Source organism: Thermobia domestica, chromosome 7, assembly GCF_964235325.1.
Source record: "Thermobia domestica chromosome 7, izTheDome1.hap1.1, whole genome shotgun sequence".
In the NCBI taxonomy this organism is placed as follows: Eukaryota; Metazoa; Arthropoda; class Insecta; order Zygentoma; family Lepismatidae; genus Thermobia; species Thermobia domestica.
In genome coordinates this window covers 300,441,704-300,513,792 of record NC_137460.1, presented here as the reverse complement: position 1 = coordinate 300,513,792, position 72,089 = coordinate 300,441,704, and the positions used below count along the sequence as shown (strand labels likewise).

The following is a 72,089-nucleotide window of genomic DNA, read 5'->3' as shown; positions in this document are numbered from 1 at the left end:
AAACATATAGAGGTAATAAACCATATAACGTGCTAAATAGGAGTCAATAACCTCCGAAATTTCATTTTTGGTAGTTCTTTACCCATGAAAGGGAACGATGTGGACCATCCAAATTTGTAGTGGTACATATTGAAGACCTATACGAAGATACCAAATGCTTATATTAAACAATTTCTAAAACTGAGTGGATGAGTCAAGATACCCCTCCCAAATTTTAAAGGGTGCATCAATGTACTCATGTCTTATGATATGAAATGAACCTATATACATGACCATATAAACATATACGGTAATAAGACCGCATCAAACGGGATAAATTGGGCCAAAAACCAAACACGTGATACAACATATTGCTTATGTTTATATTTTCGCATTTTTTTTAGTCATGAAGGGGAACAAGGTGGACCACCCAAATTTATCATGATACATATTGAGGTCATGTACTATGATAGCGAATGCTTAAATTGAAAAATTTCCAAAATTTAAGGGATTGGGTATGGTACACCTCCCAAAATTTAAAGGGGTGCATCAATGTACCTATGTCTTATGATAGAAAATGGACCCTATACAAGACCATATAATCATATTAGGTAATAGGACATCATCCAAGGGAATAAATTAGGTCAAAAACAAAACACGTGGTTGTACTAAAATTTGGCAATTTCGTACCCATGAAAGGGAACGAGATGGACCACCCAAATTTATAGTAATATATATTAGGGTCTTATACTATTATACCAAATGTTTAAATTGGGCAATTTCCAAAATAAAGAGATGGGCCAAGGTACCCCTCCCAAATTTTTAAAGGGTTTATCAATAGACCCATGTCTTATAATAGGGAATGGACCAATATACATAACCATATAATCATATAAGGTAATAGGACCTCATCCAAGGGGGATAAATTGAGCCAAAACAAACACGTGGTTGTACTAAAATTTGGCAATTTCGTACCCCTAAAAGGAACGAGGTGAACTACCCAAATTTATCATAATACATGTTAGGGTCCAGTACTATAATACCAAATATATAAAATGAGCAATTTCTAAAATTTAAGGGGTGGGCCAAGGTACTCCTCACAAATTTTTAAAGGAGTGCACACATGTACCCATATCTTATGAAAGGTAATGGACCCCTATACATGACCATATAACTATATAGGATAATAACACCTCATCAAAGGGGATAAAATCGACCAAAACCCAAACACGTGGTTGTACTAAAATTTTGGCAATTTTGTACCCCTAGAAGGGAACGAGGTGGACCGCCCAAATTTATCATGATACATATTAGGGTCCTGTACTATAATACCCAATGTTTAATTTTGTCAATTTCCAAAATTTAAGGGGTTGGCCAAGGTACCCCTCCCAAATTTTTAAAGGGGTGCATTAATATACCCATATGTTATGAAAGGTAATGAACCCCTGTATACGCCCATATAACTATATAGGATAATAACACCTCATCAAAGGGGATAAAATCGACCAAAAACCAAACACGTGGTATAACGTATTGCTTACGTTTATATTTTGGCAATTTTGTACCCCTAGAAGGAAACGAGGTGGACCGCCCAAATTTATCATGATACATATTAGGGTCCTGTAGTATAATACCCAATGTTTAATTTGGTCAATTTCCAAAATTTAAGGGGTGGGCCAAGGTACCCCTCCCAAATTTTTCAAGGGGTGCACACATGTACCCATATCTTATGAAAGGTAATGAACCCCTGTATACGCCCATATAACTATATAGGATAATAACACCTCATCAAAGGGGATAAAATCGACCAAAAACCAAACACGTGGTTGTACTAAAATTTTGGCAATTTTGTACCCCTAGAAGGAAACGAGGTGGACCGCCCAAATTTATCATGATACATATTAGGGTCCTGTGCTATAATACCCAATGTTTAATTTGGTCAATTTCCAAAATTTAAGAGGTGGGCCAAGGTACCCCTCCCAAATTTTTCAAGGGGTGCATTAATATACCCATATGTTATGAAAGGTAATGAACCCCTGTATACGCCCATATAACTATATAGGGTAATAATACCTCATCAAAGGGGATAAATTAGGTCAAAAATCCCCGAAATTTGAATTTTTGGCAATTTTTTACCCAAGAAAGGGAACGACATAGACACCCAATACTGATAGAGGTACATACTATGGTCCTACGCTACCACACCAAATTTTTAGATTTGGCAATTTCCAAAATTTAAGGGGGGTGGTCCTATGTACCCCTGCCAAAATTTAGGGGGTGGGCCATGGTTCCCCTGCCAAAATTTAGAGGGGGTGGTCCTATGTACCCCTAGGTCATTGACCCCGGGCCAAGGTCATTGACCTTTCACCCCGGTCATGAAAGAGAGTGAGGATGAGTCATTCGGGCAAACGCCGGGGCCTACTACTCATATGCATAGAACAATTGGCTTAAAGCCTATAGAAGTTAACAAAAAGAATGAACGAATAATATTGGAGAAAGTGTATAAGAAAGAATATAAGCGTGTTAAACCCAAATACAAATTAGGTGATCATGTTCGTATAAGTAAATCGAAAGGATTATTTGAGAAAAGATATACACCTAATTGGTCAACAGAAGTATTTGTTATTAGCAAAGTTATTCCATCTAATCCACCTACGTTTATAATTATAGATTTAGAAGAAGAGGATGTACAAGGTAGATTTTACGAACGAGAACTATTAAAGACGAACCATAAAGATGAATACTTGGTGGAAAAGGTTTTGAGAAAGAAAGGTGACAAAGTATATGTTAAATGACTAGGATTTGATTATTCACATAATAGTTGGATAGATAAAAATAATGTTGTAGTGTAAATTTACATGTTATTTTTTATGGAATAATAACCATAAAAGGTGAACACAGGTTAATTCAATGCTACTAAGTTGTGTCATGATGGAGGAAAGAAATTTTATAAATAGTTAGAAAATAAACAATCTAAAGAGTTAATTTCTTATATAAAGTCATTGAACCGAATTCGTGGGGATGACTTTAAGATTATCAAAGGTGGTCAATTAGATATTATACGAGGAACATACGTTTACAAAAAGATATTTCTCGCTGTTGCTTTATAGATATCACAAGACGTCTATGACAAATGCTATGATCACTGGTTAGAAAACGTATCAATTATTACAACGAAAAACTCAACATCTCTAATTATAGGAACTGTATTAAAACAACTTACGAAATAAAACTTACAGATAGCGAGGAAAAATAAGTTAAAAAAGTATTTTCTAAACAATAAATATGGGTACTATGGATAGTTCTCTTAGTTTAAACGATATTTGCTATGAACAGATTAAAGACAATTACTGGTATGGCATTTTTGGTGATTTCAAATTGATTATAGATACGAGTACAGGATACTTTAATGCTACAAAACTATGTAATGATGGTGGTAAAGAATTTAAACATTGGTTAGAAAATAAGCAATCAAAAGAACTAATAAGATATTATAAAGAGAAAACCGACCGCCGGAATTCCGGCTGTTGCTCCGCATATCTAATAAAAGGAGGAGACAAAGAAACAATATCAATTAGCTCAGGAACATATGTATATAGAAAAATATTTCTTGCTATTGCTTTATGGATATCACAAGACTTCTATGACAAATGCTATGATATTATCGAAGACTATTTCGTTTCTGGCTTTAAACAGATTCAAGAAGATCAAGCAGAGTTGCAAACGAGAGTAGAAAAATAGAACAAACAATGGAGAAATTGAAAATTCAAAACGAAGGCTTAAAAGAAATTGCAGCACCATATACAGACGATAATTCAAAAGATAATTGCCTAATCATATACAAGAAGAACAAACCTAATGATCCTTTCCCTTATTATGCTATCAGATGCCAAAAGAGAAGCCTATATAAGCCTCTTAATGAAGCAGAAGAAAAATATCCGAATCATGAGATAATATACGATAAGTTTAGAGATCCTAACAGTATTAAGTTATTCAACCTAATGCAGCAAGAACTAGATATTCGTAAAGGTAAGGGTAATGAGTTTTGGACATCCTTATCAGAAGAAGATTTGGTTAAAGAAATTGATGGTTTATATGATCGGTTAATATCTAATCCTATGTGGTTTATATGATCGGTTAATATCTAATCCTATGTAGAAACTTAATTCATAGTGATGAAAGATTTTCTATATAATAAAAATGTAGAAACATTTTGATTTATTACATGATAGTCTTAAACTAATTCACGAAGATCTTAAACTCTTAGCAACACTATTAGAAAAACAAATATTATTAAAAGAAAAGGAGATGATATTAAAAGAAAAAGAGAATGCAGAACACTCACAAGAATCAAATTGGGGTAGTGAAAGTAAAAATGATAGTGATGGTTACGAAGGTTATGATGAAGTAGATTCTTCTTAAGTCGCAGCGGTGTTTTATGAATTATTTATATAAAAACCATGTAAAGAGTGAAAATGAATTACTAACTTTGATGGGTTATTCCCATGAAAGTCCTGTCTTAATAGAATATGCTAATAAACATCATAATTTTCAGTATTAGCTGTTGTATTAGATAACGAAAATGATTAAAGTTTTTTCCTATTTTCTATAATACGAGGATGGCGTCGATACTTGCTGCTAAGCCTATATTCGACAATGTGTGCAATTATTTGAATATCATAGACAAAATTAATTTTAGTAAATCATTAGACATGCTAGATCATTTATTTAAAAAATCAACAACAAAAAGTAAAGAACTAGAGCGCTTTATATTAAAATCTAATGCTATGGATCTTCCTTCTAATATACTAGAAACGTTAACTGAAGAACAGTGGAATACAATTTGTACAGGTAATTTGTCTGAAGATTGGATGAGAAGATACGATGATAAAATTAGCTTTGATCTAATAGCAGAGCATCAATCTCTTTCAGATGATTTTATAAGAGATTATGATAGATTTGACTTTGATCTAATATCAGAGTATCAATACCTTTCAGATGATATTATAAGAGATTATGATGATAGATTTGACTTTTATGCTTTATCATATCATCAAGAGTTATCAGAGGCTATTATGAGGGAATATGCTGACAAGATAGACTAGGGGATAATAGCAGAATATTGTAATAGTAGAAATAATAAACTATCTGAATCATTCATGAGAGAATTTAATAACAAAGCTTATTGGGAAGTATACACAAATGTAGAAATACCAAGAAATTTATATTATTAAACCGAAAATGAATTAGTCTCCTCGGTCGCTCTAATGTTTAGAAGCCACTCAATGTCCTTTAAGTCAAAATTCAGCCCCATCGGCAGAGGATAAGGGAATGGGCCAACTGTAAAAATTACTGAAATATTTGTCGTATACATAGTTTTCAGGGTCGGGAAAACTTTTGGAATGAACCCACTTAAGTATCTGGAACAAGGAAGAATTGCCAGAAAAGTGGAAAGAATCAATCATTATTCCAATTCACAAGAAAAGCAACAAAAGGGACTGTAATAATTATCGAGGGCATTTCTCTTCTGTCAACATTCTATAAAATCCTGTCAAACATTCTATTAGCAACATTGACTCCATACGCAGATTAAATTATTGGAGATTATCAGAGCGGATATAGACGAAATCGATCAATTATCGACCAAATATTTACAATTCGCCAAGTACTCGAAAAGAAGTGGGAATACAATACCCCGGTACATCAACTATTGATTTTAGAAAGACATACGACTCGGTTAGGAGATAAACATTGTACAACGCCTTTACAGAATTTGGAATACCGAAAAAGCTAATTAGATTAACTAAGGTATATTTAAATAAACCCCAAAGGAAAAGTCCGAATAGGAAGATTTTTGCCCGCGACCTTTTACGTCGAGAGTGGTCTGAAACAAGATGCGCTGTTGCCATTATTATTCAACTATGTCCTGGAAAACGCTATAAGGAAAATCAAAGATAAGAACTACGGCCTAGAGTAGAACGGTGCTCACCAAATTGTGGCGTATGATGATTATGTAAATTTAATAGGGGATGATAGGAGAACAATAGAAAGAAATGCAGAGATTTTATTAAACGCTTGCAGGGACATGGGTTTAGAAGTAAATGCAGAGAAAACTAAAAACATGGAAGTGCGTCGGGACCGTAATACTGCAAATTATGGATGCGTTAAAATATTAAATAATAGTTTTGATAAAGTGGATACTTTCAAATATCTAGGATCAATATTAACAGACGAAAATCATATTCACGAAGAAATTAAATGTCCGCTAAAAACAGGAAATTCGTGTTATTATTCAGTTTGAAATCTTTTGTTGTCGGAATTCTGTCGAGGAATTTGAAGCTTAAAATATATAAAACAATAATCATGCCTGTTGTTCTGTACGGTTGCGAAACATGGTCACTTACTCTGAGGGAAGAATATAGACTGAAAATATTTGAGAACAAGATCCTGAAGCGAGTATAGGACCCAAGAGGAATGGGAACGAGGAAACTTCATAATGAGGAACTACATAATTTATACGGTTTACCAAACATTGTTAGGGTCATCAAGTCTAGAAGGCTTAGGTGGGCAGGCCATGTAGCTAGGATGGAAGAAAGTATAAACGCTTTCAAGGCCTTGACTGGAAGACCAATCGGAAAACGACCATTAGGAAGACCTGGGCGCAGATGTGAGGAGAGTATTATGATGGATCTCGCAGAAATAGGAATACAAGGTAGAAACTGGACCCAGTTAGCTAAGAATAGAAATCAGTGGAGAGATTTTGTGAACGCGGCATTGAACCTCCGGGTTCCGTAGGCCATAGAGGTTTGTTAGTTTTTTTTAGTGTAATATGAAGTTAACATTGATTGCGCCAAAAAACTTAAATGTAGGAGACAAAAAACAAATGAATTTGAAGAAATCTAGCTCCTGAGCTGGTTGGGAATTTCATTTTTTTAAATAAAAAGATTTAAATCAGCTTCTCCTTGCTTCTTTATTATTAAAGCTATGTTCTAATTGGAAAGTTATATTTTTTGCATGTCGTTTTTCTGCTACACAAATTTTTATTTCTATATCATTTTCCTTTTTTATTTAATGTTCACTCAGTAAGACAAATAAGCAGTTTTGTATACTCAACAGATTTTTCAGTGGTCAATTATGTATTTCCCCCAAAATGTAAAATGTTTGTAACAATGTTCCCATGTTCTGGGGTCAATAACTTACCATTGGTACAACATATTCCTTACGGTTATATTTTTTGACAATACCACCCATAAAGGGCAATAAGCGGATCAATCAAATTTACAGTGGAATCTAGAAAACATTTACCCAATTTTTTTAGAATTCTTGATATTAAGGGTAGTTTTCTCAAAACTTAAGTGAGGCGCATCAATGTACCCATGTCGTATGGAAAGAGAATGTACTCCTACAGACGCTCCATATGGCCATATTAGATGATAAGGCCTCATGAAAATAAAAAAGTAGGTCAATAGTCGACCACGCACTACACTAATAATTGGCAATTTTTCACAGGCAGAAGGGGATAAGGTAGACCACCCAAATTTAAACTAGGTCCTACAGAACAGTTACCAATGATTGATTCTTTTGACAATTCAAACATTTAAGAGGTAGGCCAATGTCCGAAAATTTAAGAAAGGAGCATATATGCGTCCTGTCTTTTGAAAGAAAATGGATCTCTCTATATACACACATCCATATAATCATATAATGTAATAAGCAGTCATGAAAGGGAATACTTAGCTCAAAAATCTTCAAATTTTAAATTTTTGACAATTTTACCTACGAAGTGAAACGAGATGGACTTCCCAAACTTGCCGTGATATTAGGGTTCTACAGAACACCTACTAATTATTGCTTTTTATTAATTCCGTATTTAAGGGGTGGTCCTTGATACTCCTCTCAAAATTTAATAGGGATTATCAGTGTATCCATTACTTATGAAAGGGAATGAACACCTGTACAAATCCATATAACCATGTGAGGTAATAAGGCATCATCAAAGAGAATTTTATGCGTGAAAACCCTCCAAAGTTTGATTTTTTTTGCATTTTTAACCCATAAAAAGGGAACGAAATAGAACTTCCAGAGGTACATGCTCCAGCTTTAATCTAACATATAGACTTTTTGAATCTGGCAATTTCCCCGATAGTGGTCGTAGATACCCTTTCGAAAATTTAGAGGGTGGACCACAGTACCCTTACAAAAGTAAAGAAGGCTTTGACTAATATGAGGTCATACGACGTGATTGGGTCACGTGACGTTCCTCAGCCAATCAGAGAAAAGTGCGATCAACGGAATATATTATTACTAGTTACTCAGCAGAAAAGAAGTGTTACTCATTTAAGCATGAAGAGAATCTGAATAATAAATAATTTTTGTACGTTATCTCATCCGCTTGTAATTTCAAAATTGAAGACTTCTATTGTGTTTTAATACCATACTCATTATTGATATACCAATGCAGTATATATCCGGGTCCGAAAAAAGAGTTGTGCGAATCCAGAACCTATAATCGAGCACCTGATTCTAAAACCTAGTATCAAGTACCAGGTTCTAGAACCTAGATTCGAGTAGTACCAGTTCCAGAAAGGAGAATCGAGTATTTGAATTCATTGTTGCCTGTGTATTTCAGAAGCCTGTTCTTTCCATTCCTATTATCTAGACCAGTGGCTCTCAACCTAATTCCTTTCACGACATCCATTTTATTACATCCTCTTGCCAGCGACCCTTTTATAATTTCTGGTTTGCAATTAGATTGTGTGGGATTTTTAACATACCTATTGGCGGACATCTCAGGATATCCATCTATTTCTATAGTAGTTGAATATCTTATAGTAGATACAGCAACTTTTCTAAAAGCAATGGCGTAGGGATGCCGCCCCCCAAAGAGTTCGGACAATTCACTTTGGTACTTTCATGTTCGTAATTTTTTCTCTGAAGAAACAGCAATTGCCTTTCATGTACTCTATTTGAAAACAAAATATGCTACTAGACACTTCCTAGACAAGCTATGTTCGCCAACATCGTCTTTGTTCTTTAAAAATGTTTGCATTTTGGGACGTATGGAAATCGAGTTTTCTAGCAATCTCTACTGATAAAATATAAGAAAGGAGAGTGAGGGCTTATATGCATATGGTGACCTTGAAGTTATTGTTCTACTGTTTGACATAGCAATCAGTGTTGAATTCAGACATTTTCACCCGGGGGGAATATGAAATCCTCGGTGGCAAGGGAGTTTGGGTGAAGTAATTTCTACATTTTGTGATTGAAATTTTGAGTTTCTCCGGGGAAAAATAAATTTTCTTCGGGGAAGAAATTCCCCCGGGCTACCCCCTGAATTCATCCCTGATAGCAATAACCACAGATTTGACGTGTCTTCTTTGACCCAAAGCCTTTCAAGACCGAGCAAGGCAATACTGAAAAGAATCAGTTCCTTTCTGATCATAAAAAGAAATTTCGAAGTTAGTTGAAGGGTGAAGAGTGAATGGACACATTTGAAACCAAGAAATCATTGATCTCGATAAAAAAAGAGAAACACGTGACTTGCCATCCTGTATTTTAAATCATTCACCGCCGTTCCCAACAGGATTAACTAGAACAAGAAACCTAGGTTTAATACTATCCACTTTTAGCCGCAATTGGCATGAAAGAAAGCGGCGATCAATGGATTTCGGTAAATGCTTTCCAGCTAATTTAGTTTGCTTAACCTACAAAATAAGGATAAAAATAAAGAATTTTCTTTGTAATTTTGGTTTCATTCGCGTGAAAAATATTTGAGGAAGAATTTTTAACAGGAGAGGATGGGAAGCAATAATTTAGACTTGTAGCGTCACAGCAATCTCTGGTGTTCGATCAGTGAGAGCAGTTCAGAAGATTTGCTTTAGTTAGACGTGTTCAAGTTGTCGAAATAACAACTTACTTTGTTAGTTCAAAATGTCGTAAAACGTTTTACAATAGTGGTTAAAGTGGATAAAAGACAACTAGGTTAATTTCGTTGAGTAAAATGTGGAAACAATGAAATCAAAAACAACGGATAAAAATCTAAGCAAGATATTACTTCACAGAAAAACTAGAAAAACGCTGTAGAAAACTGACTAGAACGAAAAAAATACAGTAGTGATGTTAATTTCGGCGAGGAAAGTGACCAAAAACAGCGATCGAGAAACAACAAAGAAATATCTAGAGAAGCCGGAGCTTCAGAGAAAGATTTATTATTATTATTATTATTCTGGCTTAACAAACGCATATAATATATATATATATATATATATATATATATATATATATATATATATATATATATATATATATATATATATATATATATATATATATGCCTCGCAACAGGAAAGCACTCAAACAAAAATCGTGGATACGCTACTGTCTGAAAGTGAATGAATTAAAATCAAATTCGGTCAGTTCATTTACGTTACAAATGCCCAATCCGATCCGTTATACTGTTTCAAAATAGAGGCAGTTTGAAGATTTTAAAACTTCATAAATCCCTTAATTTTGTGTCACATAATAAAAAGTAATGTGATTCCTAAGTTTGGTTTAAAAAAAAACTTGGACGGTTGTTAAAAATGTTATTGAGCATTTTAATTTTCGGGTGGCCGCCATTTTGAATTACCTCATATTGTGAATTTTTTACATTGTGTATGTGATCAGCTGTGAAAAGCAGAGCCGTAGCTAGAGATTTCAGCGCCCGGGGTGAAAAAGAATTCGGCGCCCCTACACTCACCACACCAAGCCTTTTCTTTCCTTTTTTCTTTTTTTAACTTCTGAGAAAAACAGCAGCTATTGTTATACTACTTTGAATTTTTATTAAGCTGCTTGGGCAGACCATTGTAATATCCAAAAGCGATCATTATGTATTCTTTTACTACTAAGAACTGTTTTCAAGAGGCGTATTTTGGACTTTTTGTTAAACTTGACAAAACTAGCTTTGGTTATATACAAATCCACTTGAAGAACAGTTAGACCCTCTATGGAAATTTACAATGCAACTATTTGTAACGTTTCATACTGTCGATAAGAAATGAAATTTCAGTACATTGGAAACTATGTGCTTTTAAAATGTTCGAAATAGGCGACAGCATGAATTTCTAGTAATAATTGTAAACTTTTGTAATTTTATTCTGTATTTGACCACACAAATGGCATTTTAATTTCGATTGTTTTAATACAAACAATTAAATAGGGTGATCTTGTTAATGATACACTTTCTTTTATTACTCTTAAGGGTCGGTGGTGTGATACTATTGTTTTAAATGTATGTACATGCCCCAACAGAAGATAGGGATGCCGATATGAAAGACACTTCTTAAGAAGAAGTATCACGGGTATTCGACCAAGTTCCGCGATACCTTATGAAAATTCTATTAGAGGATTTCAATGTGAAGATAGGGGGACACGATGTTTTCAAATTGGTTATAGGGAAAGAAAGTCTGCTTAAGGAAATTAATAACAACGGCGTTATTTTCGTAACTTTGGAACATCCAAAAACCTTCTCGTGAAGAGTACAAGATTCCCACATCCCGACGTTCATAAATACATATGGACCTCGCCAGTTGGAGAACATAAATCAAATTGATCACGTTTAGTAGATAGAAGAAGGTAGTCGAGCATAATTCATTTCGCTCGTTCAGAGGATCCGACTGCGACACTGATCACTATCTGATAGCATCGATAACAAGAGAGGGAGATTATCGTTGAATAAAGAGAATACTCAACATCTGAAAACGGGGAGGTTGTTTGAGTAAATTAGAGGTGAATCAGACGAGAGAATACCAGATTGAAGTGTAATACATTCTCGATTTTAGAAGGTTTTGAGAGCTCTAATTTTAAGGATACTTTCATTCAAATTAGGGATAGCTTTAAAATTTCAGGAAGAGAAAAATTGTGGCACGTGGAAATACGGAGCAACAAATTATGGTTTGACCACGAATGCACCAATTTTCGGAGAAGGGAAAATAGGCGAAACTGCATTGTCCACAAAATCCGATCGATATAACAACACTGAATGTCTTTGTCATCAGCCGGAATACTTCCAAGCTGTTTAGAAGAGATAAACGCGATTTTTTGAAAGCTTAAATTAATGAACTTCAAAATAATAGTAAAAGACAAAAGACCGAGACATATTCAAGGTTATCAACGAATTTAAGAAAGGGTATCAACCTTGTGCTTATATATTAAAGAAATCAAACGGTTTGATTCTCACTAATAGAGATAGCATCTTGAATAGATAGAAAGATTTCTTTGACGATTTGGTTAACATGCAACCAGAAACTAGTGTTCGTAGGGAAAGGGAAATGCACACAGTAGAACCATATATTCCAGAGCCTAGCCGAACAGAAGTAACAATCGCTATAAAGAAATTGAGGAAACACAAATCTCCTGGTGTAGATGAAATTCCGACTGAGCTAATTTTAGCTAGGAGAAAAGCTCAGTACAAGATACATAATCTCATTCTCCATATCTGGAAATAGATGGAACTACCACAAGTCTGGAACGAAAGAATCATTTTTCCAATTCACAAGAAAATCGACAAAACAGATTCTAATAATTACCGAATCATTTTTCTTCTGTCAAAATTCTATAAAATCATCTGAAATATTCTATTAGCAAGATTAATTCCGTACGCAGATGAAATTATTGGAGATTATCAGTGTGGATTTAAACGAACTAATTCAACTATTGGCCTGATATTTATCATTCGAAAAATAGTCGAAAAAAGTGGGAATATAATACCCCGGTACATCAATTACTTATTGATTTTAGAAAGACTTAAGATTCTATTAGAAGATAAGTATTATACAACATTCTTGCAGAATTTGAAATACCAAAAAAAGCTCGTTATATTAATTAAGATGTGTTTAAACGAATTGCAAGGTAAAGTCTGAGTAGGAAAATTCTTCTCCAGGAGCTTCCTCATCGAGAGTGGCCTGAAACAAGGAGATTCGTTGTCGACATTATTATTCATTTATTCTGTAGTGCGCTATATAGTGTAGGCAAATTAGACAAAATAGTGGAAAAACTCATAAAGAGATAAACATTGGCAGAAATGTGTTGAATATTGGTCTAATTAACATACTAAAAGTCCCGGGAAATTCGAGTGGAGCGTTAGCCGCCATATTGGAAAATGGCCGCCATCGATGACGTAAAACTACGGTTTTCGTTATTCCGCACACAAAATGCAAGAAAATCGTAAGAGAGAGATAAAAATTGGTACAGGTGTATGGAATAGTAGTCCAATACACATGCTAAAAGTCCTGGAAATCCGATTGGGGCTTCAGCCACTATATTGGAAAATGTCCGGTACTGATATTGTAAAACGACGTTTTTGTTATTCTGCACACAAAATACCAGAAATTCGTCAGAGAGAGGGAGATAAAAGTCAATACAGGTGTGTGAAATATTGGTCCAATCAACATGCTAAAGGTCCTTCGAAATCCGACTGGAGATTCGGCAACCATCTGGGAAAATGGCCGCCATTAGCTTTACACTATAAAGCTGTGAACCAGCAGTAATCTATGAAAAGGAACAACAATTTTATAACTTATTTATTGATTTTGAAATGTTAGTACAAGAATTTGAAAATGGGTAGTTATTTCGTCTGTCGGAAAAGATAAATGCATCTGTCTCATTGATATATTCAAAATTTCAACTTTCGTCTTTTTACTATATATGTATTGATGAACAGTGTGGGCTCATTCGCTGACTCAACTATCATTATCTATTCACATCTCTCAAGAGCAACATCAGTTCGCGCTGTTGGACCCGGACTCGGACTCAGCAATCACCAAACTTCAAGACGAATTACTCAAAGTCGGCACGAAGCTCACTTGATGACGCTGTACGAGAGATTCATCCAGTTTCTAGATCCAGTACAGAAAGATAAGCAAACGGCCTACTTATGGATTCAGCATTTTCGTCATGTTCAACTCTTGGTGCATTTATACATGCTGAAAGAAGTGGAAACTACACATTACATCTTCAGTGTATTAATAGCATGTTTCGGATGCTGCAGGACATATAAATTATGCGAAGTCACTTTTAGGAAATGTATGCTCTCCAAAGCAAAAAAGTCCACAGATGAGTACGGGAAATACTGTGGTAGTGGGTATTTTACTATCAGAAGAACTGATAAATTCTGGAGTGGTTTGTGGATAGACTTAACTAAGAAACAATGCTTCATGCGGTCAATTAAGAGTACTGGAGCTATATATCACGGTCGCAGAGTGTCAGACCGTGTTGTAACTACATGGATTTTGAGTATCCCAGTCACAACTGGAATTAGCGACAACCTCAAAAACGTTTGTGATGTCAAATACGAATCGGGTGAGCAATACGTAAAACTTAAAGCTCGTGACGATGTCGATGTTAAGAAATTGGTCGACAGACTTCGATGCTACAATCCTTTTCCTGATCACAACGAACTTATAAAGTTAACCAATGAAATTCTCTCGCTTTTTCACTCACCACCTTTGATCATCGATATGTCACCTAAGACGTACGTGGAAGATAAAAGGTAGTCCCCATCAGCATAAATGACCTTCTTCCAACGATTTGGAAGGTCCATGGATTCCGTGGCGGGGGTAGAACTTGGTGAACTGTGAAGCGAAGAAATTATCAAGTGCATATTGCAACTCAACTATTGGCGTCCTTCAAGGTGATTGTTCAAAGAATGGAAGAGGTGATAATTGGACGGTGCAATGTCCGGAGACTATGTCGGATGCTTATAGTGTTTCGCATCAACGCGTAGAATGGTGTCGGTGTAGCATTGTCCTCTAACAGGAGTACCCCTCTGCATTTCACAAGTGCTGGCTCCAGGATTTTGAGTTTTTCTTCCATATGGCTCAACGCTGACAGTACACAGTCGCATTGATGCTCCCATCAGCTGGTAGCAGTTCTCGATACATGATGTCGCGAGCAGTCTAACAAACACACAGGAGGACATTCTTCTGGTGCAGTGCTGGTTTCGGCTGTTTGGAACCGGTTCATAAGATGCTAACCAATGATGACGGCGCCGTGAAGCTTCGTACAGGACTCCTCTTCTCACCACATGTCAACACCCTGTCCAGAAATGGCTCCTTCAGACGAGACAAGAAAGAAACATGTGTCTGCTCGCGTTGCCTTCTGACCCGGAGTCAAATCATGTGGGACCAACTTGTGCTTCCCAAGTTGATGGAGGTACTGTCAAATGGATTCACCACTCACACTGAATTGTAGTTTCAGTTCCTCCCATGTCTGGCCCCTATTCGCCTCAATTGCTGCCTGAAGATCTTCATTTTATACATGTGTTGGTCTTCCGGCACGTGATGTGTCTTCGTGTGTTTCGACACAGCCCTTAAAGTTGTTAAACCACCGCTGCGCTGTCCGCGTAGTCACGACATCCTCACCAAAGGCCTGGCGAATCTTCCGCCTCACTACAGTGGCGTTTGACCCCAGTTTGAACTAGTACAGCATACATGCTCTTATGAAGTTCTATGAAGGTCCCATGTTCACTCTGTCCTTACGCAATTTCACGGTGTAACTGAACTGCCACAACCAGGTAGTATGTTGGACCTACCCACACCAACAAGTGATCTTCGCCTTATCTTCGTTCACATTCAATTTACTGTGTGCGGCCAATGGAACACATACCTCCAGAAAAAGCGACAGAACTTTCTTGGTTATTTTTATATGTCGATCGTTACCAACATTACAGGTGATGATACAATTACCTGTGTTGCAGCTTTCGAGATTGAGATGATAGCACTTCGAAGTATTATTGGAATCAATTTAAAAGATGTAAAACTAAATGGACGCGACAAGGCAGTGCTTTGGTAGCAGTGACAAGTGGTGAACACTACACTACTGTTTCGTCGAATAGTTGGGGTTGTTAAATATGACGAAGATTTGGAAGAATGCTTCTTTTGCGAACCGCAACCAAGACCATTGTCTCTGATGATATTTCTTTAAGGAAAATGAAGATGTGGTATTGTTCGGAGTTTTGGATTTCATCGATGAGACAAATTCAGGAAGTGACAATTATCCTGAACAAGGTGTCACTGTCGGGAGCATTGATTCAAGGTTAATTGACTAGGTCTTTATTACCCAAGCTGCAATAAAATCTACCATATTTGTTTCGAAAAAGGTCGTTTTACGGTACTGGACGCAGCCATTTACCTAGATTGTGGCTTCAGCTTTATTCGGATTTCCCAAGATTGTAGTATGTTGATTGGACCACTATTTGAAGCACCTGTACTGATTTTTCTGTTTCTCTGACGATTTTATGACATTTTGTGCGAAATAACGAAAACTGTCAGCGGTGGCCATTTTTTTCAAGATGATGGCCGAAGCTCCACTCAAATTTCCCAGGACTCTTAATATGTTCATTGGACCACTATCCCTTACAATTGTACAGACTTTTATCTCTGACGATTTGCTGGCGTTTCGTGTGCAGAATAAGGAAAACACAGTTTTACGTCATCGGCGACGGCCATTTTCCAATATGGCGGCTGAAGCTTCACTCGGATTTCCCGAGATTTTTTGTGTGTTGATTGGACGACTATTCCACACATCTCTGCCAATATTTTATCTTTTTATGAATTTTCCCGCCATCTTCATAATTTTTGTCTAACTTCCCTACACTAATAACTAAAATCAAAGATAGCAACCAGGGCCTAGAGCTGAATGTTATTTACTAGGTTATGGCGTATGTTGATGATGTAAATCTGATAGGAGAACAATAGAAGGAAATGCAGAGACATTATTCAATGCGTGCAGCTTTAGAAGTAAATGCATATCAAACTAAACATGTGGAAGTTCACTGGGATTCTAATACTGCAAATTATGGATGCGTCAAGCAAAATCATATCCAAGAACAAAATAAATGTCGACTAAAAGCAGGAGTTCCTGTTATTATTCAGTTCAAAATCTTTTGTTGTCAAGAATGCTGTCGAGGATTTTCAAGATCAAAATGTATAGAACCAAAATCAAAACTGTTGTTCGGTATGGTTGCGAAACATAGTCATTTACTTTAAGGGAAAAATGCAAACTGAAAGTATTTGAGAAGAAAATCCTGAGACGAATAAAGGGGAACGGCAATCGAGAATGGCGGGAACTTCATAAAAAGGAAGTGCATAATTTATACCCTTCACCAAACATTGTTAGTGTCAAATCTAGGAAGCTCAGGTGGGCAGATTATGTAGTGAGAATAAAAAAAAGCAGGTACGCTTTCAAGGTTTTGACTGGAAATCCATCGGAAAACGTACATTAGAATAAAACCTAGACGCAGATAGAAGGACAATATGAATCTCGCCGAAATATGAATACAAAGTAGCAACTGGATTCAGTTGGGTAAGAGCAGAAGGTCTTACAGCATTTGCACAGGTCACAGGCAATGCCGGTTCCGACAGTGTCGGCGATGGAATCGGTGGCAATGTAATCAAATGGTGACTTGCACACGCTTTCCGACATGCCAAAAAAGCCGGTGGAACTCCCGGGATCGGCATATGCTTCGGCCTAGCCGCCGACAATCCGGTGTCGGCTCCGGCTCCGGTTTTGTCGGCGGCTATGCTTTCGTATGCGTGGATGCACACGCAGCCTGCTTGCTGATAGGTTTCTTCAATCTAGCTACAGTGGGTGAGTGGCAAGGCGTTATGTATTCTTCTTTCTTTTCCTGTATTTGGATTTTTGTTTACTTCAGTTTTTTCTGTTATTTTCTTTTTTCACATCACTTCGATATATAATGAAGAATGAAATAATCAAAATGGCTATGAGGTACCAGAAATATAGCGACTTGCTATTTACATAAATTCTCAGCGAGGAAAGTTCGGATCTTGTTTGAATTACCCAACTACGGCAACGCGGAAAGTGAGTTTCACAGATGTATGTATGTTCAGTATATTAATTTGTTATCTTCTACAGCCTTTACTTACTTAAACGATTTAAACAAAAGGGTGGTTGCAATCGTTGTGAAGTCATAATAAAAAAACCAACATGACGGAAATTAACAAAATGGAGATATGAAGAAATTATAAATCTAGGATGGACGCCCACTGTTTATCCTGTTAATTACGCAACCCAGTATGTAGGGTATGAATGACCATAATAAGAAAACAAGAGTTTAAATGTCCATCATAATCGAAGAAGTAGGCATTCCCAAGTGTAACATAGGTTGTAAATAAATGTTAATAAAAACTAAAACACAAATACAAAAAGAACTGAAAAGTACAAACAGAAGATGAAAATTTCCAGACTTGTGATTGCATGTGCTTTACCCTATAGATTATAATAGAACTATTCATGTACTCTGTCTAGTCTGACATTTGTTCCATAGAACGATTGTGGACTGTGTGAATAGGACTGAGTGAGATATCGTCTGTTTATTGCTGGACTCATGTCTCCTTCACGTTCAAACTCAAACTACTTCTCGGCACCGGCATTACCGTTTGCAAAGGAGCGTGTCGGTGCCGGAACCGGTTTTGCCGGCCGCGTGTGCAAAGCAGCCCCGGTTCCGGTTCAAACATTGTCGGTGCCGGGGACGTGTGCAAACGCTGTTAGAGAGGTTTTAGAAATGCGGCATAGAACATCCAGGTTCCATAGGTCATAGACTTAATTATTTAGTTCTTTTACTGTAAAAAAGCGGAATATAATGGAAATTCAGAAGGTTTATGTTTTGTCCGTAGATAGTTAGGACAGAGGACAACTGATACGTATGCACGAAAAACATATCCTGGCGATGCAAACAGTTGATGGAGAAATGAACCCACTAAATTCCTTCAAATTGGAAGCATTTCATATGAGAATGGAATAAAAATATTCACTGTCAGTTTGAAAAAGACGAAATTCGTTGGATTATGTATTTCTTTGCAAACTGACAACAGTGTTGATTTTATAGGGCGCCAATTCTTTTAGGGGGTGCCGCGTCCTTACTCTTTTCTGGCATTTTTTCTTTCTCCTTGCTCGTTCGGCGCCTCCTTGCTATCAGCGCCAGAGGTCACCGCCTCGCTCGTCCCCTCTTGCTACGGCTCTGGTTAGAAGCAACTTGTTTACATTTAAACTTTAGGAAAGAAATAAAATCGAACACTAAAAATTTACCTTCATTGTGGCCAGCCTGCTGAAAAATTGACTATTCGCTCACAGATACGTAAACAATTCTGCAAAGAACAACAAACGATCCTAAACAAAAGTAATTCCTTTTATTGCTGACAGAATAATATGTCTATTATCGATTTATCAATAAACGCAATACAGCTATTGCGTATTAGTGTTTTCAATTTTAATTGTATTTCAATGTGCAGGTTTTGTTGTCTTTCCATTTCTGTTCTATTTCAATATGCAGTTCTTATTAGTTTCATATCATACCTCCTTCATTTAAATTGAGTTTTAAACAACTCTGCTCCTATTGAAAATCTTTAGTAGACCTATCTTTTGTTGTTCTTATCACTACGTATATAAATAAAAATATGCTTATCAGAACAAAATTCAAAATTATATTTAAAAATATTTTCCGGAATTAGATTTTACATTTATCTCTTCCACTTATTTTCGCGACCTCCAAAAAATTCTCCAGCGACACCCGGGTTGAAAATCACTGATTTAGACTATTAGTTGCGTATTTAACTGGGGGCTTCCGGGCTTAAACCCTTCAGAAAATGTTATTTACTATATAAAAGTAAATGGAATATCTTACAGAATTTCCACATTTTGAGGAATAAAGTTGCAAAGCCACCCCCGAAACCAAATCGTGCTATCCACATGTTATACCTGTCAGTCATAGGGAACTTGGAGGACCACTTCCCTTTATAATTTAGAAATATTAAGTGGGGGAAATCTGGAAGACCGATTTCCCTATTAATGACATATATTAAGTGTGAGAAATTAGGATATTAGCAAAATAAATTGTAGGAAATTTGGATATCCAATTTCCGTATAGTATGGTATTTATGTTACTCTTTGTTTTTTTCTTTTCTTTCTTTTCCTCTTATTTTTTAAAGGACTTGTGTTAGTAGAAATATGTTTTGATTGTAATGGTATAATATATTGAGAACAAATGCAGATATCTTGTATAAATCTTCCAGCCCTTGTCTAAATTCTTTAGCATCTCTTTTGTGTTATAAATAATAATAATAATAATAATAATAATAATAATAATAATAATAATAATAATAATACGCCACTGTAGATTATGCATTATTTGTGATTACAATTTCTACCTATTTGGATAATATATTTCAGATTTTCATTGCTTTTGTACCTTTGTCTAGATCTACGTATAAATGTATCTGACTCTCAGACTCAGGAAACGGTGGTTATTTATGCATTTGACAGATACTAGGATATTTTTTGTGATAAACTATTAAAGAAAAGCATGGTAACATTGAGACTTCAAACAGGACATCTTCGAGTAGGTAGAATTATTTTCGACATCACAGTACTATTAGCGGCTATTGAGCCTGGTGAACTCCCTGACGACGCCACTGGGATGAAATTTTATCACACTTCGAATAATTTAAGGTCCTCTGCAGAACAGGTCGAAAGTTGTCGGAGATGATATTGTAAAAAATACAAAACTTAAATGGAACCAAACCGAAAATTTTCTGTTACCTATATCACAAAATCAGTATTTGATATTAAACAGTACAATCTAAAACTCAGTTTGAAATGAAATGAAATGAAATCTTGTTGGAAAGTTTTACGTCCCACGCTATGCCGGCTAGGCTACAGGAGACGGTGATGATGACAAATGAATGAAATGGTGGAATGAAGGAAGTGGGAGGATACGGTATAACCCCGAGGAAACCCACGCACACAGTGTTTGTCCCTCACAAGGTGCACTTAGCGCGAGCTGGGATCGAATCAAGGACCCCAAGCACCAGAGGTTAGCGCTCTACCACTGAGGCACCGCGGTCTCAAAAACTCAGTTTCAGTTGTGATGAGGGAAATAAGGACCCATGCTTCCGAGACACATTCTCCCATAGTTCAACGCGTAGTTAATCATTCCTGATTTGTAAGGAATACAATGTGTTGAGTTGATTTTAATGTCCCTTTCAGCAGCGAGGCTATAGAAGACGGAACATAGATTACTAATTAACGTAGAATCCGAACCAAATGAACTGCCTCCGGAAATCGAACCCGGGTCTCCCACGCCAAAGGCGCGTACGCTATCAGCCTAGCCACGAAATGGCTCAGCAATATTTTGTGAGATAGGCCTACTATATTTTTAGTATCGTGCTAGATAAGTGATGCGCCTAGATTGTAACCCTTACTGCAAGAATTTCCAACTATCGAAACAAGTATTTAATTTTTCTTCAATAACGTACTATGAAAATTGTAATATTAATGATGAAATAGTTTACATGCTGGTCAGGTGGTAAAAGTGAAGGGGATCGTAGAAGGACGCCGTACCCCCAGTTCCAAAAATATACATCGCGTCCCTCCACTAGTGATGGGTAAATTCCCGGGAAGATATTTTTCGGGAATATTCCCTGGGAATGTTCCTGGGAAGATTCCCAAAATGGGAATTTATCCGGGAATTTATGTTCAATCAGAAAGAAAATTGCATTCTATGACTATATTATGATTTCAAAGTTGAATTAATTTTTATATCACAGCATATGATTACTGTTGTCCACAGAGAATTCTTTAAAATCTATATATTCTGAACGGTACTATGTTACTTTATTAACACTTTATTATATTTAGAGAGTACGCATAAATGAATATTTATTTATAATATGTCTATCAATTAAATATGTGTGAAAAAATTATATAGTAACAGTTTAAATTTATATGTAAGTGGATTTGCTAAACTTGACTCTATTACTGATATTATGAACACATTAAATTTATGGATCTTATAAAGCAATTAGATTGGGTAAATGCTAGAAGATACATGTCTCACCAATTTATCAACATTTGCGCATACATATTTATGTTCACAAAATTTGCAAGATAGTTACTTATCTTTATATTTTAGCACGTAACATTGTCAAACACGACCTTTCATTCTACCTATTTCTCGTAATTCCATATGTTAATTCACATGTAAAAGAAGTCCGAGTACCTCTTCAGAAACTCGAGTCAGAGACAGGAGACAGACCGACGTCTATTACTAATGGTGGTTCAGGGTTCAGGGTGAAGTACTAATAGTACTTCATCTATATTTCTCCATAATTCTAAATTACTTTACAAAATGGTTCCTTTTCATCATTTGTAAATTAGTACTTTGCTAATTTTGGCTGTTCTTTAGCATTATGGGCCACCGTTTGCTCCTACTTTTTTGCGATATTCTATTCCAATGCGATTGTTTTATGGTTACATTCGTTAAATTACGTTACCAACATTAAATTCAGAATCATTGAAGAACGAGCGTTAGCGAATGAAGGCGGGTTAAAGCCCCGCATGGCACGTTGTTTTCTATATTCGTTACCAACAATTCACTTTCTTTCCTCACATAAATCACTTCCACTTACCTTTCCGTTTTGTATAAATCCCCTCCTGCCTTAAAAAAATGTGTTCGATACTTTCTTGACTACTTGAACGTCGCTCTCAACTAATTTCTTCCATAAATCGTCCTACTTTTTGCTAGTTTTGGCACCGCAATACTAAACAATTACCTTACTTTTTAGTGCAAATGGAAATGGAACTTAAAAAATCATATTATTAGTTATATAAAGTACCGTAAAATAATTTTAAATTTTTTAACCTCCAAACTCTTTAAAACCTGGAAGTAAATCATATTATATTAAAATAAAGTAATTAGTCATATGGTTCTTATAATTTGGAAGATAAAATAAAGAAATGGAAATAAATTCCTTCCCGGGAATTTATAGGCCAGGGAAAAAACCCGGGAATATTCCCATTTTTAAATTCCTTCCCACCGGGAATATTCCCACTGCCCATCACTACCCTCCACTTCCTAAAAAATTCAATAGGCAATACGTAGGCACGGGGCATGGCGTGACATCACCTGTTCCCCTACATTTTCAGATCCACTTTTGCTCCTCATGCTGGTGTAATTTTGGCGCGCCACATTTTGAACGATTTACAGGTAAAGAGCAATATTTTGCATAAAAGGACATGTTTATCAAGAACAAATTTCTGCAATCTACAGAATTAAACGCAAAGTAATACAACTGTATTTAGGTTTACAAGTGTAAGGTTACTAGTGTAAAATCATTAGGCCTAGAATTGCTTTACGACGGATAAAATAAGTGTGTGTGATGACTGTATTAGATGCTATTTTGCGCCGGTGTTATATTTCTACACTGCGGATGGAAACTGTATTTTATGTGTACAAATGAAGCGTTACTAGTATGAAAATTTACAAGTACTTAAAAAGTTCTAACATTGCGAAAACCCTGTTTTTTTTTTTTTGTTTTTTTTGCTACCCTCGCTTAACGTGTATATTCACCATCGCCGACGCGCAAGCTGACTTCAGACGCACTCCGTGATCAGCTTTGCTCTGCTTTACTTGGTTAGATTGAATTTGTGCTTGTTAAGAGCCACCTAGCACAGGTTAATTTGTGTTGTTTCCACTGTAGTTTTTATGCCACACATCCGGGAGCCGTATTTAGGCTGTACGCAAATCATAAAATAATTATAAATTTTCAGCAATTATTCCTGGTCTTGAATTTTACTATGTCAAGTGAGAAATTTTTATGTCTCCCAGCGGAAAACTTTTAGGGGACAGTAAAGAGGAAATTAGCGGAAGAATTAAAATTTTCAACAATTGTTTCTAATGGTGCCTCAAAAGTCAAGTTCGAGAGTTTGATATGAATAAATTACGAACAATCCTAGAGTATGTTTTCAGTAATAACATTTAAGTTACAAAATGTTAGTCTTGGTTTATCGTTTTTCTACTGGGTCTTTTTGCGTGGCCCCTTCGCAAAATTTGAGAAACGGATGTAATTTTAAGAAATCAATTATAAAACCTATACCTATTAATGCAATTTAAAACGCAGATCTTTTTTAATTATTTAACTCAAAACACTCTTGTTTTTATCAGAGATTCTCTGAGACTGTATATTCTCTTTTAATTTTGGGTAACGAAGTAGATTGTGATTCTGATAGTTGCGTTCCTATGGCATCTATTGGCAACATTGTAGGTCTCCATTTTGTGTTATGGTGGCTAATTATGCCAAAGCTTTAGGCTTGTTCCTTCGACGGTAGTGCTTAAGGCTAAGTGTACTGCTAATGAGAAGTAAATAAAACTGAAGACAATATAAACTTAACGATTGTCTATCAAAAAGATATATAATTCCTACGTGCTTCTGAATTCATTGGGATGACGCAAACTATTAACCGTTTCTTCTATGATAGTAATATTTTTCCTTTGGTGCGAATATATAAATATCTTGAATAATGCTGTTACTCTATGGATTTATAAGACCTGCCAGTAAGTTTTTTTTCCTAACATTTGGCACACTGATTCGTTATCTGCAGTTCAGCTATTATCATTATTAATTTGAGATACAGCATTTTGTAACACTTCTGAAATTACACGAAAAGAAAGCAAGTACATTTATTGGGGCAGTTTTATTGTACAGATCCACAGATTGTACAAGGCCCATAAAAATTTAGGGAAGTCTTTAATTTGCCAATTTTATGTCGAGAATAGAACCTCTGCGGGGCTTCTAATCCGTTCCTATCCCTACTACTACCCCTAATCATACTCCTACTCGTATTATTACTTATACTATGTAGCCGTGTAGTAAAACTGCACGCATTTATGTTTGCATAATGTAATTTAGAATTGGTTCACTTTCTTTAATGAAATTTAACAAGTTGTTGTCTACTTTCACACACGCCCAAGCAATTGAGTACTGGTACATATTGATCATCTGCCTAGCTGATACCACAGAGAGAGAGAGAGAGAGAAAAAAAAAAAAGATAATTCGGAAAGTATGTATCAAAGTGGGTGCAACTTTTTGTGATTTCTCGTCGCGGTTAGGCTAAATCGCGGTTTAAAATGATGGTTGGTACGTTGAGAAATATCAGTATTCATTACCCTAGCCTTATAGATCCACATTAAGCAAGATTTGCTATTTACGTTTCCAACATTTGAATTTCTAGTGTGAAGCCAGCAAGTCACTCTACTGGCATCAATTTCTGTACCGTATTAATGTTTTCAGCAACTAATTTGTTTTTGTCACGAAAGCTATTCTTTGTCCAGCATAAGCTCTAAACTCCGATAAACAAAATATTTGAATCCATCCTCTTGTCAAATACGATTGGCTAGTTATGTCTCACTCCCTTTCCCAATGCAAGGAGCAAATTATACGCGTGCATTTTGACAGTATTCTGGTGTTGTCCAGATACTTAGATCAGCAACAGAAAAGGAAGGAAAAACTCGAAAGATTACAAATATGTATTTTAATTTTGTTGGTAAGCAATTGTTGCTTAATGAGTAAAGGTTTCCCTTGTTGATGATTCACCAGAACACCCGTGGAACTGCGATTCATCACCCATCTTTCAGACTTAAAAGCAGAACACGCCTCCACAGTTGAATTGGCGCCATAATTACTGTGCATGCTTAGTGTTTATTTTTATTTTTCATTAACAACACTCGATGGCAGTATTACTAGATAATCCGTATTATATATTTGTCATTTATAATAATATACCAGTTTTATATGGAGCTTTCGTAGTAAAAGTAATAATCAAATCACATTAACTATTTTGCGGAGGAGTAAAAGAGTCGGTAGGCCAACACCAAATCAGCGAGATTTATTTTCACGTGGCTTTGTTTATCTCAGTTTAGAGCTTATACCGAACAGGGTTTAGTTTGTATTGACAACCAGTAATAATTGGTCACTCTAAACTAAGATTTTTATTTTATCCAGTTCATGGCAGGCCACAACAGGTGGGTCAATAATGGAGTGCCGCTGTAGACAGCTGGCTTTAGTCCACCTAGGGTTTACGCATGAACGACATACTATAAAATCGCTTTTTTAAACGTAAACCAAGTTGTGCCTGAAAGCTACAATTGTTATCTGTTGAAGGAAAACCACAGCTAGATGGTCCAGGGTGCAACTTTATGAAAAAGCTGAGAAGCCATAATGGGCATGCACGTAATCGAAGATATTGTTTGGTAGTACAACAACTGCTCATGTTACAACTTTTCCTAGCATTTATTCTTGGTCTTCCGTAAATGTTGTGCGCAATAATTCCGATGAAATTCATGTATTAACTCAGTTGCTATGCTTGATATTATTTCCTCGTCACATTTATTACACTGAAAATGTCTTTCAGTATCCTGGTTTGGGAACGAAGTGTTTGCAAAATGCGAAGTTAAAGTGTGACTGCCTATTTATTTATTTATTTATTTGGCTGTTTTGCATACAAATGAGAGTATTCTCAAGCACGCATACAGTTGTCAAAATTACAAAATAATTACATATATGGTATAGAAAAAACTTCATATATGGTATTGTAAACATGGTGTGCAGCTTACAAGCTGCATACACCTCGATTGTGTTCATATGCTATTTACATGCGTTTCACTGTTTCTTGCATGTCTTTACGTATATGATACTCACATATAACTTCCATAGAAATTGTATGTTATCTGTTGCAAACATTAGTTTTTGTGTTTGGAATTACGGATACTGATACTTGCAATGAGCTTTTAATGGGTTGACTGGTAACCCCAGTCATATAAAATACAACTCTCTTGGTGTCTATCGAATTACAGCGCCGATGATAATTAATATGGCGCCCATTCCTTGTCCATGAGCACTCATTTATTTTAAGCGTAGAGTTTTTTTTTTTAAACCCTTTGGGGATCCTATGGTACAATTTGTACCATACGGGTGTTTCATGGTACATTGCGTTACAACTCTGCTATTTGATTTATTACAATTCTTCCAGAAAGCAATTCTTCCTATTATACATTAGTAGTATACTTATTCTATTAAAAATATTTTATCGAGGTATGACAGCAGGGGGAAATTTTTGTTGTAACCTATAGTTAATGAGGGATCCCAAAGTACTACATGGAACAAATATGACGTTCAATAACGGACAGAAGAGTAAGATGCGTAGGACTCCTACTATATCTGCAAAGTTACTTGGATGGAATTTACTCAAGAGTTTGGTGTTTACATAATGTGTGTATGTTTTATTTTTTATCTTTTAAATAGAGGATTAGATATAACGCCTGCATAATTGAGCTCCTTTTGAAAGAAAAATATTGGTAAATTGGCGGAATTTTGACCTCGTAAGTTTTGAACTACAATGGCTAACCAAAGCTAACCTAAATATTACAAATTTAGTTTAAAGATTGAAAAAATACCATGTGCAGTTTTGATTAGAAAAACTGAATGGCGTTAGTATGTAGAGCCTGTAGAGCCCGTAGCTTTAAGTACAGTAAACTTAAAAGAAAGTGATAAGTTATCTATTGATATGCTATTAACATGAAAGATAAGAAAGGATTATTGCCCTAAATACGCAACTGTAATGAGAGACGTAAAATTTAAATAAATTATTTCGTTACTTAAAGAAAGGATAAGGAAGCTCGCACGCAAAACAATCATTTTTAAAATCGTTCTTTGCTTTTTTATCAAAAAATGCCTGATGTGGATATCCACCGTTGTTGGTGGTGTGAAATCCGTTATTTCAGTTTCTAACTAAAAATAAATATATACAAGTTTCATTGTTTTTTTCCGAAGATTTCACTGAAAAAAGGGCTGAAGGTTATTTCGAATATTAGATTTATCATGTTAAATTAATCATATTGGAATTCCGAAGTCAATAATTATCGAAATAAATTTTAGGTTCTTACTCACCACTAATGAAACTTGTTCATCAAGTGGCATCAGGGCTAGTATTGGATTTTGTTTGCATTATTGTTGATACGTTATAGTTATCATTTAGAATTAGGTCCACTTATATGATACATGTAAACTATCTAAACATTTCGGTTTCTTTGGTTCGTTTAAATTTGATATTGGGTACATATTTGAGTTGGACAATTTTGCTTTCTATGACGGATTGTAAGGTTAAACATAGTACATACGCTGAAAATTTCTTTAATATAATTTGATTTACTATCTTCACGCATTCCAGAGTTGCTTGCCTCATTCGAATTCTGGAAGAGGAAGGATATTCTTTGATTTGACAAATTTTGCTCTCGGTATCTATGGTTAGATTTGAAATGGCACTGTTTAAACTTAGTTATATTGATGTGCGTACGATTTACAAATTTTGACGTACGTAAAAATATGTTATACTATTTTAAATTTGATTGGGAACATCATAATTTGGGCTTTTTCTCTGTGAATGATGGATGTAAACAGAGTACTGGAATGAAATTTGTTTAATGTACAAACAGTTTATTAATTTGTTAACATTAATGTCTATGTTTGGAGATGAAGTATGATACTGGTACACTTCTAATTGGCCACTTTTGTTTCTTTCAGCATGAAGGTTGAAAGATATTTCTTGTTCTCGATTTTTAATACTTATTAATACTTTGAGCCCGTAGGATATTTTAAAATATAAAACCTTGTTTACGGTGGTTTTTATAGCTTTCGGTGAAACGCCATGGACCGTGCGTTTTGAAAGATAATTAAATGAAATTGTTAGAAAGGGGATGAAACTGTTTTCGGTAAAAATTTTAACATCTTATCTTTAGGCAGAGAGAATCAGTAGTGCTGCGAAATCTGTGATATTTTCATCTGTATGTTCTAACTGCTCCCTCTCACTCACTTCTTCGTATTTGTTCTTCGGCATATTTATTTATGACCTGATAAAGGTCCATATATGCATAAGCATACAAACGTCGGTAAGCTGTAGAACGGTCGTGTATGCATGTGCTGAAAACCGGAGAGAGGACGTTAGCTGCGATGGTAGTTGGTCCAGTTGAGACCTGTTAGGGTACATTGATTCATTTTTGTATAAAACATCCAAATATCATATGTATACTTACTGTTTTTCATATTAATACAATTCACTAGGGTTTGAACATAGCAAGAAATAGAGTCGACCTGGGGGCTGATAAGATACCAACTTGGAAATTGGTAATTCTTATTTTAATCGGAGGATATGTTTAGAATTTCTTAATATGCTGTACTTTTGTTACTAATTACACAGTCAACAAAACAGTGCCATACAGAGTTGCAGAATTTGACATTGTTTCTTTCTGTGTCAAAGTTTGAGATCAGGAGTTTACATTCTAACACGGGAAGGTCCCAAGTTGTCGCTTAAATCTGATTGAGCATCATGAGAAATGAAAATCAGCAAAATTTAAGGTGTAATGAACGAGAAGGATAGGAGTTACGGAGCTTCAAGATTTGAATATCTCAAAAATTGTATCATTTAATTATGTATATTTAAAGTACCGATCTTGGAAACCGTTAAAGAAATCTAAACGAAAGTTGTATCAAAACAACAAAATAAAATGCCCTATCGAAACCACAAACAGTGTTGCATAAGTGAAGCAGTGTTGCCAAGTCAGCATAAAAATATTTTCTTTGAAATAGCACCATATACCAATGTGCATAGATTTAATATGCACTATTATCTAAACATAACAGTGAAGTGTAGCGGTACAGTACTGCATACTGTTTTAGCTCCGTGTACTGAAAATGTAGAATGGAAAAGTCTGATGTGTGGCAATAAGAGGTAACAAAGGAATCTGATTCTCATATAATGAATTTAGTTCAAATGCATAACACCGACAGTATAACATAGCAAATTGTGAGCAGTGTCACCAAAAAAATATTGACGCATTTGAAAAACGAAACTGAGTGATACCACTTTTACGTCCTTTGTCAGCTTCGAAGATATATAGAACGGGACGTATAGTGTAAGGTGAGATCCGAACCATTATGAAAGAGAAAGATAAGAATGAGATGTAAAATTACTAGTACGACAGAAACATGTCCGAGGCGGGATTGAAACCCGCGATCCCTAATGTAAGTTGTCTAGCCTTGTATACCATAAGGCTACCCGGGCCGACCAAAAACGAAATGAGATAGTAATAAAATAATTATACTGTTTGCAATGTGAATATGATAATATTACAGTGTACAAACAGTTATATGGTATGGAGAAGATGAAGTAAAAGAATACGTCACTTACCATGAAAGGCATAAACTAAGGAAGTACTCTTTCAAATATTCATAAGGAAACCTGGAGAACCAGTTTACAGAATTACAAATATATGTGTTTCTTTCCTCGCGTGTATCATGTTGTTTTCGTGAGTTGTTTAATTATTCACCGGGGTTACTGAAGAGTAATGGAGATCCTCGTTTTTGTAGTGTATTCCCTTATTATTCTGTGTTGTCACATATTAGACTTGTCCATTGTACATTTTCAGTTTATGTACCTCCAACACTGTATCACTACACTTCACTGGTATGTTTAGCAATATAGTGCATTTTAATTCTGTGCACATTTGTATTGTTGCTATTTCAAAAAAATATATTTTTATGTCGAGTTGACAACACTGCTTCACCTATGGCAACGCTGTTTGTGGTTTTCGAAAAGGCATTTTGTTTTGTTGTTTTAATACAACTTTTGTTAAGATTTCTTTAGCGGTTTCCAAGATATTTACTTTAAACATACATAATTTAGTGATACAATTTTATCGATATTCAAATTTTAAAGCCCCGTAACTCCTCTCCTGCTAATCCGTAGCACTTTAAATTTTGCTGATTTTCATTTCTCATGATGCTCTATCAGATGTGTTATGTGGCAATCAGATTTCAGCGACAACTTGTGGTACTCTCCCGTGTAAGGTTTTGTTTCGTGAAATATAATTTTGCGGTTTGCAGTTTTGCTCAGTAGAAGGCTGTTTGAACCACTTGAAACTTGATTGGATACGTTCTTTAAATTTAAGTACGTTCCTTGGCTCTTTTGCTTATTCGTTTGACATTAGGTCATATGCAATTACCGTACATGATTTATCATTGAATTATATCTAATTTGTATGTTCTGCTGAGTTCAATGTTATTTTGTCTAATGAAACCTGATAAGGTATGGCTCTTTTTCTGATATTTATATTTCAGCTGAGCCAAGTTTATGTGTTAAATAATTTATTTAGGTTCTTAAAGTAAGAGAAAAATGAAATCTTTGAGTTTTACGTCCCACGGTTATGCCGCTTAGGCTAAAGGAGACAGTGATGATGAGAGATGAGTGAAATGGTGGAATGAAGAAAGTGGGAGGAAACGGGAGAACCCGGAGAAAACCCACGAGCACGGTGTTTGTCCACCACAAAGTTCACTTGGCGGGGGCTGGGATCGAACCCGGGACCCCGAGCGCGAGAGGTGAACGCTCTACCACTGAGCCACCGCGCCCCCTAAAGTAAGAGAATATAAGCAGTTAGTTTTAAGAAATTCAAACGAAAGTCAGTTTGAAATTGATGTATCCTACTTCTATTTAATTTTAATTAATAGAAAATTCTAGTAAATAAAATATGTTTGTTAATTTAAGATAGCTTATCTTTAGTAAAATCTTATTAGTTAACTTTAAACTTATCTTGGATGAAATCATATTCGGGGAACTTGAAAAATCTAATATTTTGGAGATTAAGTAACTCTTCTGAGGCTCGCTGTACGCTGGTCGAGATAACTTTGTTTTGCCAAACTAAACCTGACTAATTTGAACTTTTGGATATAAAATATAGGTACTTGTATTTCTCTTCTGTATATAATAAAATGAAATGTAGATATGTTTGAGAGCTAACTCATCCTAGGCGGTTGGACCGATTTTATTATATTTTTGTACATGCACAACTTATTGCCTTGTTTAGGTCTTTAACGAGTTTTGCTGCGAACTACTCACGCTGGCATTAGTGCACACTATTTTGCAATAAGGATGAAGGTAGGTTTCTGTGTTGCAATATTTTTAAATTGTTTAACTCTATTCCTAGACTCCCCACAGTAGATTTAAATAGTAGTTTAATGCGAAAACTGGAAATTTTCCTAAAGGTAGAAGAGACATTTTTATGCAAGAAAGTGAATATAATGATATCTGGCAACCAAATTCTACTAAACCGTCGGTACGTGACGTTTGGGCGCCGCCGTTTGGGCGCGGACGTTTGGGCCCCGCCGTTTGGGCACTGGACGTTTGGGCGCGAAGCCATTTGGGCGCCAGACGTTTGGGCGCGAGTTAAAAAGTCGTTATGTTAGGCGCTGAGTACTAAGTTCGAATCAAGATATCACAAGGTGTCTACTGTAGTGGAAGTCCTTGAATTATACTGGATTTTGTTTTACATACTAGAAATACTGGAATTTCAAAATTATAAAAACTGAATTAACAATTAAATTTTGTAAATTTAAGTTTCAACGAAAGTTAAGTGTGCTTTTTATTTGATAAGTTTTCAAGCCAAATGTAAGTCGACCTGACTACATATGATTGACTGCATTACATACATAGTGAGCCTATTCCATTAAAAAACTTAAAGCAGGCCTTCTGCTGTAGTTACGCAATAAGTGTGAATATCAAACACATTTCTAGTGGCTAAATGACCAATATATGTACACTTAACTATTATTTTTCACTTTGAAATCGTTGTTTTTTTTTCTTTCGCCACTTTCTTTAATGCAGATTAAATGCTTACAATGGGACGAAAAAAATGTGTTAAGTTTTGATTTTTATATTGGAATGTTAATTAAAAAAAAGTGATACCAGAAATACGGCATACTACAGTTCCTAAACTCAATGTGTTAGACATCCTGTATGCAAAATATGTCTTAGACACCATGTATGCAAAATATCTTTCCCTCAACTCGATTAGGATATAAGATTTTTAGATTTCTGGGCTCTTGGAATCTAAGACCATTTAGCCCGTCACGTTTGAGGGAGCACACTATCCGGGGAAAGAGAAGGAAGAAAGGATTGGGGAAGGAAGGAAGCGGCCTGGACCCATAAATTAGGTACCACCCCGGCATTTGCCTGGTGTGAATGAAGAAAACCCAGGAAAACCTCATTCAGGGTGGCTGGCCTGAAAGAGCGTGTTACACTTTTTCGACCAAGTGCCCCCACCGGGAATCGAACCCGGGACCGATCGCACCGAAGGCGAGAGTGTTAGTGACTACGCTGCAATCTTTTATTGGTAGTTCTTTATTGGACTTAAGGAAGAGAAGAGTTTGGCAAACGTAATACGAAAGAAAACAAATTTTAATATTCATAAATATGTAATTATTAACTTTCTTTAAAAAAATACAAAAAATAAATCAATATGTTTTAATTAACATTAAGAAAATTAACAGTTCGTCTGATTCCTTTATTTCCTAGCTTTCTTATATAATACAAAAATTAGATCAGAAGTACAAGAATCGTGAACAAGCGAAAAATCAATCCATAACGAGGTTAGGCAACAAATGCCACAAACGCATTAAACTATTTAATTTAGATGAATAAATAAGGTAGAGATAGAAAATATACAGATAAATGAGGTGAGATAAAGATAGAAGTGTAGGAAATGTATATATCTTGATTGGCGCTTAGTTTTCAGTGCCTAGCTTACTTTATATGTCGTAAATTGTGATTTTTACTATGTACCTCGCGCCCAAACGTCTGGCGCCTAAGCGGCTTTGCGCCCAAACGTCCGGCGCCCAAACGGCAGCGCCAAAACGTCCGCGCCCAAATGGCGGCGCCCAAACGTCCTGTCCCGTAAACCGTTGCAACAAATCTGAGAACTCTTAGTACAAGACTGGCCTTTGACCTTCTTTAAATTTCTGTCTCTCTACCTGAATAGTGGGTGAAATAAGTTAAGCATGGGGCTGCAAAGAATGTGACAAAAATAATACAACATGGTCGATATTGATGTGAAAATTGTAGTTTGATACCCGAGATCGTTGAGATGACTACTGGCATTTAGTTCCGAATTCATCGCTCAACGGCATGAGTTTGAAGGGAAGAGTGGGAACTTAGTAACATGTAAAAATAACACTGTTCAACAACGTAAATGAAAATTGAACAAAATCAGCTAATTCTTATTGATTTTGTGGTGCTGATCACGAATTTGAAAGTTATTTTCGAATATTAGCTCTACTTTTCGTTTTACAGGCATGTCTAATAATAACGCTTTAAAAATAAATATATTCGCTTCGTTTGGGGTAAAATGTTACACTGATCCGGCAACACTGGAGAAACTATATGAACGCTTGGTTTCATTGTGTTCCTTATCTCACTAGTGTTTTGCTATTGTTAGAAAAGACAGGTTTAGTGCAGTTATCAGCGTTTTGGGTGTGACGTTTGTGTATTGCAGGATATAAAAATACAACTACAAGTACGCAAAAATACTGTTATTTCGAATGTATATTTTTAAATAGTTGTCGGAACTATTTCAAGGGACATTTTGAGGATTTCAATAAACAAAAATGCCGCGAAATTGTGTAAACAGTGCGGATAGCTTCTGCTACGTGTGTGGGGAAGTGACATTTTTTTCACAAAAGCAGGAACCACTAACACCACTAATAAGAAAAGCCTATCAATATTACTTTGGTTGTAAAATTGGAGACCAAGATAAATCTTGGGCACCCCACATAGTGTGTAACACTTGTGCCAGCAATCTAAGAAATTGGATTAATGGGAAGGGGCGCTCAATGCCTTTTGTAGTGGCGATGATTTGGAGGGAGCCAAGCGACCACATCAGAGACTGTTATATTTGTATGATTCCTTCCGTCAAGAAGGGAATTTCCACGAAGAAGAAGCGGGCCCTGATCTATCCTAACATTCCTTCTGCAATGCGCCCTGTTCCACATGGAGAAGGACTACCTGTCCGTGACCCACCTAAAGAATACGATCTTTTTTCTGATGATGATCAAGAAGTTGAAGCTCCTGAATCAAGTACTTCGAAGGACCCTACGTTTGTTGTAGATGAACCTCCATGTGAACCACATAGACTTACTCAAGAGGAACTAAGTGATCTAATCAGCCTTGGACCTCTCGAAAAGCAAAGCCGAAATTTTAGCGCCACGCTTAAGGCAATGAAATTTATTGCAAGAAAAAGTAAATATTTCAGTGTATCGGAATAGGGAGAAGATGTTCACTTCATGTTTTACTATGGAAGACACACTTGTGGCATGTACAGATGTAAATGGTCTCATGAGGGCACTTAAAATTAATTACGAACCTACGGAGTGGAGGATCTTTATAGATTTGTCCAATGTGAGTTTAGAGGCAGTGCCTTTACATATTGAAAATGAACTTCCTGCAATTCCTGTAGGTTACGCAGTTCATATGAAGGAATCTTATGAAAACTTGAAACGTTTACTTCAAGCCATTAAATATTACGATTTTCAGTGGCTCATTTGTGGTGACCTTAAAGTAATAGCACTGTTGCTAGGTATGCAGTTAAGGTATACAAAGTATTGTTGCTTTATATGTGAATGGTACAGCAGTGAATCTCATTACCGCAAAAGTGATTGGAGTACCAGAGAAACTCTTCAGCCGGGAGTGAAAAATGTGCAGCATGAACCTCTGGTAGATCGTAATCGAATTTTGCTTCCCCCTCTACATATTAAATTAGGTCTTATGAAAAGTTTTGTTAAGAGCATGAACCAAGAGGATGAGGACTATAAGTACCTAAGAGGACAATTCCCTCGATTAAGTGATGCCAAAGTTAAAGAGGGTGTTTTCATAGAGCCACAGATTAGGCAACTATTCACAGATCAAAAGTTCGACGAAATTCTCCAAGGTGAGAAAGCTGCGGGGGAAAGCTTGAAGAGTGTTTGTTCACAGTTCTTGGAAAGACACCGAGCAACAAATTACAAACAACTGGTAGCAAAGTTGTTATTGTGCTACGAAAATCTTGGTTGCAATATGTCTCTGAAACTGCACTTTCTTCACTCATATCTTGACTTCTTTCCCGAAGATTGTGGAGCAGTAAGTGACGAACATGGTGAGCGTTTCCATCAAGATATTGCAGCCATGGAGAAGAGATATGAGGGAAAGTGGAGTTCTAATTTTTTGGCCAACTACTGTTGGACTATTGCAAGGGATGCTCCAGATGTAACCTACAAAAGGCAAGCCAAGCGAAGATGCTCAAAATAAAATAAACATAATCCTGTACAAGGGATCACTTGAAACTTGTGTCTGCGTTGCAGTGTAGTTCTTGCACAGAAAGTATTTTACATATTTTTCATGCTTTGATGTTAATACTGATTTTTATTACGGAATTGTTAATGTTTAACTTGACCACGGTTACTTTGTTTTCTGTATCGCTGTAAAACTTGTATTTGCGCAATTTTGAAAAAGGAAGTACAAGGGTATAGAAAGCTATAGGTTAGGGTACTTCTTAACTCCCCAGCTTATCACATCACAGTGAAATAGATAAAAAAATGAAATGTAGGTTTTTACAAGGATTTTGCTTAAATGTTCTATAAATATTAATACAATTGTATATATACAGCTACTGTTGTACAAGGGCGTTTTTTTTTCACAACCTGAGCTAAGAAAATTCTTCTATTATCATTCCCTTTCATATTATGCTTAAATGAATGTAAAAATCCCAATTTCAAAGAATGTACTTACTTTCGATCAAAATTTGTTGAACAGTTTAATCAGAAACGACTCGTTGTAGTGTCCAGTCTATAAGTTTCGGAACGCTGACATTAATAGCGATACTTCTGAGTATTGAGTAGAGGTGAAATTACGCATATTTACGATTATATTTGTATTAAAATAGGGATGCGAATAATTCAAGTACTTTTGATATACCAAATCCCCTATAGAAATATATGTATATGTATATATGTACATAAGCTAATTTAGTAATAAAAAAAAACAAACAAAAAAAAGCTATTCTATTGTTGCTTTATATGTGAATGATAAAAGTGTTTCCGTGTAAATGATAAAAGTACCGCAAGTCTGTGTCTGTTTGAAACTGATCTGCAATCATTTATATATAACTGTAGGTTTCGAGTTTCCCGTTTGTACCTAGTGACGCCTATTAAGTGTGCTCATTATAGGTGTATCGTGCGATTACAGTGCCATACATTTTCGAACATTCGAAATGATCACCTCAATGTACACTCCCTACGCGTCAAGTTTCGTGAGAGAGGGCTGTAGGAGAAACTAAATTTTCTTAATTGAGTAACTTTTAAAAATTTTGTTTATGCTCTCATAACACGCTCTTTACTCTTGATGGGCCTTGACCCTACTTATAACGGAACTTTCGTTCGTTCTACTTGAAGTATTTCTAGTTTCTGTAGTATTCATTTATTAGGGCTTGATCTACTATCAATTCACATTAACTATATTTTAAAAGATTTCGCTTGAACTAGTAAGGTATAACCATTTTTCTTAGGGGTTTCGTCACAGACTGTGTCCTAAGATTTCATGTGCGTCGTAAAGTTTGGTTTGGGTCTAGATGGAAGGGATTATCGACTTCAATATTTGGAGAATCTTTTCAAATTTGTTCCCTTTGCACCCGTCCACCTTCCAGTTCATCAGATCTGCAAGTCATACTGTCTTTTTACTATATAACCTTGATTTCTTTTACATATTATGCTTCAACGTATGTCATTTATGGCCATTAGATCTGATCTATAATAATTCGAAAAGGAATGTATTTTTTGTAAAAGAATATTGCTCTTTAATGGTGTATACGGATATGTTTCGAGGGGTATAGATCGTAGTACTGGTATATCTTTTTGCCAGTATCCAAAAAACCATCTGAGTGTGTATTTAATGTGCATAATTATGTTTAGCAGATGTCCATAAAATGGAAATCTTATAGCTTCACAGAATATTTTGTGAAAAATTCTTTTTTTCTCCCACACTGTGCTCTGCCATATCAGATGCAACAAGGTCAATTGTTTTTATGATAGTTTAATTTATTTTGCGTAAAGTATTAAATGTTTTATTTCTCTATGCTCATCGAGGCCTGATCTGTAATTATCTAAAAATTGCTTTGTATTTTTTCCGCCCGTATCTGTGGCTTACAAACGTTTTGCAGTGTCCGAGGGATTAAATAGGGTTGCAAGTTTATATTGCAGGTTTGAATATTACAGAAGAAAATAAGTATTTTCTTTCTCGGTTCGTGATAAATGAAGCTGTAATGCGAGAAATCTGCTTCTACTGAAGCTTATCTCAGCAGCAAGCTTCTGTTTTCCATTTCACAAAAAGTCCCGATGTACAACAGTAATCTTTTCTGTTAAACTTTTATCAACCTGTAGAAGGGTGCGTAAAAGAATGGCCTGCGTTCGGCGTGAATTCATAAAATTTGAATGTGGCAGAGCAATCAGGTACAGCATGTGGTAGTAATCGTAGTCGACTATCAACTATTTTCTAAGCTGGGTCTCTGCGTGATCCACAACTACGGTACCTTAGAGGCTGTTCGGATTTTTAAATATCGATATTTCTTTAATCGACTAATTAACAAGAAACCATCTGTCGTTCATTCATTTATTTTGTATCACTTTTGAAATGTGGTTTAAGGAACTAGATATTTTTTCTAGATTCGTGAGTTCCTTCATTTGTTGTTTTTAAACCAGTACCTTCTACTAGTTTTTAAACTAGTAGAAGTTCGTGACTACAGAGAGATACAGTGGATAATATGTTTGGTATCCAAACACAATTATTACCGCCAAAGATTGCACTTGGAGATGTAAAAATAGGAAAAAATGATGCTTGGCCAACCTCCCATTAAGGAATGTAACATTAAATAATCCTTTGTGAATTGAACACTTTTTGTAGCTTTTTTTTAAAAAAAATCAATATTTTTTTATTGTAAGCAACGGAGTAACCATGTAATCATTCCTGAATAAATTTTTGCATGATTTGTGTATCAGTGTAGATGATTCTAACAACTATAAAATGTACTTTTTGAACAAAATCCAACATTGAAATATTTGTAAACCATACAAGAATATGTCAGCTAAATTTTCAATCAGCTGTTTTAGATAGAGAAACAACAGAGAAATTTAATTGTTAATCTTGAAACGTTCATCACTGTGAGTGTGTTTATAGAAATTGAAATTTGTAATATTTTTTGTTGCGAAAATATTTCCGTATAAAAGTATTAGCTTCGAGCAAAGATCCCTTAGGCAGGATTTTTCTTCCTTAAAGGATTTTGAATTGGATTTTTTTTCTTCTAAGAATGCAGGTGTCAAACTCTTTGTATCTTTTGGTAAAGTATTACGATAAAATATTTTTTTATATATTTCTGTAATAATCAAGTTATTTGATCAAGGTGGTGTATGAAACAATAAAGATTATATTGTATTTTCTTGTTTCAAATGTTCAGGAAAATAGTTCGGAATATTTCCTTGATCTTAAATATTAGGAAGTACTGTTTAAGAATTTTCGTTTTGTAATTTTAACTTGTTAGAATTTATAGTTGGCATAAAATATGTTCGTTTTCCTTGTAATTTGTGAATTTCCGATAGTCTTTATTTTTTTATTTTACGATTCTTTGAACCCAAAAATTCTTTGAGCTCGAAATTTCTTTTAGAGATTTGTCATGTTGTAGGAAAATTTTTCGTATAATTTCTTTAATTGATCATTTTATATTTTTAAAATAAATTAAGATTTCTGTTTTTTATATAATAATATAGTAATTGATTGCCAGTTTTCAGTTTATTGATGCTTTTCTTCTTTTAGTCAGTAGAATATTTAGGTTTTGTTGAATACTTTTGCGCCTGAATAACTTCAGTAAATACTTGGTCGTCTAGAGCGAGTCTTATTTACGAGATAAAACATTAACACAAAATGGTGCATTGTTTCTAAAACATAAAATCTTTCAGATTAACGTGTCACGTTGATGCTCTTTATTCTAAGGGAGACGATGATTAGTACAAGTGAACGATGACGGAGGAAGTGGTGACGTGAGAGTGTAGGTAGAGACAGAAATACATCGCTAAATTCTAAGGACACGGTGTTGTCCACCACAAGCGTACTGGATTGGGGATCTAACGAGGGACTTGACGCTCCAGAGGTGAATACTCTATCACTGAGCCACAATACCCACTTTCGTGTTGTAATTTGAAACCACTTTCTATTGTTAAAAGTTTTGAAGGCATATTTTCTTTGCCGGGGGCCGAGGTGGCTCAGTGGTACAGCGTTCACCTCTGGTGCATGGGGTCCCTGGTTCGATCCCAACTTGCGCCAATTAAATTTTGTGGTGGACAGACACCGGGGTTCTCCCGTTTCCTCCCACTTTCTTCGTTCCACAATTTCATTCATTTGTCATTCTCTCCGTCTCCTTGGGACGTAAAACTTTTTCTTTGCCTGAACATTTTTCTTTTTTCTCGTGAATTACATATTTTCTCTGTAATTGTCGTGTTATCTACTTGGTCAGTAGGAGTGTTTAAAACATAACTTATTGAAACAGGCATCTATAATATATATTTCACTATAACCCGTCTATAGTATCTACATATTAGATGTAACGTTTGACACCGAAGACAGGAATGGCATGTTAAGTAGTTTTTCTTATAAAGTTTAAAATAAAGTAAATGGGTTTGCAGTGAACCAAACTAAAAAAAATGCAGTTTTATGGTACAAATGTTGAGTTAGAGTGCTATGTTTTAATTTTAATGTCTGAAACAGGAAACAAGATTGTGAAATTTAGAAATGCATCCATTAATATAACATTTCAGATTTCAAGCGTATAGGATGATTTTGATGCATATGGAATTGATATGATAGTGAAAACTAAAACTTATGAAACTTATTTTTACTTTATATTTTTATTTAAAAAGGAAAACGAATGTAGTATTATCTTTCTCAAGTAGACCATATTCCTTGCAGTGTGTAAAGGGTTCCAAATTGTTTGAGTGTAAATCAAATTGTAGCTTGAGGTATCACATTTTAATTTCGTTAGTTCATACATCAAGAAAAGCTATCAAATGAGAGAAAATATTCACATCACACTTTAACTAGACTAAATTCCATTACAGTGAATAAACGCTGGTAAATATAGTTGCATCAAATTCGAGAATAAGAACTACAGTTTAATTTTAGTGTAGAAAACACAAAGTCAAAATTGTTAAAAACGAAACGCACACCTTATGTGTTTTCATGTAGATCAATTGATCCTGATGAGACTGAGTTTACAAAATGTTTGATATCGATTTCTTCTTGAGTACGGTACTACATTTATATCCATCTTTTCATGTTGAGAAGATAATTCTGAAAGTATGTCTATGAAATTTCAAGTAATGTAAATAGTTTGAGGTTAGTAAATTTTATACATTTATTATCAGTCAAAATAGAAAGTTGAACTCTCTTTAAAAGTCACATATTTACATTTTACTTCCTTGAATATGTTATATAATAACTCATACTTTCCTAATGATTTCAGATTTGTTTCGTTTTCTGAAGTATTGAGTACTATATAACTGCTCAATCCGTAACATCACAATAAGTTAATTAACAAAATGGCTTTTGATTGCTTCAACATTGCTTTCGTTAAAGTTGAAATGAACACTGAAGATGAGTCTACTGAAGATTTTAATTACGAGCTAGACAATAGTGTCAAGAATGTGTTGGAATGTGAAGACTCCCCTTCAGCATCGTATATATCACGATCAGAATGTAAGAATGAGGAAGAAAGTGAAATTCAGGGAGATGATGGCATTCAACTGTCCATGTTAAGAGAAACTTTGATGCATAAGTTAAGGACTGATTTACCTATAAATCGTGAATATTTTCATAGTAACGAGACATTGGTCAGTCCAAAATCTAGTCATCTTGCATGCACCACAGAAGAGTCAAGCTGTCAAATGTCGGACGTTATAGGAGATCAAACCGATGAGAACGTTCAAGAAAATAAATCTGAAGAAATTGATAGCAATGCTCAGGAACACGGGTATGTTTACATTTGTTCATTTCTCCAAAGTTATATTTTAAATAAAGATTTCTTTTCAGATTTTAATATTTTGTTAACTATCGTATCTTTAGTGTTAAACAAAGAAAATGTAATTGTAAAAAGTGAAGTACTGGGAAGTAAATGATTTCTACCCTATCTTTGCTATGTAAGACAGTAGGCCTTTCAAGTGTAACCGTATCTTAGCTATGTAAGACAGCAGGCCTTTCAAATGTGAAAGATAAAAACGTCTTTGTGAATTACAAGGAAAGCCATCTTCACTCCATTCTTAGTGTTAGCTCAACTGTTGATCCTATCTACTGCTGACCAAATCAAGGAAGATAAATGATTTCCCCTGGTAAATGGTGCACAAGGTTAGAACAATCACTTAGTTTTGCCATAAGCAAGTTACCTTAAAATAGTATTAAATCATCAAAATACTTATTATGGATCTCTGAGACATTGAATGTAATACGTGGTATATTTACGAATTGAAAGAGAATTTGTTCATATATTTGATGTTGCACAACAAGTGAAACTGAGTGGGTAGATTTACATTTGCTTGTCTTACATATCAAACACGTTTAAAGCGTAAACGTCCAATTTTTATATTCATTTGTGTTACGTTTTTATTTTCGAAGCGTGTCCTTAACCTAAACAGCATAACAGTTGGGCGTTAAGCTCAAAGATTTCATTTTCATTTAATTTCTGTTTCTTTATACCAATTCATTGTTTACTCTCAAATTTTCAACCACAGCTTATAATTCTAAATGCCGATTCAAATCCAATCATCTATAGAAGAATAGATAACAGTGTCTACAAATTATCTCGATTCCACACTAACTACATCACACACACAATATGTACTTCAAAACCGGTCGAATATGTGCCTACAGCTATAGTCATTTTCGCCTAACTACTACACTAACTAGGTTCCCAACACTCTTCTCTTTACATAACAGAAAATAATACATTCCGTCCAAGTAAAAAAGAAATTCACATTAAATTTTTTTTACAGTTTCAGTTGTTTCTTCTTTCTCTTGTTTTCTTATTTTGTAACGGTATTCTCTTGGCTGTACTATTTTTATGGAAAACGCTACCAGTGTGCTGGAATAATGTTACTAGCGGAATAGCTAGAATAATATCAATGAGACAAGGCACATCATGCATCATACCACTTGAATTTATGGTTTACTCACAATCCTTCAACCACATCTTATAATTCCAAATACCGTGTCATATTCAATTGTATTCAACAATATACAACTCCATTTACAAACTATCTTCATTCCACATTCAGAATATGTACTTCGCAGCAGGTCGTGCGTGTGGCTACATCTCACAGTATTTCCTATACTAATTATTTTCCCATCAATTTATTTAGGTGCTCTGAAATTGAAACACTATTTTTTTTGTGTGTGAACACTATTGATTGTTGTTCTTTATCCTGCATAAAAAAGTTAATATTCTTAAGAAGTACCGTATTTATGGTGTCTGATGGCTATTGAAATTTAATACAGTAATAACATTCCATTAGTAGAAACACACACAAGGTTCTTCGAAGATGTCCAAGAAAGTCATGTGGTTGTCGAGAGGAAAGTGTTCAGTGTTGCATATCTGATGCTTGTAACATTCTGTAAACCCAAATTAGCAGATCGTTTAATCCATCTTAGTAATAATAACTAGTCGGAAGAAGTATTTACTGTCTTGAGTTGTTCAAATAAAAACGCTAAACGTAGAAAGTGTTAGAATTCGTGAATATATGTATTATGTAGATCGATGGATAACTTGCATAGAGCATTTCTTTTCCGACTGGCTTCCTGTATATGCTTTCGATTTTCCAAAAATTCGTTAACAACATTGGTCTGACATTGATTCGTATTTTGGGGAAACTTTAATAAAGAATCGCTTTACGATGATTTTTACAAGTAAGCAGCAGTTAGGATTCCATTTCTTATTTTTAAAATTGATACGTGGAGAATGAACGGAAAATCAGATCTTAATTAGTTCTGGATTGAATTGTGGTTTATCTTAGAGCAAGGCAATTATATGCTATAACAAGGTCTGCTCATACCTATATTTACCAGTAATGTTTTCTATTTAATGTTTCTAAGCAGAAGAAGCTGAAATACTATTCTTCTTTTATGCTTAAAATGATATCAGTCAAGCAGATAAGCATATATCCAGCCGAAATATTAACTGAAACACATATTAGGATCTTGCGAATAAAATTCTAGAAATATTCAACAGACTGCAATATGCTTGATATACAATACTGGCATATATATATATCGAGTTCATATTGCATATATGTATTCATTACAGTAAAACTTGGCGCGGGAGACCCGGGTTCGATTCCCGGCGGGAGCTCATGTGGTTCGAATTCCACGTTAATCAGTAGGTCCACGTCTCATATAGCCTCGCTGCTGAACGGGACGTAAAACTCAAAAGCAATCAATCATTACAGTAAAACATAGTTTTTTATGTAATAATTATAAAAGGAAGTTGTGTTTACAGAAGACAGACGAATTCTTGTAAATGAAGCTATTAAATGTAATTATTGTAATTCAAAATATTGGATTAATTCTATCATTGATTACGTATACAAGGATAATGGAAACAAGCAAGATAACTGAAAAGCCATAAGTATTGAAAACCAAACATATTTTAATAGCAGTTTGCGACTCAATGCACATTGGGATATAGTCATATGTTAAATTATTCTAATTTGAAACATTGAACGAATTGTCATTGTATCAAGTTCGTAGTGGTTAGGGTTTCTGGAAAAATAGGGTTAGGTAAGTTATCATTATTTAGGCAGGATATAGTGTTTTTTGGAACTAGAAGATAAGAGACAAGAGCAGTGTTTAAATGCTTGATACTTGAAAGAACAGTTTTAGTAAATAGTTGAAAAGAGCATAGCAGGCATGCAGCGAGTGTGATCCCTTAGAAAAGGCAAATTAATACTGACGGGCAATTACAGTCATCAAAGAACACCACAAAGGTATTTCTTGTTTACGGAGAGTTTAATGGAATCTGTGGAGCGTTTTCCTTTCCATTCTTGATTGTTAAATTTTTTCAATATACTTTATATAATTATTTATTAAAGAAACAACTGAAAGTTTCAGGGAGTTAAAGGGTGACCACCTGAGTTGATAATGCTGCCTGACCACCTCTAACTACTGGTCCGTTTTATGTTTTATCTATGTTCAAACGTTGCGTATCTGGTTGCAATCATTCTTCGCAAATATATGTGATCCCTTGTTTGAAATACGTGTCGTTCTGCAATAATAAAGTACTTGATTTATAAAATCTAGAAGTGTTTCAAACTCTTCGAATTGTTAAAATGAGTAAAGATCAATGCGACATTTTCGGTCATCTGGTGTAGCACAAAGCTGAGTAAAATAGGCTAAGTTGGATTTAATTTGGTTAGTAAAGTTGTTAATAATTTGGTTAATAAGAATTTAAAATTTAATTTTGGTTCAATTTAAAAATTCTAAACAATATTCTGTTTCAGATGTGCCTAAAGTAATTTAGAGTGCACACTGTCCAATAATCGAGAATACTTACTTGTTTGTTTTACTCACTTGTATATTTGACACTAGCGCTTCGTTCTAATCACCATGGCTTTTGTCTCTAATTATTATCCTCATATATTTCTTATTTTGAAATGTTTCCAACATTTTAGTGATTCACTTTTCAGATTTCGCAACAAGCGGTACTACAAATCATATACACCTTATCATTGTATCTCTTATCTAAATACCGTCTTCTTTATGTAGGCTTTTGTTGACAGATTGGTGAGATACTGCATCCCCATCGAAGTGTCTTTTCAATTGTCCTCTATCTGTTCTTCCTATATTTTAACTCTTAGTTATTGGTCCACATATGTTTCTTACTAGCCTTCGATTTTTCCATTCAAACCCTACGTTCCTTTTAGAACTCCCACGAATAATTCCAAGTTCACGTGGTCAGAAGTCTTTTCTAGATCATTTAAAACATCATGCAACTCTTTCGTGCCTCGATATATTTTAAGCAGTTTCTCTTATTAAGCCAATGGTATCTTTTGTGCCCTTACCTCTCCTAAACATGGAGTGCTCTCCTCAACTTCTTTATTTGTTCTTCCATGTAACATTCTGTTTAGCATTCGGAGCACAAATTTTCCTGCATGCGATATAATACTAATTGTCATGTAGTACACACATATCTCTGGGTTTGATTTCTTCTAGCGGTTAGATGATTGTTTTGAAGAAATCTTTTCGTCACTCTCCTATTTCATATATTTTATTGCAGAGACGGAACAATTCTTTCTTGCCCTTGTCTGCTATGTTCTTAATGAGTTCTATTAGTACATTACCTTTTGGAGGCGTGTTACGTGAATATTTTCCGAAATAAGTGTTTCTGCGTTCTAAGTTTTGGGCTTGTCGGTACCACTTCAATGTTGATTAGACGTTGGAGAGAATAATTCTTATGCTTTCAAACTGTTTATTAAGGGAATTGCTTACCTGAAGAGCAAAAGGAGTTGGAGCACCGTCGTACCATACTCACACACAGTCTGTGAATTTCTGCTCTTGCATCTCAGATACTATATTCGGAACACTCATAAATAAGAATATTCAGTCACTTATTTGTCAAAGATATATTGCCAGAATAATTATAGTGCTGTCATCCCAACATATAACATGAGGCTTTCCAATTCCTTGGTGACAGTCAATGTTATTTTTAGACAAAACGGTGGAAATACTCGGTCGAAAAAGTGTAACAAGCTTTTCCGGGCCAACCATCGTGAATAACGTTCTTCTGGGGTTTCCTCATTAACACCAAGCAAATGATGGTGTGGTACCTCACGTACAGGTCTCAGGTCGCTTTCTTCCTTTCCCGGTTCTTTCTTCCTTCCATTTCCCCGGATAGTGTGCTCACCGAGGGACGTCATACCTCATACGTAACGGGCTAAATAGTCACAGATGCGCAAATGACAGCAATCTAAATACTAAATCCTGTATTTAGAAAAAAAAACTTCCTTTGTGAATTGCGATAACCGCACATTCTCCGGAAAGTATCGTTGGTGAGCGAGGCACTGATTTTGGAGTTTGTATCAGCAGTATGAGAGGCTCGAACATGTTTCATGTCCTTGTCAGAAGTTTTATTCAAAAAGATAGATCCGTATTCTTTCATATTCAAACTTTTTATATGATCGTGCTCTGCTGAACGCGATATATTCAATTTAGCACCAGTTTTGCAAAGCAGACTAGTTGGGAGGATCACAATTGAACGAAGGTCAATATATTTTTTTCACATGTCTACTATTTTCTCTAGGTCAGTGTGTTTTTGACAAATCGTTACGCAAACGAAGGAATATTGTAATCAATCAAGGTTGCTTTACGAAGTGAGTCCTGGCCAAAGTGATCTGTAAATAGTCATTATACAGGGTGCGGCACGTAAAACCGGCCCGTCGTAATATTCTGGTATATTGTGATTTTGGCAACACTTAAATAATCTACCTTCCTACCAAGAGATGGCGTGTCGAGGTCGGGTCGACTTACGTGACCTGCAGCAGTCACGTGCAGCCGCAGCCAGTGAAACTTGTCGAAACCAGTTGAGAAAAGGCCTCGTTGTGTTAAACCGGGTGAGTGTCAGTGTGTGATAATGCCGTATTCGATACCCGAGCGTGTTGCCATTGTTGAAGGGTTCATTCTCACTGGATCTTTTGTGAAAACAAAGAATTTGTTTCGGGAGAAATTTCCAGGACGTTCTGTGCCACCAAAAAGCACCATTCAGGAATTGATTGAAAAATGGCAGCGTACAGGATCGGTTCAAAATGCTCGCAGGAACAGACGACCATCTGTCTGCACACCTGAATTAAAGATGCAGGTGGAGGAGATAATGACAAGAAGTCCTCGAAGTCAACCAGGAGATTGAGTCAACAGGTTCATGCGAGTGAGAGAAGTTGCAGATGTGTTTTAAGGGGACTGAAGTTAAAACCGTACCGGATAAGTGTTGTGCAAGAACTGAAGGAGCCTGACCTGCAGAAGAGGGTGCATTTCTGTTCATGGCTGTTGAGCAATGTTGCCAGTGGTTTCTTGGATCCACTAATGCTCATCATGAGTGACGAGGCGTGATTCCACCTGTCTGGGTACGTAAATTCCCAAAACAACCGGTATTGGTCGACAGAAAATCCACACGCAATCCACCAGGTTCCCTTGCGTGATGAGAAGATTGGTGTTTGGTGTGCCATTTCCGCCACACGCGTTATTGGGCCCATATTCTTTGAGACAACAGTGAACAGTGACGTGTATATGGGAATCCTGGGGGAGTTTTATACACACTTGACCGTAGAGAAGCGTCAGTTATGTTACTCTCAGCAGGACGGTGCAACATGCCACACATCAGCTGCATCATTGTCCCTTGTGCATGAGATGTTTACACTAGAGAGGACAATTAGCAAAAGCTTGTGGCCTCCTCGGTCACCAGACTTGTCCACGTGTGACTTTTACTTATGGGGACTGTTAAACGGAAGAGTATACGAAACAAATCCACACACAATTGAAGAACTCAAGACCAGGATCCAGGATGTCACCAATAGCATTACAAAAGAACTGACAAGGGTATATATGAATCTCCTCAATCGTGCTCACATGTGTGTTGAAGTGGGCGGAGGACACTTTCAGCACCTGCTGTGAAGGTGAGCAGTCATATTCAATACATTACATTTCATTTATGTGTTGTAGTTAATCATATTCAATACATTACATTTCATTTTATGTGTTCACTTTACGGGCCGGTTTTACGTGCCGCACCCTGTATGTATGCTTGTTTTTGTGTGATCGTGCGTGTACCGACACAGCATTTACCGTTCCTCTGTAATTTAAATGGAACCACTCACATCAGTCGTTGCCTCATAACCGAAATAGTCTGTGTTATTATGTTTAAAAATAATGTTGTGTGCTCTTAAATATCTGAAAGTCCATGTGTGATGAGCTATATCATACACATGTATCAGCATTTCAAAGATTTCAATTTCTTCATACCTGTGTAAGGTTAAATGAATATCGCCTGAATTACATACATTTAGTATAAATGATTCTCTTTTAGTCGTAGTTAGTAATAAAAGAAGGGAAAAGTAGTCCGTTGAAATACATTTCGGTAGTATTGGTGTAGTTTCATGAATGCCAAAATTACAATTTGGATGTATGTTTTTTCGGTACAATTTTTGTTTGTTGTAGATAGTGGGTAAGCTTGCAGTTAGTAACTAACTCTATGGCCTATGGAACCCGGAGGTTCAATGACGGGTTCGCAAATGCTCTCCGCTGACTTCTATCCTTAGCTACCTGCATCCAGTTTCTACTTTGGATTCCAATCTCTGCGAGATCCATTTTAATATTGTCCTCCCATCTGCGCCTAGGTCTTCCTAATGGTCGTTTTCCGATCGGTCTTCCAGTCAAGACTTTGAAAGCGTTTCCACTTTGTTCCATTCCAGGTACATGACCTGCCCATCTAAGCCTCTTAGACTCGACGACCCTAACAATGTTGGGTAAACCATATAAATTACGTAGTTCCTTGTTATGAAGTTTCCATCATTCTCCATTCCCGTTCCTCTTGGGCCCGAATATTCGTCTCAGTATCTCGTTCTCAAATACTTTCAGTCTGTGTTCTTCCCTCAGGTTCAGATTCAGAAAAATGAAAAGAACTATTACCACATTCAATAAATTGTATGTGATAGTACTAAATTAATCACATTTTGTATTAATTTAACATACCTAACTTGTACCATTACACTTCAGGGATATAACAGGTTCCATAATAAAAGTGGGAATGAATGAAGATCAATGATTGTTTTTGAATTTGTCTAATAGATTGGTAAATAAAAGCGACGGAAAAATTCGTCGGTAATTCATGGTTTTGTTTCAACCCATTAGTACATATAATCCGAAAAATCGGATGTTTTGTTAAGTACGTTTTAATTCATTATAACCTCACATACAGAGCTTTTACGAACAAAACATTGTTGCCCGATCGCTTAACAGTCGTGATAGGGTGTTATTGTTCTCGAAAAACTTACACTTTTGTTTTATAGGGCAAATCCTTGAAAGGTGGCCATTGTTATTGAAATATTAATAATGTTTCACATACGTGACTGTTAAAGAAATGTGAATTCGTTGTCAATAACTAAAACAGTTTACCAAAGTAACTAGGTGTTAATGTTGTATGAAAAATAAAATTTATTGATTTTAAAAACATTTGTGAAATATAGGCCTATTAGTCAAGTGTTTCTTGCGCATGTGATATTATTTAAGGCACTTGCTGCTCACTACAATCGAAAATTTCAAATAGTCCTCTACACTAGTTTAAAGTGCTCTAAACATACCCCAAAATAAAAAATTTTGCCCAAATATTATCTCTAAGAAACTTCATGCACTAATGGGTTACTCTTGTTAATCTAAGAGCTAAAAATGTTACTAAACCTCCGAAATTTTCTTGTAAGCAAATCATATTGTGACCCTTAAATATTCTTGTGGTGTTAATATTGTCCAAGTTAATAGAGGCACAGTATTTAGTTGTTCAAAATATGTTAGCTAATTTCGATGTTACGTTCATGAATTGTACTTATTTCAGAGTTACGAATGTACATCCTTCACATATCGGAATTACACCTGAGGGAATATCAGAATGTGAATCTGATAAAAGTAGCACTTGTCGGCAATGTGGAAAATGGCTTTTTGGAAGAGAAGACGTATCGGAGCACATGTTAACACACAAAAATGCAAATGATTATTGTTGTCACGAGTGTGGCAAGCGATTGACTTCGGAATCAACTTTAGCAAGGCATATGTTATTGCACGGTGGTGATAAACCTCACGTCTGTAGAGAGTGTGGAAAAAGATTTACTGAAAAGTCTGGTTTAGCTAAACATTCATATAGTCATATTCGTGAAAAAAACTTTAGTTGCAGTGAATGTGGAAAGCAATATACTACGAAATCTATTTTATCAATACACATGTTAACACATAAAAGTGAGAAATCTTATGTTTGTGAGGACTGTGGAAGGGGTTTTATTGTAAAGTCCAGATTAGAAAGGCATATGTTAACTCATAGGGATGAGAGAAGTTATCTTTGTGAGGAATGTGGTAAGGCATTTCGCCGGAAGCAGCATTTACTGGATCATATGTTAACACATACAGGTGAAAGACTTCATCCTTGCCCAGTGTGTGCAAAGCGGTTTAGTTCAAAGTCATGTTTAACAAGGCACATGTTAAATCATACCGGAGAAAAGCCTCACACTTGCGAGGTGTGTGGTCGAAGGTTTACTGAGAAATCTTGTTTAATTAAGCATTCATACACTCATACTCGTGAAAAGTTATATAGTTGCATTGAGTGTGGAATGCGATTTACAAAGAAATCAATTTTAGGACTCCACGTGTTAACACATAAAGGTAAAACGCCTCATTTTTGCCAAGAATGTGGAAAGCAATTCGTTACAAAATCAAAAGTAAAAAGGCACATGTTGATTCATATGGATCAGAAGCCTCACCGTTGTGAGGTATGTGGTAAAGGATTTACTGAATTGTCTAATTTAACGAAGCATTTTGTGAAACACACTGGTGAAAAACGATATGCTTGCAAGGAGTGTGGGAAACAATTGACAAGAAAATCAAATTTAGAAATGCACATGTTAACACACAGAAGGGAAAAGTCCTTGATTGTTGCCAGGAATGGTAAAAGCGATTCAGTATAAAAGTAACTTCAACGGTAACTTTACCTCTGATATACAGAGGTAAACAGAAATATTGGAAACATCTTTATGAGATTATTGTGGTTGCTTCCTTTGAAAGTCACCTTTTGACCTATTAAAATTTGAATGACCCAGATATTTGCTTTAAACAAAATAGAAGTTTATTGTGTAACTGATGTACGTATGCGCTATTTATTTGATGTAATTGCGGATGTTGGAAATATATTTTGAAAATTCTTTTTAACGATTTCGCAACTGAAATATTGGGTCGAAATGTAAACTTCTTTTAACAGATAAGTGAAAGTGTCATATCTACAACAAATGAGTAAAGAAACATAATAGTAAAGAAATTTGGAAATATATATGTCAACGTGCATAGTTGTGAAACGTTATTTTTATGATTGTTGCGAGAGAAATTAAATTGACGAAGTATTTACTAACATATTGCTAGAAATTATCAACCTGTTAAAGATATGGAAAGAACATAAACTGTGAAGTCATTTTAGTAGACTTTAGTATACTCATGTTGGGAAAACTATAAAGATAGTTAGAAACCTCAGTTTTAATGAGATTTGTGCAGCGGTATGTTAAGCATTGGCAGAGACATGTCAAAAACAGTTTTATCTTGTCGTTTAACCTCCTAACGACTTAATTATCGGAGAATTTTTTGGCAAAAATACTCAATTTTTATTGCTTATTTGAATATAGAAGGTACATAATAAAATTATCTCTTCATAAATATTTTACATTCGGTAGAGGAAAGAAGCTAAACATAACTTGCAGATTTTTATCCCGAGTTATCTCGGGCAGTAGAAATGAGAGGGACGCCGTTATGCCATTTCCAAAAAATGTATGGCATTCCGCATTTCCTAAAAAATTATAACGAACAAAGATAGGCACGGGGGCTACTTTATGTCATGCGTCCCTCTATATTTTCATATTCACTTTTACCCTTTATCCCGGAGCTATAAGAAGTTCAGTGTAGATATAGATGAAATATTCGTGCAGTGACGATATTTATTGATAAATGATGTACATAGGGTGTTGCATACAATAAAATAATGTTTAAAATTTCCTACTTGGTATCGATTTTATCCCGAGTATTCTCGATACAGGCTGGTAGAGAGAAAAACTACATTAAATTGAACAAATACGCTAGTGGCACTGCAGCACAAAGCTGCTAGATATTACAATACCCCTAGGCAAAATAAGTATTTGTAAGGCAAAATAAGTACTTCGAACACTAATACACGGACTCTTTCGTGACAGGTACAAAGGAATAAGAAAGAAACCCAACATGATAACGGAAAAATACTAATTACATTTTAAAAAAAAAACTAGGTATCTCGTTATATGTTCTTAAGGAGGAACATTATGAAGAAATAATGTTCAGAAAGCCGGTATGAAAATATATTTCTTGAACATCTATGTCTGCGAGAAATGTGGGAAGCACTTTATCATTATGATTTATATATATTTATAGAAGTAAAGAATATCATACATTAACTTGGTATGAAATTTTCAATCTAATATATAAAATTGTGTTATTGTGCTGTGTCCAAAAGTCCCGCAACCCGAAATTGGAGTATCAGGACTTTTGAGCCGTATACCCAGGTGAAATATAGCTCGCCCGAATAAGGTCTATCTCCGTAGATATTTTTAGGGCAAAAATCATCAGAGAGGTGTTCGTAATTCGCCCTCACATACCAAACATATATGGTGATTTTTTTGTTTCTTTTTATACAAGACGTAAACGATCATGGAAGTGAGCCAAATTTGACTTTGTGTAGAAATGGTAGTTATTGGGTACACCGGGTGAGATTGTATTACACTTCAATAAGAACAGCACATTGCACCACGTACAAACACCCCACATGAGACTGGCATGTCATAAGAATACTGATTTCAAGCATAATGTAATATGCCAAGACTAACGGAAGTAAACAGTGTCAACACGTGTCTAGCCACATACTACTGCTCAGAGAATGTGTTGGAAGCAACCAAAAAGGATTGAAATCATTGTAAAAGTCTTGCCAGAGAAAGACAGATCATTCCATTTCCTCAGTCATTTCCCTCTGTGACAGTTTCATTTCATTTGCAGATATGACTCAAAGGTTCTGTTACTCAAAATTGGGGCGGCACGATTTTCCGGATACACTATATTGTACCAGTATAATGCAAAATAAAATATTTGCTCTAAATATTCTAATTCTTTTGAACCAGCTGCGAACCTACAAGATGAGCGCAATCTACCGTCAGACTGCTTGAAGTACTAAATATTTAAACAATAGAAATTATATATGTATCATGTTTCAATGAAGTAAATCCGCACGTTAAGATTGTTTGCAAATCCAGACTCCTAAGAAAACATTTAGATCACTCCATATCCAATCATTTCAAGGATCCATGGTGTTCAATATAAGTTGTTAGAACATAAAATCAAATGTAATTTATTCAAAAAATACTTTATATATTACGAGAACTGTAACTTCCAGATATTCAACGCAAACCCATATTTTCATTATTTGTCAGTGTGATGTTTTATTACGATTTTGCGTCACGTTTCTCGGAAGCAAAAATATTTCGAATCTGGTTAGAGAGTTAAGAAAATGTAGAAACAGTGAGAAAGGCATATGACGAGACAATCCTTTCAATCTAAAATCTTTATTATTTCGTAATATGGCCGACCTTATTACAAAATTTATTTTAGCTATTATATGTTCTTATAATGATTTATCTATTTCTTTTTGTGTATATACGTCGTGTGTTTTTGTTTTAAAAGTATGAAAAATGTTTTCCGTTGCGCATAAGAATAATAATTTAGTTACTCTTTCATATACAATAATTTATATTTTTTATTTAGAATATTGTAAAATGTCATTGTATTACTCAATTTGAATGCTTAATATGAAGTGTTAGTAGTACTGATGATTTCAGTTGAGTTGGTTTCAGTTTAGCGTCCCTTTCAGCATCAAGGCTATATGAGACGTGGACCTACTGATTAACGTGAAATCCAAACCACATGAGCTCCCGCCGGGAAATCAACCCGGGTTCCCCATGCCAAAGACGCTAACCGCTTAGCCACGAGTGAGCTCAGTGATGATTTCAGATTAGTCTCAAGATGCAATTACCTCATCCGTAGATAATTTACATTGCTCATCATAGGTTACCAGTATCTTTCCAATAATACGAAGGATGATCAAAAACTATTACAGAGTCTATTATGCCTCCTATCTAAGCATATTTGGAAGATTAATACATGTGGCGGTAGAGAGCACTCAACACTAATACTCGATCCAATCGTCTTTTGCATAGTCAAGTAATTGTCACATTGATGTTTCCCATACCGGTTGCAAAGTAGTCCAAATCAAGTTCTCTCAACCATTATGAGGCGATGGTTTTAACCCATCAAATGTCAGAGAATGGTGTTCAACCATGCTCCGCTTTAGAGCAGGGAAAATGTGACCGTCACTGGAAGCTAGGTCAAAGTTGTAAAAGGGTAGTCTAGTTGTTCCCAGCGTAAACACACAATACACTCAACAGTTATTGTGCTGAATCGGGTATAACATTTTCATCCATAAGAAATACAGTACGGCAGAAAAGAGTGAGACGTTTTCGTATGATGCCATTTTGTGTCTTGAGAAGTTTCCTGCCATACTTTTCAGCATTCACATTCCTCCCTGTTCCAAAGAATCATTCAGTAGCATGCCTGATATATCCCAGATTACAGTGCACAAAATTTTTCTGAGCGATGGAAGCAGTGGAATTTTTTTTCTACATGGGAAAGATGGATGGTACTATTCCAATGATGTCTCTACTTGATAGAGTATGCAGATGCAATATGATTTTATCAATAATCACTACACTGTGAAGAGAATTATTACCCTCCGGTGTGTAACGCTGTAGAATCTTCAGCGTCGTCGCCATTCTGGTTGATTTGTCGCTCTCAGATTAATGCCCGAGGCACCCACTTTGTCCACATATTCTTATGCTTATGAACATAACCTAAAATGTTTTGAATAACACCATATGGTAGTGCCAGTTTAGCTGATGTTCCGCGTAATGTTCTGTCCATGAGAATGCATTTCAGGTCAGAGATTAAGTCTACTACGGTGTACAGATTGTCATTAACAATACTCGCCCGTCCTTCTTCGAAGGCAAGACACTTTTTCATTATGTGTTGTCTTGAAACTGAGCTCTCAGCATACGTCTCTATATTTTGCCTATGATTGTCAGCAGGTATAGTGCTTTGGGCCACAGGAACAGCACCATTCACCTGACTTCTACTCTTGACCAATTTTCCAGACGAATCACCGTTTCAAATTCTCGCTTCTCGGGTATACGTGATCAGAATCCGAAGACCTCAAACCTGCTTCCAGATAAACATGTTATTAATCTAGAAATAAATTTTTGTAAACTACATTGAATAACACAAAAGTTATAGGTTTTGTAAACTTTTCCCTATTATCACTCGCAGCTTCAACCTGTGTAAAGTCCCGTCAGAGGAAATCTTAAAATCATCACTGGTTAAAAAGTAAAATAGTTTATACCAAATGTTTTCCTGTTAACTAACGTGCGAAATTACACGTTTCACAATTGAGACAAGGTAAAAGCTAAAGTATTACTGCATTTAAGTGGCTCTTTTTCAAGCATAAATTGATATTTTTTTTTTTGGTTTGTAATGAATTGTTTTTTCAACTCACAACGTTTTAATTTTTCTTTCCATCTACTTGAAATAGCACATCTAGTTCTAAGCCCAAATTGAAATCGTAGTAAGTAATTAGTACAATAGGACAAAACAGGATCTGTTATATTACCTATGTTTTACTCAATGGTTGTCAGTTGTTGCTTGGGTTGAAAATTTATTCGGATTAGCATCTACCCTCCCAAATAAAAGATAGAATACGTGGAGAGGCTCTTTTTATGTTTGGAAGATATAAATGCTTCCTTGCTACCCGAGTGTAACCGAAGTAATATTTTTGTACATTTGTAATTTTAGTTGCAAAGCTATCTTGTGAATTTCTCATTTCTGTTTCAAATGTTAAAGTTTGATAACAATTAGCAGTTTGTACCTCTTGTTACCATTTTGTGAAATCTTTGAATCATATTCTGAGTTAGAACAAGGTGCATATACTTTATAATATGTCCAGCAACTTCTTTTAATATACCCCACCGATTGTGTAATCCGTTCCTATTGTATGATTTTCTCCACTCTTGAGTGTCGTAATATATAGTCTTTGAGGTTAGGTGGATTCAGGTGGTAACCATTTTCTTTTGTTAACAGGAATATCCCTTTTCAAGGCAGCTCGTGTGAACTCATACTTGCTTTTATTTAAAATCTTCGCGCTTGCAAACCTCAATGATGTTCACATTAGCTTAGGAATGTAGTCAATCGATCTTAAGTTTCTTACTCTCTACTAGGCTTATGCTCGCTTGATCTTTTTCCTCACTGCGATCGCGATCACTCGTAATCGAGTCTGCCTTTTTGACTGCTTTTACATATGTTGTACAGAATGGTTCCGCTTCGTTTATCATCTGTACCCTTTGGCCTGAAGGATACAAAAGTGGTGAACTAAAATGTTTAATTTCATTTCACAATATACAGGGTACTCCAAAAGTGTGGAAACATCCACATCCAGACTGTTAAGAATTGGGAAAAGAGGAAAAAGATCCGAAAACAGACAAGCGGGAATATTTTTTGAGACGTGATACCATCGGCCGCCATCTTGAAATGGCGGGAACTTTTTAAAATTGGGAATCATATCGTGTGGTACAAGTAGGACTGAAATTTGGGTCCTCGAATTCAGTGGTAAAATGTTTTCCATTGCACAGTTTTATCCGATTTTCTTTTGTTTCAGGTGGCGTAACACGGAATGGCACTAGCAAGGGATGAGCAGATAGAGATTCTGTTAATATCAAAAGAGCGCAGCAGCAGACAGATCGCAGATATTTTCAACGGTTCTCGCCTAATACAGGAGCCCATTTTCCATAATGCAGTGTGGAAAGTAATAGCGAAATTTAAGAAAATCGAGTTGTTGGAAAACAAACCAAAAGCAGGCAGGCCTCGTGTACTGACGGACTATGCGACATCAACTGATGTGTTGGCATCATTCGCTAAAAGTCCCACCCGCAGTTCCCGCCGCCTAGCTCAAGAATGTGACGTATCTCGTACGTGCTTTCTGCGAATCGTATCTGTGCACAAGTGGTGGTATCAATATAAGTTACAACTATTCCAACATCTAACCGACGATGATCCAGACCGTCTAGTCGAATTCTGTGAGTGGGCCGCGGAACAAATCAGACAGAATCCTCGATTCGCATATGACGTGTTGTTCTAGGACGAGGTTATTTTTTTTTGTGTTGGGTGAGGTGAAAAAGCAAAATCGCCGATACTGGTGTGATAACAATCGACATTGGTATGACGATTCTCGGGTCGTTGGCTCTGACAAATTGATGATGTGCGTTGTCTGAGATACCCATGTGATTGGTCCGTTCTTCATCGAGGACAATTTAAATGTAATTACCTATCGTAACAAACTTGAGGAGGAGATCTTGCCATCCGTCGCATTAGAGGATAGCTCTTTCCCTTTGTTCTAACAAGATGACAGGCACCACCTCATTTTGGGTTATGTGCTCGTGAGGACCTCGAGCAATTCCCACGTAGATGGAAAGGCCGGCGAGGACCTGTGGAATGGCCAGTGCGTTCCCCAGGCCTCATTCCATTAGTTTTTTTCTTTGGGGCTACATGAAATCCGTTGTGGATGATACCAAGATGAGGAATATTAACCACCTTCAACCAGAGTTGGAAAAAATAGTTTTTGTAAAGAACAGAACGTGTTTAAAACATGAAAAATGTTTTCAAAATGTTTTAAACATGTTTTCAAACACACACTAAAAAAAAGTTTTAAAATTTTGAGCAGTTTAAAACACGATTCTTAACATATTTCAAAATCGTGTAATAACCTATTTATTAAGTCCGATCTTTTCATTTATTTTATTCCCGTTAAGACTACATTCTGTTGGGTAGAGAATATTTTAGTACGGATTAGTAATTTTCAAATTATTTCATAGCACGATCTCCTTTTATTACACCCTCTTGCCAGTGACTCTCGTAAGTACGTTTTTCGTTGTAATCAGCTTTTTAGGTGGATTTTACAATCTACTTACTATAGAGATTTCACACAATCTATCAATATACGTAGTGAAACAAAAGTCCCCACTACCCTTGTGCGTTGATAACGGGTTGATTGAGAATGATGAAACTTAGAAGTGGTCTGACACAGATGGTGCCATTAAGCATCATGGCGGACATCTTTGCGTGGTATCCGAAATTTCAAATGCAAAGGGAGCCATGTTACATGTTTTAAGGCCTAGAAATATGGTTGTGCGGTTAATTTAGCCCTAAACCAAGTCATTTCGAAGTTACCACTTCTGAAAGTTTTCTAGCTATCTATGCACCAAATTAGTTGTTTAGTCTTATTAGTTACAGTCTTGCATCAGTAGCAAGGCTATATGAGACAGGGCTTTTTGTTTAAAGTGGGGTCCGAACCACTAATTTTAAAATTTTACGTCGGATCGCAGTCAAAATCTGATGTTTCGTGCCTCTACCCTCAAAATTTAATGTTAAAAGTCCGAAAATTACGCCCTGTAGCGTAGTGCCTACATGCAGACAGACGTACAAATTGAGATCAAATTGTCCCAGACACTGACGTTCAGCAATGAGCTTACAATAAGTATCACGCTTTAATGGTTAGTAACGCGGGTGACTGCCATGCCTTGCGCTTTCTCGCCTGGTCTCTTTATACAAGCTATGCCAAGTTGTAAAGTTTCTAAGAAAATTTAGAACTGAGGTGGGAAAGCAGGACGAAATAAAATTATCATAATATAATGAAAAAGATATTGTTGATACAAAATTAATTCTTACCTGAAGTTTAAAGTTGCATCTCAATTACATTACTGACGTTAGAATCATCAGAAGCAATTTTCGGATCAACACTTTTACCATTTGTTTGTGTTTACAGTTTTATCACAGCATTGCATTTTTCATAATAATTCTTCATTCTTTGAACTAAACCAACTATTTTTCTCTTACACGTTGTGCAGCAAGTTCGTATGGTCGTTTTCTTGTCCGATGGAGTTTGAGATACTTCAATAAATTTGCTCCAAATGATGTCCTTTTTTCTTTCCGTAAAACTCATGTTAAATGATTCCAATTGTACGGAGACAGAGAACTAACATCAACGAATGCCTGCGATAGTTTAATTTCAGAACCGCAATTTACCAAATGACCTTTTGTTTGTCTTCTGAATACAACACAAAAAATTGTCTCCATGATAATTATTTTATTGATTTTTTAATATATATTCTACAAGTAGCACAACTTTCAACTACGACACTTTCTCGCAAGTTAACTGAGAAGCATTTAAACAATGCAATATACGTTAAAGATAAGGGGGAAAATAGACAAAATAAATTGTAGATCACTACATTGACTTCTGTAGCCACGAGAGATCAAAACTTTTACATGGGAAGAAAATATTCGTCTGAATGGGAAAACTTTTTGACAATTTTCTTTCTCTGTCAGATTTTTACAAAATAAAAATAAACGTATGTTTAAAACAAGTCATAAAAATACACATGTTTAAAACAAAATATTTAATAGTATATTAAATTTGTTTTAAACCACATCAATTGTTTAAAACAAGTTTTAGTCATTTCTTTTAAACAAAACAACCATGCCTTCAGCGCAGGGTTATTGACGTGTGTGTCAGCATTCTTAGGACATGCTGGACAGGGTAATAGGTGACTGGCAGCAACGGATACATTTAACGATTTCTCAGGAGGGACGGCACATTGAACAATTGTTGTAACATTGGTCAATAGGCCACACATTGCCCGCAGTGTTACCTCCAGGTAAGTGCAGAGTATTGGTTAAAGATTTGCAACAGTCGAGTGTAGTGTCAAAAACCATTTTACTACTGGAAACGTTTAGAAAATTCTGTCCTATTTGATGTATCATACGATAGGGTTCCTATTTAAAAAAGTTCCCGCCATCTCCAGATGGTGGTCGATGGTATCATATGTCTCAAAAGATTTTACTCCTTGTCTGGTATAACCATTTTTTTTCTCAATTCTGAACTGGTTGGATTTTATTGGGGTGTTTCCAGACTTTTGGACAACCCTGTAGTTTACTTCCTTGTTAAGGGTTCGTATCAGAAGATTTGTGAAATTTTGATCATACAAAATATAATTTACCAAGGAAAAGGAAATTACATGTGAATTTTATTTACTTTTGATGGTAATATGTACAGATGTAGCATCAAAATTTCAGCGAAATAAAAATTGGAGCACACGGAAATACATACGAACAATCAATAGTTCGACAAGGATTGCATTAAACTAGTAGAGAAAAGAAAACAGACAAACCTACATTGGCTACAAATCTGAACGATATAACTACATAAAATTTCGTTGACATGAGGCGGGAGAATTCCAAAAGTTTTAGAACAAAGAAAAGCGATTGTTGAAAGCTAAAATTAACGAACTTGAAGATAATAGTAAAAACATAACGTGCGGGATATGTATAACGTCATGAACAAAATTAAGAAAGCCAGCGGAAATACTCCTATTTACACAGAGGTCAATTACAATAGATGGAAACATTTCTTTGACAATTTTCTTAACACGGAGTCAAGAACTAATGTTCGTAGAGAAAGAGAAATGCATACAGCTAGCAGGACTGTATATTCCAGAGCATAACAACATATATAGCAATTACTATAAAAAATAAAGAAAAACAAATTTCCGGGTGTAGACGAATTCCGATTATTTTAACTAGGGAGGAAAATTGTGGAACAAAATAAATAACCTCATTTTCCTTAATTAGAACGAGAAGTAATTGCCACAATGGAAAGAATCATCCATTGTTTTAATTCACAAGAAAGGTTACATAACCAAGTGTGATAATTATCAATAGATTTCTATTCTTTACCATCTTAGAAAATCCATCAAACATTCTGTTAACAAAATTGATTCCATACTCACATAACATTATTGAAGATTATCAGTGCAAATTTAGGCAAGATCGACCACATATTTGCCATTCAACAAATATTCGTAAAGAAATGGGAATACAGTACCCTGGTGCATTAATTATTATTTATTTATTTTACAAAGACCTACGATTCAGTTAGGATGGGGACATTGTAGAACATTGTTAGAGAACTTGGAGTATAGGAAAAGCTATTTGAATAATTTAAGATGTGTTTAAGTAAATCTAAAGTAAAATTCGAGTGCCAAAGTACTTGTCCACGAGTTTTCACGTCGTGAAAGGCCTGAAACAAGGAAGTGTATTGTGCCATTATTATTAAACTTTTTTCTGGAGTAGAGTATAAGGAAAATCCAAGATAGGAACCAGGGCATAAAAATAATCGTTATTCATCAGGTTATGGCGTATGCTGATGATCTAAAGTTGAAAAAATAATCATAGGAATTCAAAAGAAAGAAATGCAGAGGTGTTATTAAATACATGCAGGTACGTGGGCTTAGAAGTAAATGTAGAGAAAATTAATACATCGAAATTCGCCGGGATCATAATACTGGAAATTATTCACACGTCGTAATGTCAAATAACTTGGACAAAATAATTACCTAAAATATCTAGGATTCATATTAACATATCAAGATCATATAAGCGAACAAATTAAATTTCGACTGATTACGTTATTATTCAGTTCAATATCTTTTGTCTCCGTGAATTCTGTCGAGAAATTGGAAGTTTAAAATTTTTAAAACGATAATCATGCTTGTAGTGATATATGGTCGGGAACCATGGTCGTACTCTGAAGTAAGAACGAAGACTGAAAGCTTTTGAGAATAAAATAAACGAATATTCGGACCCAAGAGGAACGGAAATGGAGGAAACTTCATAATCTTTAACATTTATCAAATATCGTTAAGGTCAGCAGGTCTGGCTCAGGTGGGCAGTTCATGGAGACAGAATGAAAAAAATAGGAATGCTGTCAAAATCGTAACTGGAAATCCAATCGGAAAATGTTCATTAGGAAGATCTAGGTGTAGATGAGAGGGCAATATTAAGATAGATCTAGCAGAAATAGGAATACAATGTGGAAACTGGATCCAGTTGACTAAGAACAAAAGTAAATGGGGAGCTTTCGTGAATGCGACATTGATTCTCCGAGTTCAATAGATCATATTTCTTAGTGAGATTATATAAAGGCCAAGGTATACATTACAAATTAAAGATATGAATTATCAAATTATTCGGGAAGATTTGTTATTTCTTTAGAAAAGTTATATGGACGCAATATGGTTATTGATTTTAAGTAAGGTAGCCCGGATGAAATTCTCTTTCAAACATTTGCCCATGATATTCATGATTATGCTTTTGTTCCAATGTATAAATTTTCCCTATATTTACTTGAAAGCTTACGTATCTACATGTGTTTAATAAAATCTCTGCATTTCTTTCTATTGAATTCCTATGATTATTTTTCAGATTTAGATAATCAGCATACGCCATAACCTGATGAATAAGGATCCCCTCTATGCCCTGGTTGCTATTCTGGATTTTACTTATACCATGCTCCAGAATAGAGTTTAATCAGGGAGTAATCTACACCCCCAAACACCCCCTCAAATTTCTTTACACACACCCCTGGATGGAAAAGGAACACTCCCCCAAATCCAGTTGTATCAATCACAGTATCTTATAGGTTTTTTACTTCATCAAGCTAAAAAAAAAGGTTTAGTGTTTAGGAAACAAGGCAATATTATTATTTACTTATTTCACTTCAAAATACGAAGCGACCTCGTTCTCATGTACGGCTTCAAGAACGACATGACCTCATTGTTTCGGGCGGTGTTTCGATCAAAACAATTGACAAAACAGACCCGCTCATATCTACCCTCCTGTGCTTCGCGCTCGTTTCCGAGAAAAGGGAGTTGGTAAGTGCTACTCTGCATGAGGTGTATCAACAGACGGAAGTTAGAAGGATGTAGTCAAAACGTTTTAGAAATGATGAGCTCGATCGAAGTAAGAATTATATGTTTTAGACTGACTCTAATGTTATGCAGGAACGCATTTGTCGCTAGCTTTATTTTTGTAAAGTATAATTTTATTCACGTGAATTCATTGAGCGGATTATTAAAATTAGGCTACATTAAAAGAAAAAAGAAAGATACAAAATATTTGTAAATTGAAAAACTGGATTTCTGGAAAACTATTAAATTAATGAATAATTTTCTTATGAAAGATATTCAAAGCCAACAACGTAGCCAGGAAGGGGCAGGAGCGGAGATTAAGAGATCAAATAATATTACAACAATTAACGTTAACAACAGGGTTAGAACATTAAAATAATGAAAATTCAACTATGTATACTCATGTTCAAAATGATTGTCGCATATCTATAACTGTCTTCTTGTAAGAATATAATTTGATAATGACTTTGCTGGGTACTTCTAATACTGATACTATGTGTATAATCGGGAAATGTATATTTGTGGTAAATTCCATAGGAAAAGAATTATAAATACGAAAATTATAATGAGTAAAATAAAATGTTGCTGAATAGACAAGAAAGTTTTATTTTCGTTTTATTCTTATTTACTGCTCCCATATTATCTCTCTCTCTCTCTCTCTCTCTCTCTATATATATATATATATATATATATATATATATATATATATATAGTAGTTAGGGATGGTTACTACTGGCGCATTTCCCCTTCCACCCCCTAACTACCAAAAAATTATGAACCCACCACTAACCATTACACTTTAACGCAGAAGGAACCAACTAATTATACAAAGTTACACGGCGCAAAGTATTCCCATAACTACAATGTTAAAGTGAGATTGAGTATGCTTTTATGACATTTAAAATCATAAAAACTTACATCTAAAACTTACAATTTAAAAACTTACATCTAAATCTACAACTCTTCTAACTTATAATGACCCCATGGTAGGGTATTGACCCCATCCTTTAAAACACATCTCTTATCATCCACACAACTTAAAGCTAACTTATTTACTTCTATACTGTACAAATCGTGCTTATAACTTCTAATCAAATTCATCTTCTTACAATATTCTTTTTGGTTGAACAAGCAGTCTTTATAATCGTTAAATGATAGTTCTTTACTTACAACATTTTTCTTAACTCCTTTTGCTTTCTTACAACATTTATCTTTTTCGAACCTGATTGAATACATTTTTGATCTTAAACCAACAAATTCTTCTATGATTGTTCCTTTAAGTTCATTTTTCATCTTACCAAGTATTTTCTTATTGACCTGTGGTATCTTATATCTGTTATCTTTAGAGTAATCACTCGTGTCGAAGTAATCAATATAATTTTTCATGTCCTCGTACACATCTTTTGTTTGGATATGGTATATATAACTATCGGTATCTGTATAACATACTTCTATTTTGTCTTGATACTTTGGTTTCATCACATTATAATGGAAATCGTACATTAAATATTTTGACAAATCTAGAATTGACATACCAACATAAATCGGTTTATTAAATTGCACTTTAATCTTGTTCATGTGAACTGCTACTAAATTTTCCGTAAAAACTGTAGTACTCTTATAATTTGGTTTTGCTACAAGCTTCTCGTATTTTTTCTCATCACTTACAAGTTTAATATTAACTCTCTTCCTAATATTCTCCATAGTCTTCCCAAATACTGAATTATTCATAAGCTTATAAAAGTCTTTTTCAAAATCATTTGTTGCTTTCGTTCTCATTTGTGTGTTTAAATCAATATATTTCTTTAACCAATCTGATTGTTTGAACTCTATTACTCGATGTATCTTGTTAAGTTTTAATCCAAGTGAAAGACATTGTTTTAGGTTTCGATAGTGAATTACATATTTTTCTTTATCATATAGGGTTGTTAATAGCTTTGATTGTTTTGAACCAGGCGGACATATATTTTGAGGAGCTAATGGGTAGTCTTTGTGATAGTCATGCAATTCTTTAGGATATTCAAGATCAACTTCTAATATGTAACCAGTATCAGAATCATCAGGTATATTTGTGAAATCTATTTCTTCAATCTCATCTTCACTTAACCATCTAAATCCCTTATACGGTAGATATTGACTCATTGCCCACCCATACAAGTTATTAGCATCTAGATACATTAAGTAAGAATCTTCTTTATTCTTATCATAATCTTCCATATACTTATTATTTGCTTTAACATATCTTTTTGAGCATTGACTAATCCCACCTCTAATACCTTTCTCTACCATTAATACCATATCATAATCCCACAACAATTCTAATTTTATATTTGTCATCTTTAACATTGCATCCCAAGCTAAACCTGGTGCTGTCATATACCAAGCTGGATCAAGATCATAAGCTTTAAGACATGTTTCTCTAAAGTTCTCAAACACATCTGCTAACAATAATACATCTGTTTTTAAATATAAATCATGGTATTGTCCGAGATTCTTAATGTCAAATGTTTCCCATACTTTCTTTGCATGTTCATAATCTTCATCACTTATATGTGTGTTCATAAGCTTGTTGAAGAATGCTTCCTTTAACGGTAATTTTCTTTCTCTAAATCTATCCCAATTGTTAACATAATCATATGGGTAAACACCTTTTCTTATTACAAGCTGAAACTGTTCTTGATTAGGATAAAAGTGTTGAGTATGTATCATTTGCTCAGGTTTCAAGTTTGATGACAATTTGTCTAAACTAGAAGCCATAAATCTAAATGAATCTACAAATTTCAATTTAATAGCCCCAACCTTTTTACTGAATGATATGTATCTTTCTTCATTATTAGGTATTAGATCTATTTCTTCTTTATTACATCCAAGCTCTTTTATAAACAAGTGAGAGTCATATCCTGTCAAGTTATGTATGATCACTGGTACAAACTTTGGTACTTTGACTTTTAAATTGCAGTTATTACATAGAGGTGCTACAAATTTTCCTGTTATACGATCGTGGTGCTTAACTTTATAATTTTCTTTAGTATACTCCTGCTTACAGTAATAACAACATTTAGATTCATTGAACTCTTTTCTCTGACTTTTTGTTAATGGTAATTCGTTATTTTGTTTGTATATGTTCGATATGTGTTTGGCTTCTTTTGTTAACAACCTTATAAATTTAGTAGCAGCGTATTTACCTCTATACAAAACAGGATTAGTTTTACTTCCATCGCTCTTTACTACATAATAACAAAATCCAGATGGCTTATGTTGTTGATATTTTTTCGTATATGGCTCGTTATCTGGATAACATTCTTCACAACCCATAACTTTATGTAACAAACATTCAAAATCAGCATAAATCACAAATGGCATTTTCATTGTGTATTGGTAGTTTTTAAATTCAACACATTTACCTTCTTCAGGCATTATTATTTTTACTGGTTCATTTAACGAACAATCTTGCTCATGTTTATTTAAAGCGTTTTGAGAGTAAAAGTATAACAAACATCTGTCATATAAATATTTTCGAGCTCTCTTTTTTGTTATTTGAGTACTAACTAATCTACTTAGGTCTTTAATCCAACAATAGTGTGTTTTAACTTGGTCTTCATTTTGTTCTTTTATATATAATAAATTGACATGATTTTCTTGCTTGTTTTGTGTGTGATGTAGTATATAGATTGAATAGTCTTTATCATATGCATAAACATTTATAGAAATACGAAGTAATTTTTCAGCTCTTGGGATATCACATAGTTTTACAGGAAAATGAATATTTTTTAATTTTTCTTCTAAGTATTTAACAGCTTGCTTGTACTTGGAAGGTCGTTGTGGATCTTTATTAACTGGGTATAGTGCAGAACAAATTGAATATAAGAAACATTTTTCATCTTCATTCTTTACATTAATTACTGCCTTTTTGTTTTGAATTTGTTTAGGTAATTCTATGTATGTTGATCCTCTATATGGTGTATATTTGACGATTGCTAGTTGTAAAAAGTTAATGTTTATAAGAGCCCAGCCAGAACCTCTAGCTTGGAGCTCATCCATTCTTGTTCTTAATCTTTGTTTCATCTTAGTTATTTCTTCTTTTAAATTACTTGATCGATATATTTCTTGGTTTTCAGTGTTAAAATAGAAGTTTTGAGTTTCTTCACCTTTCTTATATGTACAATTTATATAAAGATTGGCTTTTAATGAACTATGTTTACTTAAGCTAATTTGTAATCTGTTTAATATAGCTTTAGATGTTGCAGTAATATATTGTTCAAGTGGATCTTGTGGTTTATAATCTGTTGTAAATCTCCATGTTTCTAATCTTGATTTTAATGCAATGTTCTGACGTTTTACATCGATTGGTACTGATTCAACTTTGATTCTTGGTTCTTCAAATACTTCTTCTTTAAATGGGAATATATCTCTAATCTGTCTTCTGCTTTGTTCATTATCATATTGTTTAAGAAGGTCTATCAGTTCTGCTTTTCTTAATCGGGAATATCTTTTGATTCCCTTTTCTTTACATTGTCGTCTTAACTCTACTACAGTAAATCTATTATAATTACTCATCTTATTTAATATATAGAAAATCTTTATACTCTTATATTTTTACCTACACCAAAATTTTTTACTTCATTTTCGTCCATTTTTTAACACATCGTTCAAACATCTGCATGTACCTACATATGTTTAAACTGTGTTAGTCTAGAACTTTCATGGGAAGACCCATCAAAGTTACATATACACATATTAAAAATTAAATCATTTTTATAAACTTACTCATCATCATCATCATAATCATCACTGCCATATTTATATTCATCATCACTACTCAAATCAGATGTTTTTTGCTGTGTTATTAATAATTCTTATTCCTTTAACAGTATTTGCTTCTCTAGTAGTGCTGCTAAGAGTTTAAGATCATGATGAATTAGTTTAAGTCTATCATGTAATAAATCAAATTCTTTCTCCATATTTGTTATATAGAAAACCAACAAAAATGAAATAAATTTTAAAAATCTAAGAATAAAAACGAACATGACTAGTGCTAAGGAAATATTATCTTACAAGCCTATATTTGATTGTGTATGTAAACATTTAGATATTGGTGGTTATAATGATGAAGACAAAATAAATTTTAGCATGTCCATAGGTATGTTAGATCATTTGTTCAAGAAAGCCACTAAAGAAAACAACTCATTTCTCATACAAAACATTCTCTATGCAAACGTTATGAACTTGTCTGATGAGATATTAGATTCGCTGACTGATGAACAATGGTTATCTATAGGTTATGATGATTATGAGGAGGAATATAACTATGATCACATTACAGAAGATTTCATACGCAAATATCAGGAGAAAGTTAATTTGAGCGAAATATGTTTATGGAAAAAGTTATCGGAAGAGTTTATAAGAGAATTTGCAGATAAAGTTGATTGGGAGATTATTTCAGGAAGCCAAGATTTATCAGAAGACTTTATAAGAGAATTTGCAGATAGAGTTGATTGGGGGGAAGTATCGTATAATCAAAACCTATCCGAAGAATTTATTAGTGAGTTTATAGATAAAGTTGATTTTGATGCTATATCTTATAGAAACAAACTCTCTGAAGCCTTTATACGAGAACATGCAGATAAAGTTTCTTGGGGACGCTTATCTGGAACTCAACAATTATCAGAAAACCTTATAAGAGATTACGCTGATAAAGTAGATTGGGAAATAATTTCATTGTTTCAAGATTTAACAGAAGGATTTATTGCAGAGTTCAAAGACAGAGTTCATTGGCATAACATTTCAATTTTTCAACACCTCTCTGTAGAGTTTATATATTTATTTAGACATTACGTAGATTGGAGAGTTATAATAAGAAAATATCATAATAATCCTGATTTAGGTGGTATATTGAATTTAGCATTCGATGTTACAACAGATGGTTTGTTTAATGTTTAACTAATTACCTTTTATGACTATTATATCATAAAAGTCGTAACCTTAATTATTAGATATTAACCTTAATTATCTTTTATGATTATTATATCATAAAAGTTGTAACTTTAATTATTTAATATTAACCTTAATTATCAGATAACCTATCATATAAACAATCAATTTCTTTAATCAATTCTTCTTCTGATAGTGGCGTCCAAAACTCATTACCCTTACCTTTACGAATATCTAGTTCTTGTTGCATTAGGTTGAATAGCTTAATACTGTTAGGATCTCTAAACTTTTCATATATTATTACATGATTCGGATATTTTTCTTCTGCTTCATTAAGAGGTTTATATAGACTTCTCTTTTGACATCTGATAGCATAATAAGGGAAAGGATCATTAGGTTTGTTCTTCTTATATATGATTAGACAATTATCTTTTGAATTATCGTTTGTATATGGTGCTGCGATTGTTTTAAGATGATTTATTTCTTTTTCTTGTTTCTCATTGTTTATACGTAATTCATTCATTTGTTGTTCTATCTCTTGCACTCTTGCTTCTAGTTGCTCCTGTTCATCCTTGTATTGTTTAAAGTCTTTAGAGAAATAGTCTTCAATAATATCATAACACTTATCATAAAAGTCTTGTGAAATCCAAAAAGCAATAGCAAGAAATATTTTTCTGTACACATACGTTCCAGATATAACTGAAACTGCTTCTTTGTCTCCTCCAGTTATTAAATACGTAGAGCACCTCGTATGTTTAGAGGAAGCGCTTTTTCTATCATAATATTCTATTAGTTCTTTTGATTCTTTATTTCTCAACCAGTTATCAAACCTTTTTCCACCAATAGTACATAGTTTATTAGCATTGAAGTAACCAGTTTTTTTTATCTATAATCAACTTAAAATCACCAAACAAACCGTACCAGTAATCATCTTTAATATGTTAATAGCAAATATCATTTAAACTATACGAATTATCCATAGTATTCATATTTATTATATAAAAATGTTGATTTAATCATTTTCGTATATTCCTGTTAACTTCATATTTGTTTCTTGATTGTGTACATAGAGCAGTTGGTAGAATCGTTCCCACCGCTTGTTCTATGTTATCTTAAACCAACCTTTTATGGAATAATAACCATAAAAGACAACATTTATATTTACACTAAAACATTACTTTTATCTATCCAGCTATTGTGCGAATCATCAAAACCTAGCCATTTAACATATACTTTATCACCTTTCCTTCTTAACACCTTTTCCACCAAGTATTCATCTTTATGTTTCGTCTTTAATAGTTCTGGTTCATAAAATCTACCTTGCACATCCTCTTCTTCTAAATCTTTAATTCTATATGTAGGCGGATTAGATGGAATAACTTCACTAATAACAAATACTTCTGTTGACCAATTAGGTGTATATCCTTTCTCAAATAACCCTTTCGACTTACTTATACGAACATGATCACCTAATTTGTATTTGGGCTTAACACGCTTATATTCTTTTTGATACACTTTCTCCAATATTGTTTGCTCATTCCTTTTATTAACTTCTATAGGTTTTAAACCAATTGTTCTATGTACTCTATTATTATACCCACTAACCAATGTTGGTAATATCTCTATCCATTTGTAATTTCCTTGTGTTGTGAACCTTTTCCACATGTTTTTTTAAGTGTTCTATTAAATCTCTCAACAACAGAAGCTTTCTTACCACTATACGTTGAGTAATGATTAATCTTATTTTCATCCATTAACTTCTTAAACTATTTATTATAAAACTCTTTACCTTGATCTGTTTGTAAGTTATTAGGTTTTCTCATTCTTAATATGGATTCAAATGCTTCTGTAACATTTTTCCCACTCTTATCTTTAACAGGAACAGCAAACGCATATTTCGAGAACACATCTATAATCGTTAGCAAATACTTATAACCTTTATTTAATTTGGAAACACCTTTTAATACTCCACTATCCATTTCAACAAGATCAGCTTGCCAAAGATCATCGATACCTTTTATAACTACGCTTAATCTGTCAAAGTTTTTTCTAGATGGTTTGTGAATTTCTTCTATAATGTCTTCTCTAACACCTTTACCTTCTTCTAGTCAATCAGGCTTTTTAACGACTTGAGTTTTAGTAACACCACATACAGAACAAATACCTTTCTTTAGATATCTTACATTCTTCGTTTGTTCAATTCTAATAGTATCTTTCTTCGTATCTGTCGATTTCTTACACTTAATACAATACATCCTGTTTATTATATAGAAAATCAATAACTATCGCTGTTTAATATTATGCTATCAACATTCTCACCATCATCATCACTATCTTCGTCTTCTCTTTCTACATGCATAAGAAGCAATAGTAATTTACCATGTTTCAGATCAGAATCTTTAGATGGCCTAACTGCTAATAGATCATTTATATTAAAGTGTAATGGAAAAGTTTCAACTAGAGAACCATTTAAATATATATCTATATAATACGTATTATAAGATGATTCTATATGCATTATCCTACCTTTATAAAGAAATTTGTATGCGGTAAAAAAAAGATTGATTATGTATTAAAAAGAACGGAGTTTCAACATTTTCTGATATCAATCGAACTGGAAGCTCTATAACATAACTCCGTTTGATGAAGTTAAGCTCTTCTTTTAACATGGCAATATCTTTTCTCACAACTGTA

General features: G+C 34.8%; 1 protein-coding gene across 7 annotated transcripts; it reads left to right on the top strand.

The window, feature by feature from the left end:
- The first annotated feature begins 24,065 nt into the window (after positions 1–24,065).
- LOC145691105 (uncharacterized) lies at positions 24,066–57,654 on the top strand. Of its 7 annotated transcripts, none has more exons than XM_081766795.1 (4): positions 24,070–24,364; positions 31,724–31,794; positions 41,228–41,734; positions 50,345–53,871. In XM_081766795.1, exons 3-4 carry the CDS (start codon positions 41,304–41,306, stop codon positions 51,462–51,464), a joined length of 1,551 nt encoding a protein of 516 aa, XP_081622921.1. In that variant the 5' UTR covers positions 24,070–24,364; positions 31,724–31,794; positions 41,228–41,303; the 3' UTR covers positions 51,465–53,871. The 7 variants fall into 7 exon arrangements, with proteins under 7 accessions (XP_081622926.1, XP_081622921.1, XP_081622923.1 ...); XM_081766796.1 differs by lacking the exon at positions 24,070–24,364 and adding an exon at positions 26,420–27,081; XM_081766800.1 differs by lacking the exons at positions 31,724–31,794; positions 50,345–53,871 and adding an exon at positions 57,320–57,654 and having other exon boundaries at positions 24,066–24,364.
- The last annotated feature ends 14,435 nt before the right edge of the window (positions 57,655–72,089 follow it).

Coding starts and splice junctions, on each gene's coding strand:
- LOC145691105 (XM_081766797.1), top strand. CDS start 41,304: ATGGCTTTTGATTGCTTCAACATTGCTTTCGTTAAAGTTGAAATGAAC. Junction 41,735..50,344: donor AGCAATGCTCAGGAACACGG/GTATGTTTACAT, acceptor TACTTATTTCAG/AGTTACGAATGTACATCCTT.